Source organism: Salvia hispanica, chromosome 5 (assembly GCF_029641045.1).
Source record: "Salvia hispanica isolate PSC_SH4W2 chromosome 5, Shi_PSC_v1, whole genome shotgun sequence".
NCBI lineage: Eukaryota > Viridiplantae > Streptophyta > Magnoliopsida > Lamiales > Lamiaceae > Salvia > Salvia hispanica.
In genome coordinates this window covers 11540491-11612579 of record NC_142696.1, presented here as the reverse complement: position 1 = coordinate 11612579, position 72089 = coordinate 11540491, and the positions used below count along the sequence as shown (strand labels likewise).

Sequence of the window (72089 nt, the reverse complement as noted above, 5' to 3'; positions counted from 1 at the left end):
TGAAGAGGTTTCCTAGTTAGCTAGGTTTGTTATTGAAGTGTATGTTCTGTATGGCACTTAATGAAACAATTGGCTGGTTATGCTCCTCTGCAGCGATTCCATTCAAAATTTTATTGCTTGAGTTTTTGCTTATTTTGGTAACTATTAGCTAATTTGGTAATGGGTAGGACTATGTCATTAGACTCATTACTAATTTTTAAATTTGCTCACAGAGATGTCTTTCGCAGCGGGATGCACTCGATGAACATTTTGTCATAAACATGGTAATGGTTCCTGAACAATGATTTTTATGTTGGACTATTGTAGCTCGATTGTTACTCTTGTATATGATGCTGGAATGTGTGTATTAATAGACTTACTTGGCATCTATCATTAAGGGGTTGACGAGACTAACCCATTTTCTTATTTATTTATTCACCGTAAACTTATCCCCTCACAATTACGAATTTTTGCTTATAGTTTTACCTGAAATGTTTTTGAAACACAAGTCCGTAGAGTATCTCAACTATGAAGTGCAACTTAGTTTGTAAGACGCTTCCCCTCCAACTAATACGCCAGGGGTTTCAGTCACTACGGCCCCAAAGTAAATGGGGACCATAAGACGATTATTGACCATCTTTTTAAAAAATGTGCTTAGAGCATCTCGATTTGATATTTTGCTGAAACCTTAAACACAAGAGTCCTGATTTAAAAGTTATTGAAAGCTGAAACCGTATTGTGTATGTAAATATCTGTTTTTGAGTTTTAATAACCAACTCTCTCATGCTATACCTTTTCTTATTACTATATTGCAGGACGGTGTGAATGTCTTGGGCGTTAATTATGGTCCACCTGGATCTTGCCAATATCCCCGTGTATCAAGACCTGTAAGATTTAACTAGAACCCTCTTACCTTTTACCATGATCCATCATGAAGTGTAGCAGCTAGTTCTAGTGCTAAAGCTTGATTTCTTATGCATTGTCCTTCACCATTTCTTTTCAGCCTACGAAGTGGTCTTTCAACTCTCATACGCTTTTGAAGTATAGTAATGAGGTTCTTAGGTAAGATCATTTCATCAACAATTTGCTTAACAGTAATCTATTAGATTTATCATATATGTGTTGGAATTTCTGTATTCAATTTTGCTGCCAATGACTATGAATTTGCACTGCTCCTCACAACAATGGCACTTTGCTATCTAATTGTTGAATTTGATTAGTCTTCATTCTATAACTGTTCTTTTTGATTGAGGGCGTTAATTTTCTTAATATATAGTCGTTGGTTTGAAGCCTATTTAATATTCTCAAGTCCTATCTTTTATAGTCATTAACATCCCATTAAAGATGGTGGTAAATAATGTCAGTTTCACATGTTTGTCTTAATTGCTGCGCTTCTGGTTTGATGATATCATAAAGGGAGTTAACATATGATGCAGAACTCCAGTATTTACAGAAGCAGTTCTTGGAGAGAACGGAGAAGGTGAAGAATTGAAACCACCGGAGAGGTCCTTCTGGGCTAAATATGTAAGATTAATTGCTAAATATTCACCTTGGTCGAATTGGTATTATGGAATACTACTCCCTCCGTCCGTGCTTAAATGTCCCATATTTGACCGGCATAGGCTTTAAGAAATTGTTTGACTTTATGCAGTAACATAGGCTTTAAGAAATTGTTTGACTTTATGTAGCAAAGGGGATAGAAAAGTTAGTGGAATGTGGGGCCACTTTTATATATTGGTTTTATAATAAAATATGAGGGGAATGAGTTAGTGGAATGTACTTATCAAATATAGTAAAAGTGAAATGGGACATTTAATGGCGGATGGAGGGAGTATTATTTTACTTCTCCATAAGTGCTTAAACAATTTTATGTTTCTGTATGTCTGCAGTGGATGTACTTAATTCCTCTTGGGCTCATAGTCATGAATGCCATGACTCAAGCCATGAACCTGCCTGAGGAACAGGGTGCTGGGCAACCAGGCTCGCAAGGCCCACAAGCAATATCAGGACGTGGTCAGGCTCCTGCAGTGCGAAGAAGAAACTAGTTATTGACAGATGGTCTGCGAGAAGGTCTTTCAGTACGCATCTCTTAACTTTTTCTCTAAGCTCTCTGCATATTTTGTTTGTTTGACTGTTTGTTGTTTTGGTGGGTATTTACTGGGATAGGGCTGGGATAATTTGGGATATCTTGTAGAGGAAGCTTACATTTGGATACAGTTATTAGCATTAAGGAAATTTACTTTTTTGTATTATTCTAAAACTTTGACTTCCAATATATTTGAATCTGTTACCATTATATTTTAGCAGCAAACATAATACTGAATCCATGGTTATGATCCCATTTATCTTATTATTGATCTCTACAGCTAATATGATGATGGTTAACCTATCAATTTGGGTCGAGTCTTTAAATATATTTTTTTACGAATAACAACGTAGTTGAAATATGTTCCTTGTTGCAGTGGAGCTGCCATTGATGGGGATGCTCTATGATATGCTGCACATAATTTTTGAATCATCAACTTGAAACACCGTATTTATTCCAACGTTCAACTTTTTATGATAGTGTCTCCAACGGTGCAGGTTGCTGTAGGCATTGTACTAGTGGATCAAAGGATCTCTGCTATCGAAGAGGAAATGCATTACCAAGTAACATTTCGTCCAGCATATTTGAAAAGACTGCTTCTATTCATCAATGGATGTAATTTGTTATGGTTGCTTTCATTTAGGTTTCTCCAGTTTTTCTCTTTAGTTCTTCTTTCAGAAATATAGACCAGTCTAAATTGTTTTAGCATCTCATGTTAGTATCAAAATTGTGGCATGTCTGTGAAAAGATAGACACACTTTAACTGTAACATGATATTAAATTACTAATTGCTCCTTGATATTTGCACTGAAATTGATATATTCATGTACATTTATTGCATTTATGTAATGAATTACCTTTTGTAAGTTTGAAAGTATAATACTCCCTCCGTGCAATAGGAGTCTTATTTGATTATGACACGAGTTTTAAGATATAAAGAAAATTGGGTTGAATAAGTTAATAAAATAGGAGTCTCATTTATATGTATTCGTTTTATAATAAAATGTGAGTAAAATAAGCTAGTGGAAATATGGGGTCTACTTACCATTTATGGTAAAAGTGAAATATGATTCTTATTATGGGACGGAGTGAAATAGCAAAACATGACTCTTATTGTAGGACAAAGTGAGTAGTTTTTCATAATTACATTGATTTGTGCCTTTAAAAAAAAACACTTTATAACGATTTCACAATTACATTGATGTGCCTTTAAAAGAAAACCTTTTACGATTCATCTCTAATGATAAAACAAAAAATCAAACTCATATATTCCTACAGGAAAAAGCAAAAGTTTAGAAAAGTTTAGAGCTTCCAACTTTTGACACTAACGCAAAAATATAATATGATATGAGTATTTACAAAATTAATGAATTTGTGTTAAATTTAACTCCTTGTTCCATAAAAATATAACCATTTGAAATGACACAAGAATTAATGCACAATTGGTAAAGTAAGAAGGAGGAGTAGGGTACTTAAAGTAGTTTTAGTGGATAGTGAGACCCACATTATTATTAGTGTTTAATGAGTTGTAATGGTAGGACATAGTGGTATAAGTTGAAAATAAGTTGATATATATAAGTAATGAGTTGAGGACTGTTGTGATTAGCACTCTGAATTCGAAGAAGAAAAAACCCTAATTGAAGAACACGAAAGGTGCGATAGTTGAAGAGAGAAATGGAAGATATTTTGACCGAAAGCTAAAAACTCATTTTATTGAACTGACTCTATTTGATACAAAAACTTTACTCTTATATGAATGAGTAAAAAACCAGTAAGGCTAGTCAACTGACTTTTCAACTATCTAACTAACCTCATTTACACACTATAGCTGAATACCAATCCACCTAATAACAATCTCCACCTTGGACTAAGTATTCAGCTTCAGACATCAACAGTACTGACATTCAACAGCCTCAAACAGTAATCAAACTTCTCCTTACTCAAAGGCTTAGTAAGCATGTCAGAAGGGTTGTGGGCTGTGTCGATTTTCACCACCTTCACCTGCCCATTCTCCACCTCATCTCTGATGAAGTGAAGCCTCACATCTATGTGTTTGCACCTCTCATGAAACACTTGGTGCTTTGCAAGACAAATTGTTCCACTGTTGTCACAATGGATGGTCACTACTTCCTGATTAATACCAAAATCTGCTGCTATCCCCTTTAGCCACTTACTTTCCTTCACTGCTGCAGTCATAGCCATGTACTCAGCCTCAGTAGTAGATAACACAACCACACTCTGGAGTCCAGATTTCCAGCAAATGGTAGATCCATAAAGTGTAAACACATAACCAGTTTGAGACCTTCTTGTATCCAGATTAGTGGCATAATCTGAATCACAAAAGCCAAGTATTGCATCACCACTTGTGTCTGACCGCTGCTCATACAATATTCCCATATCACCAGCTCCTTTCAGATACCTTAAGGTCCACTTCAAAGCACTCCAATGTTCCTTGCCATGATCTGTCATGTATCTGCTTGTTGTACTGATAGCATAAGCTAGATCTGGCCTAGTACAAATCATCATATACATGATGCTTCCTACAATGTTTGAGTAGGGAATTAAACTCATTTCCGCCCTTTCCTTATCTGTCTTAGGCTTTTGATCACAAGATAGCTTGAAATGCTGGGCAATGGGTGTTTCAGTGGGCTTCATATTCTCTATACCAAACTTCTTCAGAGTTTTCTTGATGTAATCTGACTGGAAGAGCCATAACTTCCTTTTCTTCCTATCTCTGACTATATCCATGCCCAATATTCTCCTTGCCTCACCCAAGTCCTTCATCTCAAAATTGGCCTTCAACTGCTCTTTGACCTTGTTAATCTCACCAATATCAGGCCCTGCAACTAACATATCATCAACATAGAGCAGCAAATACACATCTGGTGATCCTTTCTTCTTTTTGATATAGACACAGTTGTCATATTTGGATTTTCTAAATCCATGCTTACTCATGCTTTCTCCAAACTTCTTATACCACTGTCTAGAGCTTTGCTTTAGGCCGTATATGCTCCTCTTGAGCAAACAAACTTTATTTTCAGAACCAGGCACCTCAAATCCTTTTGGTTGGCCATGTAAATTGTTTCCTCAAGCTCTCCATTCAAGAAAGCCGTTTTAACATCAAGCTGTTCCAGAAACCAATCTCTCTGTGCCACCACAGCAAGAAGCATCCTAATGGAAGTGTGCTTCACCACAGGAGAGAACACTTCATTAAAATCAACTCCCTCCTCTTGAGTGAAACCCCGAGCAACCAACCTTGCTTTAAATCTGACTTTCTCTTGATCTGCAGACTTTAATTTTTTCTTATAAACCCACTTGCAGCTGATCACTCTCCTCATCACATCCTTATCCACCAAAATCCAGGTCCTGTTTCTGATGAGTGAATCATATTCCTCTTTCATTGCTTTAATCCACTGCTTCTTTTCTGGCCCACTAATTGCCTCAGAGTAAGTAGCTGGCTCAGAGTACTCCAGCTGCTCAGCCACGTTTAGTGCAAACAAAAGCATCTCACAGTCTGAATATCTCGAGGGGGCTCTAATATTGGTCCTTCTCACCCTATCTCTTGCCAGCAGGTAATCACTCAAATCATTTGGCTGCTCAGCAACAGGTGCATCCTGACTTCCCATTGGCATATCAGTTGGTTCATTAGTTTCAACAACTACATCTTGGACAGGTTCTAATTCCACCTCAAATCCATTATCCACCAGCTGATCATTCTCTGATGTACCTTTAGCAGCCTTGAAACATGGCATCTGGTCCTCTAGGAACACAACATCTCTGCTCACCACTATTAGGCTCCAAACACCAAAGCCTGTAGCCCTTCACACCCTTCTGGTACCCCAACATCACACATCTCAATACCCTTGGCTCCAGTTTACTCTGCCTAGTGTGAGCATATGCCTTGCAACCAAAAGGTCTAAGGTTTGAGTAATCAACAGGAGTCCCATACCACCTTTCATCTGGAATTTCACCATTTAAACTAGAAGAGAGACATTTGTTTACCAAATGCACAGCTGTAGAAACTGCCTCTCCCCAGAATTTCTTCTCCAAACCTGAAGAAAACAACATGCATCTCACTCTTTCCAACAAAGTTCTATTGAGCCTTTCAGCAACTCCATTCTGCTGTGGATTAGCTGGTACAGTTCGATGCCTCTCCATCCCTTTACTTTTGCAGAACTCATCAAACTCCTTAGACAAATATTCTAAGCCATTATCTGTTCTAAGGCATTTAAGTGAACAACCCTTTTCAAGTTCTACTTCCTTGCACCAATTTTTGAACACAGCAAATGCCTCTGATTTTTCCTTCAAAATATAAACCCAGGCCTTCCTAGAATAGTCATCTATAACTGACATATAGTATCTGCCCCCTCCCATAGAATTCACAGGAGCAGGGCCCCATAAATCAGAATGAGCATAGTCTAATGGGGAAGTGGATTTGTGTTTACCTGCTGGGAATGACAACTTCTTGGCCTTCCCCATCAAGCACTGTTCACATGGATCCATTTTCTGTCCAGCATCTCCATTAATCAGTCCTTTCTTGATCAGTTGTTTGAGACTCCCCTCTGCAGGATGCCCCATTCTGAGATGCCATAGCTTTAACTCAGACATTACAGTAGCATTTGCTTCCCCAATTACAACAGTGGCATCAAGATAGTATAAACTCCTCACCCTCTTAGCCACCATTTTCACATCCGGACCCTTCTGAACCACCATCCTACCATCTGCTGAAGTAAACGAATAGCCCTTTAGCTCCAGTGTTCCAAGGGAAATCAGATTCCTCTTGACTTGAGATATGAATCTCACATCACTAAGAATTCTAACAGATCCATCGTGCATCCTCAATTTTATCCGGCCTATTCCCCTTATCTGACAAACTTGATCATTACCAAGCAGCACTGATCCTGATGTTTCTACCAGATCTTGGAACCATTCCAAATTGGAGCTCATATGGAAAGAACACCCAGAATCCATGATCCAAGAAGACTTATCATTCATCTCCATTACATTCATTACCTCGTCACTGATTTTCACATCCACAGCTTCAATATCGTCGATGGACTTGGTGAAGTCCTCCAATTGCTCAATAATTGATGCATCTTCGACGAAACTATGAGTAAAGCCTCCTCTTCATGTAGAGTCCATTTGCCAGAGACTTAGCCATATAAACTGCATCAAGCTTGGCCAAGATCTCAGCAGCCATCTTCTCAGCCTGCACTTCCCTCAGTACCTTATCACCAAGGCACAATATCACAGCGCTGTGCGCCTTGAGCTGTATCTCGTCGTGCTTCGCTTGATCCTTTTCATCAAGAGCCGCCGCTTTCCCATTTTCTTCGGAATCTACCGGAGTCAAAGCCGCAGCGAGCCCTTGCTGGATAAGAATGGCACGCATCTTCATTTTCCAAAGACCGTAGTCATTTTTTCCAGTGAATTTCTCTGCATCTAGTCGCGTCGCCATCTTCAACTCTCGATCATGGATTCGATTTCCCACAGACGGCACCAATTGTTGTGATTAGCACTCTGAATTCGAAGAAGAAAAAACCCTAATTGAAGAACAAGAAAGGTGCGATAGTTGAAGAGAGAAATGGAAGATATTTTGACCGAAAGCTAAAGACTCATTTTATTGAACTGACTCTATTTGATACAAAAACTTTACTCTTATATGAATGAGTAAAAAACCAGTAAGGCTAGTCAACTGACTTTCAACTATCTAACTAACCTCATTTACACACTATAGCTGAATACCAATCCACCTAATAACAAGGACAAATTACATAAATGGAAATTTCATATTATGGGACGAACGAAAATGGAAAGTTCGTATATTTTTATGGTATGGAGGGAGTACAATGGGTTCATGTCTTTATAGGGTTGCTTATTAGGAATCCGATAATTTTGGACTGAGTTCGAGTTTAGTTGAGTTGAGTTTGAGTAATCCATTAAAAAACAATAGTAGTATTATTTTAATTACCTTTATTCATTTATAAAAAAGTACTCCCTCCTTCTAACGTTATTTGAGGCGTTTCTTTTCTGCACATGACAATAAACAAGATGTACTCAAGATCACTCTCCAGTGAAAACAATTACCAGACCTAGTAAACGGCTTCCTAAAACTAACCTAGACAGAGGAAAATTGAATCGTGGGGACCATTTCCCAAAATAGCAGAGTACAAATGAAAAGCTGCAGATTAACTAAATAAAGGCTTAACTAACAGTGACTTCATCTTCTCAAAAACCTTGATCACGAAATGCAGAGGAAATACAGAGCAAAAACACAAAACGAAACATAGCAAGCTATATTAAACCGATTACTACGATTAACTACTGAAACTTAAGCAGATCTATTATCCCTAGCCGAGGTAAATAAGAAAACAGAATTTAAACATCAAAACCATGCAGATATAAACAGATCCAAACATTGGCCGCTTCATCTACTCCAAATCCAAGCTTCCCTCGACAAACCACAGCAATCCCGATCTCCGATCACACAAATTCAACCAGATTCAAACAATCAACCACGATCTCCACACAATTCAACTCCAAACTCAGATCAATCACAAAAACATCCAAAGTAAACAGAAAATACAGCGATAACATGAAACAAAACCATAGCAGTAAATTTCGTAGCAAAATAGTGCAATATCCAACAGAAATTTAACAAAATACGGTCGAGCTTCGAATAGCGAAGACTTGGAAAATTCGGGAACGTAAACTTAAAACAGAAACAGATTGTATCTTCGGCTCCCGTGGAGACGGTGTTGCACAACTCCAATGAAATTTTTAACCGTAAACCCCCCCAACTGATTTCCCCCAAGTGTGTGTGTGTAGAGAGTGAGAAAAGCTGAGCTAAGAGCTAAGAGATGATGGATGCTTTCTCGTGTGCCGCATGCTCTTATTTATAAGGGATGGAGCTTCTAGAGTCTTCCTTGTAATCCCCATTCTGCCCTTTTCTCGGCAGCTCCTTCGTCTGGTAACTTCTTCTCTATTTTGCTCACTTTTTCTGTCAGCTCCCTTCTCCAGGCGATTTTCTCCTTCTTCCTGGATCTTGCAATTTCCTCTACACACCTGGCTTAAAATTTATGTTAGACCCGGAAAATTATAGAATTTAACCCCATAACCAATGCATTAAATTAGCCTTATCAGCCAGCAACTAAGGAAATACAAATATATAACATATAAACATTCACAGATAAACATTCACAAATTACTATTAACGAGAATTTACATATTTTTAGTGTATACGATTCTAAAAGTAACCCGACATATTATGAATCTGCGAGAGAAATGAATGAGAGATAAATAATTTGAGTGAGCACCATAAATTAAATACACATACAATGAAATGTTGATGTTGAAATAATCAAAGAAAACAACTTTTAAAATTAATGATTATTAGTTTATGATCTTATAATAATAACATTTTACAATAATAATAAAAAATAAACAAAACTTATAGTTTAAGAATATAAACATACTACTATTAATTAATAAATTAGTTAATTAACTATGACAAAACCAAAAACAACATTAATAAATAAAATTAGCTATGAGAACTAGTGAAATACAAATTTATAACAGATAAATATTCACAAATGGAGCGGAAATAGAAATAAAAAGGTTAAGGATATGCCAGCAACTAAGGAAATACAAATATATAACAGATAAGCATTCACAAATGGAGTAGAAATAGAAAATAAAAAGGTCAAAGATATGCCAGAAAGAAGATTCAAACATTTGATCACGTGCTTACATGACAACCTTTCCAACCAACTGAGCTATTGAATTACTTGGTTAATGTTGTATAACTATACCTAATATAGTAAATAGCCAAATGTACGAGGGTTCAAAGGAACCCCCATGACTCCAAGTAGGTCCGCCCCTGCACGGTTTTGGTTGATGAATAACAGTAAATTAAACATAAAACAAATAAACAATTGCGATAAAACACAAAGATAAACAAATGAGATAATTGAATTGCAGGGATGTGCTTTCACAATTATGGTTTATAAAAATTCCAACTACAACACTCTAGCACAATTCATGCTTTCCTAGAATGAATCACATAAATATTGCCCATGCGACACAAAGTAGATTGCACACTAAGGTCGTCAATCCTAAATCAGCAACTCCAAAAAGCACAAAAGACTTATAATGTTCTCGCTCTCAATTAACAGTTCCGTTTTAAGGGGAATTCATTGTAGTTTCAACGAAGCTCTTCTAATATGCAAATCCTCTCTCGATTACTTTGCAAATCAATAAATCATCACATAATGTGTCACTCAAACATGAAGCATTACCCACCATTTGTAATAAAGCAAGCAATGACAAAAACAGATGTTAAATAAATATGAATTGTATAGACCTAAGTCGTTACTAACACATCCCTAGAATTTTATGAATTTAGCTACTCTTGGACAAATGAACCAAATCCATAGTTTGTGGGGATAACGTAGAAAACATAATAACTATAACAATAGAACCTAAATGTGCAATCTCGTAGCATTGATCTTCTCTTGAATCCAAGCTTCAAACTCCTTGAATGGTTGAAATGATGATGAATAGTGGAAGGAACTTTCAAAGTTATTCTCCAGTGTATTATGCATGAAAAGGTTCATTTGCTTCAGCTTTAGGAGTATTTATATCCTCCAAGTTGTGCATGATGCGTCGCGTATCCCCAGTGGGCTGCTAGACAATTTCCAGCGGTAGCTGCAGAGCCATCCGGAACTCTCTGGACTCTAGTGAGCGTCATTGTGCACACTCCAGCGGTTGTTGGACGTGTTCTTCTTTCAAGTACAATTTTCCGAGATAGGCCACTGTAGGATCAGTGGGCGATCGTTGTCAGCGGCCGCTGAGTAAGGTCCAGCAGGCCGCTAGTGGCTCGAATGATCCAGACTTCAAACTTCGACTTTTAGCGATCTTTTTAGGCTCTATTTTGTACATTTCTCACAAAACATGTCAAAATACAAAAAAATAGTCTTAAAATAGTGCAAAATCCAAGCGTATCAGCAGCAGGGTATTCAATCGTGATTTTTGTTTGTTTGACTTCGTGTCTCGTACTTTAATTATTGTTTTAGTTCAATCTATGTATGAATTGTTAACAATAGAATTTTGGGGAATGATTGTAATTGACTTTTATATACTCCATCCGTCCCTTAAAAGTAAGAACTATTTTCTTTTTAGTCTGTCCCTGAAAAGTATGAACCTTCTAATTTTGGAAACTCATTTCTTTCTATTTAGGTGAGACTCATTCTTCACTAACAATACTTTCAAAACTTTTGTTTTTTATCTCTCTCTTACTATTTCAATTATGCATTAAATTTTGTGCCGAACAAAATGTTCATACTCTTTGGGGACGGAGGGTGTAGTTCTTTTTAATGTTTAATGTTCAGAACTCGTTTCGCTTGATTAATCATGAGCTTTTGTTCAACTGATTGGTCGTTACCTTGATTGTTGGGAATCACTATCGGTGATAACTTTGATTAGTTTATCTTATATAATATATATTCATACCATACTTGTGTCACGAGTATTGATACACACGATAGGGGGAGAAATCGTAGTAAAACTTGAGTCGGATGAATGTAGAACTAATTAGAATAACTAAATAGCTAGTGAAATTAACATCCTTGAAATTTCATTCGTTTCCTGATTTATATACTTCCCCCGTCTTGGAAAAGAATAAACATTTGGTTCGACCTGAGTTTTAATAGTATATAATTAGTAAAGTAAGAGAGAAAGATATAAATAATAGTGTCAGTGGAAAGTGAGCTCTATATCATTAATAGTGTGCATTTTAATGTTATAAGTTGTAAATAAAGCAAACAAAATAGTTCGTATGACATAAGAGCATCTCCAGCCATTACACTAAACTCAAACCCATTTTAGTGTAAATGTCACACTAAATATTGATTTTACTACAACCATTTACACTAAATTCAAACTCAAAAGAATATTCCATACTCACTTTACTTTTTATACTTTTCAATCATACCTATATATTTTTATTTAAATTACACACTAACCCCGTGACACTTAATAACTTAAATTAAATTAAATAATATGTTAAGATTTATTAATTAATATATTTATATGAAATCTATTATTTACTAAATCTTAAAATATTTAAATACAATAAAAATACTACAAAAATATTATAAGGTACATATAAAATAACTTAAAATTAAAATTAAATTTCATTTAAAGATACTAATTTTTAGGTACCGTTTTAATTATTAACAGTTGACTATTTTTTGTTATACTACTTGATAGCATATTTAGTTCCATACTAGGCATTGTAATATTAGTTTAAAATTAAAGATTCTTTTGTGAATTTTTAAACTAAAATAAACCAATTCTTAATATTAAAAATTAAAAGCTATCATATTATTTAGTAATTTACTAAAGTATAACTAATTAATATTAATAGGCATAATTAAGTAATATTTATATTTGTTAATTTAGAAAAAAAACGTGTGTAGCATTTTTAATTAATGTGTATTATTATAATAACTAGTCTTAACCCACGTGCGATGCACGACGGAATATTTTTTTGTCATACAATTTTAAATTGTTAATCGATTAATTAAAATAAGAAACAATATAATTATATACGATTTAAAATAGAAAAATATACTACTATGTAATAAAAATTCAATAAATATATACTCCTCAATTCATTTTACACCTAAAGACATTAACTTAAACATATTTAAAATTGAATTGAGACAAACACAATTATTTGGACAATGATAAAGAGACTACATTAAGTGTTGACATTTTTGAAAAATATGTTTAAAACAATCCTTCATATTTCTCTATTAAAAATAATAAATTGTGTAAAGATGAAGATAAATACTATGTATGTTTGAGTTAAGGATGTTACAATTCTTCTATCTCTAAGAACTGTAAGAAATATTGAGATAAAATTCTGGAACCATATACACGCGGTACTCTAACTTTTGTAATCAAAGGAAAAAAACAACAATAAATGAAATGGAAATTACAATGAAAATTAGTCAAGAAAAACCATCTTTCCGCAAGACAAATTACATCACGGTTAGTGCTCTCGGATTGACATATTTTCCCCAGAGATAAAAACGACTTCCTCCTAACGTATATAACATCTCAAACCTGCTAGGCACCTATAAACTTGACAGGGCTCCAAAATCGAGCAAAACAATGTTCCTAAAATGTGTAATAAAATGTTGAGAGCTTGAGAGAGAATGAAGAATGTTTTGTTAGTGTGTATATTGTATTTCATCCACAATTCTATGCCTTTTATAGGTACAAAATTAGTAAATGAGAGATCATGGAATTAAAACATCATAATTTTAAAATCAAGACAATATAGGTTACAAAATTTGTTAAATACTCATTATTCTATTTAAATATTTGTAACCACCAATGAGTCATTGTAGTGCTTTAAGAATTAGTCAAATGCTCATTAAAATATCTAAATAAATATTCATGAGTTACTTAAAATATTCAAATTGGTCCATAACTTATAAATATTTCAGAATAAGGACAAAACAGATAAATATTTCAAGAAAAGGCCAAAACTCGCCTTTTATATATGTATAGATATGGACCAGCCCATAATTAATTACTAACCAAATATTATTAGAATTACATTAGGTTATTTTAATATCTTCTTCTCCTAGCCGCCGGAACGCTCTGCATCCTTTAAGTTTTCACTGTGTATTTTTACTTATCTTCATTCCCTTTTCCATTTTGATAAATTTAAAATAATTTGGACTTAAATGCAATAAATCAAAATCTGAAAAGTTTTTTTTTTATAATTTTAGTATAAATCTAAAAATAAGTATTTTTGCTTTAAAAATCTGTAATGGGATTGGTTTTGTAATATTGTACTGGAGATGGTTAAGTGGTAAAGAGGTATATATAAACCCTTACAAAATCCTTGCTTCCGTACAACTCAGCAAGCGTAAAATTTGCTGATAATGCACAACCCCACAACCATCCACAACCATCCCTCAATCGCCGAAATGCCGGATCCTTCGCCCGTCGCAATTCGCATCGACGGTTCCGAACAAGACGCCGCCTTATCGAAATCGGAATTCCTGACCCAACAAGAAGTCTTCGAGCGGCGCAAACGGAGACTGAAACAGCTGGAGAGGATTTATCGTCACCAGTATTGGCTATTGTTTGAGGAGCTGAAATTGAAGTACAGGGAGTACTATTGGCAGTATGGGAAAAGCCCCTTCGTTGAGGAGAATGAGGAGAATCAGAGGATCAATTCGGATAACGATTCCACTGGTAGGTGTGGCGTCAACGGTTGTAAGGCAAAGGCGATGGTTCTAACGGACTTTTGTCATATGCATATACTCTCTGATACCAAACAGACCCTATACAAACCTTGCAATTTCAACATTAAGAGGTTTGCTTGCTTTTTTATTTTTTTATTTTTTATTTTTTATTCTTATGCTTCTGATTGGACTAGTATTAGATTTTGTTGGATGGTTGAACTACTTCTTGATTTATGTAGCCAATCAGAAATTACCTATGCATATGCTAATTGCTAATATCAGCTTGGACTCAATCAAATCAGCTTTGCATATGCTAATTGCTGGTGCTCAATCTAATTGGTCATGCTGGTTGCTCTTAATAGCTTTGGATTCTTATATTTCTGTGATCTTGCTATGTTGTATGTAATGTACATGTTTTGACCTTGGAAGACTGCTTTTATGCCACTGCTTGACAAAATTTACTACTGCTCATTGTTGATCTCCTTGATGTCTTATGTTACTTGCAATTAATTTGATTACTCTCTATTTGTGTTTTATGCGGTAGAGCTATTTTAAATAGTCTAGTATATATTTTACCTTTCTCATGATTTGCAGAAGGGCTATCTTTCTATGACACAACTTGGACTCAATCAAATCTTATGCATGACACTCTTTTTTTTTTCTCTTGTACAAATGGAATGACTATTTTGGACAGATATAACTGTCTTATTTATTAAATCCGTTTGTGAAACCCGTGGAGAATCTAGGGATGAAACTAGGAAGATGCTGCATATGGTAATACAATAAATCACTGAGCTTAATGGGTAGGAGTTGTTGACATCGGTGTTGTTAAAAGCACGCCCCGAGATATTATTGTCGTTAAAAATGCTCCCCAGGCGTGCTCAGGGCGGCAACTGAATCGGCCTGAGGTGGCTGGGGCGCCTAATTTTTTAAATTAGTAAACCCTAAAACCTTCAAATCTTCTTTTCCTAAACTAACTCAATTACAGGGAATGTTCAAATCTTTTCCTTTAAATCTCCAAACATATCCTAAAAAATATAACTTCTTCAATTCTCCGAAATTGCAGCTATTATTCTCCTTTTCTCAATTAATTCTTCCTTCTTCTTCTACTCAAATTCTTTTTGAATATATCGAGAATAGAAGAACTCTAATCTGTTAGTTCGCCCCAATTCATGGAGCGCATGCCCCATCGCCCCGTGCCGTGGATTTTTGACATAATCGCCCCACTGCGCCCCTAAGTTCTAACAACACTGATTGACATACAAACCAAACCTAAATTTGTCGTTGATCCTTGCCTTGATGCTTGAAGAAGAAACAAAATACGACTGAAGAGAGAAACTTTAATGAGACTTAAATAATCTTGGAAATGCTATATTCTTACTGGATTCTCATGACTTTGGTATAAAATTGGTGCCCTGGATGCAACTTGACCAAGCATGTGCAGTTTGCGATGGTTAACTCACAAACTCATTAATTCTTACAAGCATGCAGAGCATAAAACAAATTACTCTAAGTTTGACCTATGATCAACTTTGATAAGTTTGATATATGGACCAATTTTAAAAACCCTTTTTCTTAATAAATATTATTAAGTCATTAGACAGATAACAAAGTGCACCCCTAGTCCTAACTTTTTTAAGTATTTTCACTTAAAAGTTAAAACTTCCATTTCACATTTAAATTAATAATGATGTTTTACCAGTTCACCACTAATATTCAACTACTGCTTATCAAGAAAATAAAATATGATAAGGAACTTTCACTTTTCCATGTCCTCTGAACTCGACCTATAATATTGGGTAGAAGTAGTGATAAATGTCTAAAATATGCCCAGCCAGTTGCACTTAAGGTGTTTTTCTTTTCTTTTTATATTATGAAGAATTAGTTGAGATTGTTTGTTTAGAAATCTTATCATGGTCAGTCACAATTCCAAACTCATCCAATTTTGAATTACATGGTAAATTTTGTAGCAACGTAGTTGACTTTGCACCTGGATAATGCGCTTCAACTTTGAATACTTCAGTTGATGTGAAACTCCATTTGAATTATGTGCAAAATTGCATATTCATGCAGAAAACGATTTGCTTTGATTCATACACCACTATATTTTCATCCTGTGAAACGTATCTTTTGTAACTTTTTCTTCCTGCCGAAAGGAGGTTGTTAGTCACGTGATTCACTTGCGTTTACAGATGAAGTTTTCGTTGATGGATTCTATGTTTCATGCATATATCTTTTCCTTCTGTTTTAGATCATAAAGGAATATCTATATACTTCTTTAACGTCACATATAAAGGAATATCTTTATATTTGTTTACTGACTTACTCCATGTATGACGAAGTTTCCATCCTGAAAAGGATGCTCATCCAATAGGTACCAAGAGTATAACCAGAAGTGCCTCTTTGGAATTTTTTTCTTCCTGCTAAAATGGATGGGTGTTAGTCACACGACTCACTTGTGTTTACTGATAAAGTCTTCTACGATGGATTCTATGTTTCACGCATATATCTCTTCCTTCTGTTTTAAGATCATAAAGGAATATCTATATATTATTCTAACGTCACATATAAAGGAATATCTTTTTAATTTTTATGTCAGGTATGTGGAAGTTTCTTTCCTGAAAAGAACACTCATCTAATAGGTACCAATAACTTTAACCAGAACCTTTTTAATGTCTGGCTAAGCAGGAGATAGTTATAGCATCTCCAACTGCACAAGTAGTACACTTTTATGAAGACTTTACCGTGAATAGAAAAACGAAAGGAATAGTACCGTTATAAAATATATTCTGGTGCAATTGTGCAAATGATGTCTTCATGTATACACCTTTAAAACCTGCAATAATAGATGAATAGCTTTTGGTGCACTAGGCAAAAAGTGCAGATAATTCAGGCACAATGATAAGCATTCCTGATTGTAATTCTGCAACTGCATTTGGATCGTGCTTCTACTTTACTTTTCTTTTGTAGTTTCCACTGTTGCTAGTTTGCTACGAATTTTTACCTTTTTCTCAAGTTGCCATCTGATGATGGTTGAAAGCTGCCAATGCTATGAGAAGATTCTAGTTAATTTTTCTTGCACTCAGTGTCTGCTATTTTACTTTCTAGAACTGATTCCTTGGAAGGCCTGGAAAAGGTGACTTCAAGATAATTTAGCATTTGAAACTATTTTTTAAGAAAAGCAGGCTAGATTTCTGGTGTAAGAGCTGATTCTCTTCTTTCCTTTTTGGGGAGCTGTAGCTGGCGATTATTGGTTCCATAGGCTATGATTTTTCAGTGATCATCTAAATGTGGACCACTGTTGTATTTTTTAAATTTTATTCTCTCAAAATTTACATATGGTGTAAGATATCTTTTATCAGCTGCGTTGTCTATCTCTGGTTGGAAGAATTTCCTTTTCAGACCTATCATATTCAAATAGTAACATCTGGGAAACATCATAAGATTCTGTTGGCAATCATTCTTGAGCATCTGGAAATCTCTTTCCAGTTTCAAATAAATTTCACATGGTTAATTTTACTTTGAGGCCTGATGTCTGATGTGTCATGTTTGCTGATACTTTTTCGTTTTATCTTTCATGGTTAGCAGTATCAGTTCGACTACAGGACCGATACTCTGTGGAAAACCAATACTTAGATCAACGGTCCCTTCTTTTTGCCCTCCCCATATCCAAAAGGCTGAAAGGCATTTGGTACGCACTCTCAAGAAGTCAGGCCTCAACATCACCTCGACGAGTAAGCTCGCTCCCAAGGTCCACGTGATCATGATGGAGTACATCCGGATAATCCAACAGAAGAGGAAAGCTACAAAGAGAAAACTGGAGAATGCAGAGATCAAGGTGGAGAACAACCCTTGATGCATCATTCATGCAGAATAAGAATACTCAATTGTAGAAATTCTTTTATTTCTTGACCAGGTTGATGAATCTGCCAATTCTAGCTCTAGATTTGAAGTTAGTGAATAGTTTGATTGTGCGAATTATTAAGTCAATCTTGGTATGTGGCTTGATATGTATGGCTTGTTATTAAGTTTCAAATCTAGTCCACTGTAGAGGAAAGCTTGCCTTGTTCAATGAAGCAATTAAGAGAGAATACATTCTTTTGCCATAAAGTGCATTTCTTTCCCTCTCCTACTTGTCATATTTGCTATTTCTTCTTTTGTTAGTGATTGTGTTAATTGTTATTGCACACTTAGGACATGTTTGATAAGTTAGTAATACCAAGATAGAGAATTATATATGGACATTTCTAATTGTTTGATATCATTGTTAAGCTTAACTTAATCCCAATATAAGACAAGTGCCCTATCCAATCTTACCAAAATTATAACTTTAATCATGTTTATGTAACCCACCAATTTGTCAAGTTAAGCCATGTTATATAATATCTATACAAATTTAAATAATTTCTTTTCTATCAAAAAAAAAAATAAAATTATATATTTGCATATCCTGACATGAAGCCCGTATTTTTTATCTTGTTTTACATATCTTCTCATATTCCATCTTTTTTTATCAAACGAGTCCTTATAATTATAGTGAAAATAGCAATATACTCCTCCATCCCATAATAAGAGTCACAATTTGTCATTTTAGTTCGTCTCACAATAAGAGTCTTATTCACCTTTACCATAAATAGTAAGTAGGTCTCACATTTTACTAACTAACTTTTCTCACATTTTATTATAAAATCAATATAAAAATTGGGTTTCATATTCCACTAACTTTTTCAACCCACTATTTTTTACATTTCGTAAATCTGTATCCATACCAATTGTGACTCCTATTATGGGACAGATGGAGTATAATTTTGTAGTTTTAAGGTGTTCTTTTATTATAAAGTATTTCATGATGTTATTAATTTATAAAATTCACATGCATATCAGTTTAGGGATGTCAATCGCGTTAGTCCAGTGAGTTTCGGACCAACCCTACTCAGGCTTTGGATTAATCGGGTGCCGGTTAATCGATTTGTGATGTTATCGGGTTATAAATATTCGACCCTAACCCAAAATATTCAGATTTCGGGGCTAGCCCAGTGGGATAATTTGGTTGCTACCGATAAAATTAACATTCGATCAATCCAATACATAATGATGAGAATATTCATTTTTATGGGATGTAAATCATTTAATTGTGATAATTTTAAGACAAATATTTAAAGTCAAACATAATTAAATACTAATTTAAAATTTGTAGGAATAAAATAAAAATTAAAAATAATTTGAGAAATTTTAAGCATTTTTTAAAAATAGAATATTTTGTATGGTTAATATGAAACTTTTTAATTTATTTATATGATAATATTAATAAAAATCTAACATATATATATATATATGTATATATGCTTAAATATTTTCATACAATTATTTATGCTATTAAAATAATAAACGAAATGTCAAATTATTTGTTAAAAATGAAGAAATAATAGACAATAGTTGTACATAGGTCCAACCCACCGGGCCACCCATCGAGTTTCGGGTCTGTCCATACAAGTTGTAGTTTTATCAGATTGAAAATCTACAACACTAACTCTAAATTTAGCGGGCTATGTGGGCCAGCCCATGGATTGTGGATTGCGCTGACATCCCTACATATCATATCATTGTTTACTCCATGAATAATTAATGGAGCAAACACATTATTCTTACTCATACTTTACTCTTTCTTTCACTCATTTTGTTCTTCCATTGCACGCAAAGATGTTGTCATTCTTTTATGACCATATATGCTTTCATTCAGTAGCTGATCCAGTTAAGTACATGCGGGTACGATTGAACCCCCAGAATACTAAATAGCCTAGTTATAGAATACTCTCATGTCATCTGGACAATTTGTTCTGCTGATCTCAAACATTATATGGCTCAAATTCGCAATTTGATTTTTTTGCAGCAGATCCGAGTCTCAAACATCTACAGAGAGGGAAATCGTGTTGCCGACTTTCTTACAGGGAGGAGGGCCCAGACCCCTGCCTTGTCCTTCTATGATTCGGTCTTTGCGTCTCGGTACCTAAAGTCACTTGTTAGGATGGACCAGCTTAGATATCCTAACTTTCGCTTCCGACTTAGAGATGTGGATTGATCTTGTTATTATGATAGTATTTAATACTTGGTATTTAGTCTTTCCACTTGTTCATCCTAGTTTGAGGTCAGTTCTGATAGCACGGATTAGTTGGGATCAGATCGGCCGCCCTATTGCGGAAGGAGGGCTTGGCATTCGCAATTTCGGAGAGGTCTTGCGAGCCTTCACGATCAAATTATGGTGGCGATTTCGGGAGCAAAATTCCCTTTGGGCGAAATACATGTTGATCAAATATGGGTCCTCCTCTTCGCCAATCGTGCACGGAGGCACGGGCCGAGCGAGCCCAACATGGAGGAGGCTTTTGAGAGCACGCCCTTATGCGCAACCGCACATTCGGTGGCTAGTCGGAGAGGGTCATGTTTACTTTTGGGACGACACCTGGTGTGCCAACACCACCCTAAGGGAACTATGCCTCAATGATTGAGGTAACCCTCGGACACTTGTCTAGGAATTTATTAATAATGGAGCTTGGGACGAGGCCAAACTTCAACAGCTCCACGATCAGGCTGGGCTCCCACAACACGTTATTGAGAAGATCCAAGACACCCCAATCATCACGGGGGAGCCTGATATCCCGAGCTAGACTTTGTCCCGGCATGGCAATTTCTCGATGGTCTCGACACGGGACACCATCTGAACACAGAGACCAATTGTTCCAGGCCTTGATGACATTTGGAAGGCTGGTCTCACCACTTCCATTGCCATATTTGCGTGGAAACTCCTCTTAAAGCGAATCCCAGTCGACTCCAAGCTCCAATGGCGCAAAATTGAGCTGGCATCTAAGTGTCTTTTCTGCCCCCTTAGGTTGGGTACGGAGTCCCTCCAGCACCTCTTCATCCAAGGCTATGGGGCATCCAGAGTTTGGAGAGAGTTCGACCGCTGGTTCAAGGGTTCTTCTCCATCATTCCGCATCAATGATACAATCCCAGATAGGCTAGAGGTGTGGCCCCAAAGAACCCAGCAAACAAGTAAGAAACACCTTAGCCGATCCATGCCCTACCTCATCATGTGGTTTCTTTGGGCTGAACGGAACAGAAGCCGACATCAAGAGACACAGTTCAAGCCTTTCAATGTGATCTGGCAAGTCCAAATGTTTGTCCGAAACAACATTGCTAATGGAAGTTGTAAGCCGAAGCATTGGAAGAATGTCAAGCTCGGAGTGTGCAGCCCAAGCCATGTTGAAGGAAGGCGCCCAATACCACGCGCCATGGTGGTGAAATGGAACTGCCCAGACCAACCGTGGATCAAACTGAACACGGACGGAGCCTTCTCAGAGACAACAGGCAGGGCCGGGGGTGGAGGCATTATTCGAGACCACTCGGGCAGAATGCTTGCTGCCTTCTCCACCCCCTTGGACGCACATTCTGCGCTGGAGGCTGAACTATTAGCTATCCACCATGGATTAGCCTTGGCCAGGGAGTTTGCCCAACTAATTTGGGTTGAATCGGACGCCGCCCAAGCAGTCAGCTTAGCCAAGGGATCGAGTTGGGGACCAGCTCATTCACGGCGAGCCATGGCCCTATTGGCTTTGCATAGGAGACATGAAAACTTCCGCATTTCCTTCACCCATCGGGAAGGAAAACACAGCCGCCGACCTCCTTGCCAAAATGGGTTTGGAAATAGATGAACACACTCGCTTCACTGATTCAACAGCCCCAAGATTGCTTAAAGCCAATGTTCGAATGGAAGAGATGGGAATACCAAACATTCGTGTGTGCGACGAGGATCCCGACTTGGATTCCACTCCCCGTTGATTGAAATTTGGCGGCTGCGCTTTTGTGATCGCCATAGAGTAGATAGGTGTCGAGCCATCCATGGCTTGTCCCCCCATACTCTTGTGGTGATAGTCCCCTAGATATCTTTTGCCTTTGTAGTTTTATTTTGTCCTTGTGAAGGGCCGATTGGAATGATTGTATTGTAGCTCCCGTCACGTCACTTTTGGGCGTGGCCAAGTATTGTACCTCTTTCTGATCTGCTATATAGGGACGAGGGACCCACGAACCCTCCACCGCTAGGTGTTTAAAAAAAAAAAAAAACAAAGTTCTGATAGCACGGAGGTACCCGATTTGTGGGGCTTTCAGTTTACTTTGTCTTGTTCTATCTTTGGATTCAAGTCACTTTGGGCTTAGATTATGTTTTGAAATGATGCATTTTGATCTTATTTGGGGGTTGGGGATATGCCTAAACCCCTATCTCACACCGAGGGTCTTTTGATTAAAAAAAAAAATATACTCTCATGTCACAGCTCAGATCTTGGTTGGAATCCTCCCAAACACGTTTGTTTGTTTGTTTTTTTTTTTTTTTTCTTGTCATGGATCTCTATTTTAATTTATTAACTGTTTTTTTTTGTTGTGTATAATTGAATAATATTTATTATTATACTCCCTCCGTCCCATAAAAATAGGTGCAATGAGTATGGCACGAGAATTAAGATAAAATTGATAAAATAAGAGAGAGGGAGGAAATGGTATGGTAAAGTAAGAGAGAGGGATAATGATAGTTAAAGTAGTGTTAGTGGATAGTGAGACCTACATTATTAAATTGATATAAATTTCTAAAAATGGAATGCACATATTTTTATGGGACGGACGAAAATGTAAAGTGCACATATTTTTATGGGATGGAGGAAGTATGTTCTAAGCAATGTATGATTAAATACTATAATTTATTATTTATTATATATTTTCTCATTTGTATAAACAATAAATTATGATTGCATATAATCTCTGTGGTTCTAATTATGCTTATATTTAAGATTATATAGAAACTATGATGCATTTTGTATTTTTTTTAATAGTTATACAACTTCTTCTAAGCAAAAATAAATCCTCTATTATCTACATAACTAAGAATCTCCATTTCAGTTACCAACATTTCTTTAACACTAAAAATAATCTATATTTATATATAATGAAGTGACTTTTTTTTGGAAAAAAATTGAAATTACAAAAGAAAAAGATTGATGAATTTTAAATTTTCAAGTTGATATAATTATTAATCGCACCCCCAATACGAAATTCCTGGATCCGCGCTGCTGCTTTCATGGCCAAGGAAAATTATGTCATCATTGTGTATGTGAATTTAATATACAATTTTTGACCCCGTAGTTTTGAATGGTTCTATATGTTTTTGGACTTACATAAGTTCATTCTCTTTATTGCAGGTGTGAAACATGTGTAAACGGAGCTCGAATGATGTCGAGCACTGGGGTGAAAACAAAGCTAGAATGTGAAAAGCATTCGCATGTCAATAAGCATCTTAATAAGTCGATGAGCTAGAAACCTGTCAAAACTCAGCGACTAGATTGACCAGTTTGTCCATAAGTCGCTGAATTGGGCACCCTATCGAACTCATCGACTTACTTAGATTGACCAGTTTGCGTGACCATGTTTTAAATCAACTTTCTAAGATAGTTTTGGAGGGGTTGATAGACACGAAAATAGAGAGCAAGGAGGGAGAAGAAAAGAAGAAGGAAAAAAAGAAGGGATAAGAAGATCGACCATCCAGAGTCCATCATCTATCTCGGAGATGGATTACCACCGGCAATTGGAGAGCACTATAAATTCCATGGTGTTCTAGTTTAGCATGTGTGACTACTTTTCTCCGTTGTTGCATGAATTATGTGACCGACCTAACCTAGAGTAAAAGCTCTTCCCTATCTTGAGGGCGAATCTTGACCGACTAACACCAGGAACCGATTTAGAGAAGAAGAAGCATGGCATAAGATAAGCGGCAGTTATATTTCCGATAATCGATAACTTGACACTATGGGTAGTTTTCTACTTTAAGAAGCCTGGTCGGAAGGTTTCTTGCTTTTCTTATGACCTTTCTTATTGTAAGATTTTCAAATCTAGTTGATGGCGCTCTGGAAGCTCTAGATCCAATCTAGAAAAAGTCATCACGACATGACATGCTAACATACATAATTGATCAAGAGGACTTAGCCGAGAAGTTGTATTGGTGCCTCGATCTCCATGAGAAAAATAAGTGAAAGCCTCGCCCGGATGCTCTTCCTCTTCACAGATAAGGGACCCCGGCAGAGCTGCCGGCTCTAATTACCATTCATATATGATCTATACTAAGTCCCAACTGCCCACCCTATCTCCTCAACGTTCTTGGTAGCCCATCCTTGAAAAAATTTCAAAACTTCACATCCCGCAGAGCGGCAGGCATGGAATGAGCCTCTGGTTATGACATCATTGGGTCATTTATGGTTCCAGATGTTTCTTCATACTCACTATGGAAGGAAAATTTGGATGAGATATGAATTGATTGTTTTGATTGTGGAGGTATCGTATTTAATCATTTGTGTTGATTTTAGTATATGTCCCTTAACTTAGAAATTGGATGATAATATAGATGGGCAACTTGTGAATTTTATCTTGTTTAGAATGAAATATATAAATGAAATAGGTGTGAAAGAGTCTTCGAAGTTGAGTTAATACATGCTCCGCTTTTGTGAAGTTTAGTTTGATAAGAATATGTTGTGTAAAGTGTTCAGCTAACCACAAGATTTGTCGGCTTTGGGAAGTTAGTTGATAGGATGAATTGTGTCACAAATTCTAGGTCACTTTTCCACTAGAGAAGGATATGTTAAGGTGCCTCGTAGAGAAAACAATCCGAACTAGAGAAGAAGATTGAAGGGTTTTGCACGATGAAGAAGGATGATCAAGTGGTTCCAGGTGCTCAAGCTAAGAAAGTTAGCCAACTTGGAACAAGAACTCAATCTGGCAAACGGTTCCAATTGCAAACTAAAAGGGTGGACTTCTTGAAGATTGAGCTCTCTATGGAATTTGTGACACCCGTGATCCGGGATCCTTACCTCTTGGCTGAAAACTACAAAAGAGCCACTTGTGCTCTTAGAAAAAAAAGACTTTAGATTCTATCCTTAGTTAAATTTAGTTAGCTTAGTTTACATGCTTTCAAACTTTGAATGTTTAAAGGTTTCTTTCTCCATCCGTCCCACAAGAATATGCACTCTTTCCTTTTTAGTCCGTCCCACAAGAATATGCAGTTTCTAATTTCGGTAACTCTTTTCTCTCTAATGAGGTGGGACCCATTCTCCACTAACAATATTTTAATTATTTTTTCTCTCTACCTCTCTCTTATTTTACCAATTTTGCATTAAAATCTGTGTCGAACCCGAAATGCATATTCTTTTTGTACAGAGAGAGTACTTGCGTTCTAGATCACTCTACAAGCTTTCTTTACGATTTCAAGCGCTCGTTCTCCAGCTTTCTAGTTTACAAGCTTTCCATTCAACTATTACAATTTTTGCTCAATCTACGCGTTTCTATAATTTTTCATGAGTTATGATGCTTTCTAGTTAGAGATCTTAAATGCTTGCGCATGATTTCCGTTTTTAGTTTTAAATGCTCAAAGGTTTGGTAGATAACTTTGTTTAGCATTTACTTCAAGTTTTCTCAATGAATGGTTAGTTAATTTATGTTTTGCATGCTTTAGATAGGTTAGATTAGCGTAAACTGCATCTATTTAGTCGTGTTGGCCACCATTTGGTGCCTAACTCTTTATTTAGATCTTCGTTTCTTCAAGCTTCATAGCTTAAGAGACGTGATCTTGCATTGTTGTTCTTTGTTTTTAGTTAAATTAGATGTTTAGATCTTTTAAAGTATTTTTTCATGTTTTCTTATGTGTTAATTAGGGTTTCCTTAAAATATGCATGAAGGATGGCACAATCTGCCGCCTCCCCCTATTTTCCGGATGTGGAGCCTTAGTACCTCTCTTTTCACCTTTTACTCCTTTCGCATCTCATGGTATAGTGCAAGCTTTTCATCCCTTCTGTCTAGGATTAGATTAGTTTAAAAAATGTTCCTTTGTTTCTTTCGATGTCTGCAACTATATGTGAATACATGTCTACTCTTTGTCACCGCCGCACACTGTTTCGCATGTCCACTCACATATGTTGAAAATGTAATTTTTGCAGTAATGAACCTCAATGAAGAGACCTTCTTGAAGAGTCATATTCCTAGATGAAGAGTCATGTACATTGTTGTAGAATCATGTACCTTAGTATAGAGTCATATACCTAGATGAAAAGTCATGTCCCTTTAGTATCGAGTCATGTCCCTTAGTAAATAGTCATGTATGTATCTATAAATACCATTGTAATCTCCACCATTTCATTCAAAAAAAAAAAAAAGGATTCATTCAATAAAATATCATATTCATTATTTAGTGAAATATATCTATATATATATTCTCTTCAAATATCAAAGTGCCGCAGCACATTATTGATTCCCATCAACAACATGTACCTGCCCAACTTTAACTTGCTTTCCTAGATTAGTTTACCGCTTTCTTTAAATGCTGAAGTGTTATTGCTTTCTTAGCAACTTCTTGTTTACGTGCCTAGTTAATTTAGTTGCCCAAGTTCTTTACCTTTCCATTAAGTTTCTGCCTAGATTAGTTAGTCAGAAACCAAATCCAAAAGATGAAGCGTGTCTGCACAGCCAACCAACCACCTCGCGCTATCAATCCTTATAGGCTAGAGTCACCGTTCACTATGGGTTCGATATCCCAACATGCCTTATACTCCCTCCGTTTAGTAATAGAGTCATTTTGTCATTTTGATACGTTCCATAGTAGTGGAGTCATTTCTCTTTTTAGTAAAAAGTCAACACATTTCTTCCTATTTACTTTTCCCTCTCTCTTACGTTCTTCTCTTTACGTTTTTCTCTCTCATACTTTATTATTTTTTTATTTAATACGTTACGCACCTTTTTTTAATCTCTGTGCCGGAAAGAAATGTGTCCACTACTATGTAACAGAAGGAGTATTAATCAATAGCATGTTGGAAGGAATTTTTAAAAAGGAACTTGTAAATTTCTTTAAACATGTACGTGGGGAGTGGGAACACAACGTCCATTCTACCCCAAGTTAGGACACTCCAGTGCAACTACGATAGCACCAGATCATTAGTCTAGCATTAATTACTCTATGTAGGAAAAATAGTTTAATTAATAGGGACTATTTGCTATGTGTTCAACAAGCTTTAGTTCTATAACTCTGTAAGTATATCTAGTACTTTTGTTAAACCTTAGTCTTCATTTATTCACTTTATATCCAACTAAATAACTGATCACTCCTTCTATGAGATCAACCCTTAAATACTACTACAAACGAAAATAGAATCTTTCAATAGTTGTAATTTAATGGACAAATCGGCCTAAATCATTAGCTTGGCCGATTCGTTTACTTTTTAAAATATTGCACAGCATCCAATGTTATTGTTAGAGAGCCCTTGTCTCCATATCTAAAAGCACGATAAGATTATGCCAACTGGAATAAAGCAGTTTTGGATAGTTGTAAAAAGTGTCATTTTTTATTCTTTATTTATTTCTTTGATTGAACGTGGCCTACTATGGTTATAGGGGGTGTAAATTCGGGTACCCGTGGGTACCTAAACCCGAAAATTCGGGTATCCGAACCCAAAATCTCAAAAATGTCATACCCAATACTCAATCCGTATGTGAATTCGGGTACCCTAATACCCGATGCGGGTACCCGAACCCAACCAATCGGGTACCCATAAACCCGGAATTATTATATTTAAAATTTATTCTTTTATATAAATTAAATTGTGATGAGAATAGAAATTATTAAATATAACACAATACTTATACTAATACCCGATGCGGGTACCCGAACCCAACCAATCGTTTACTCATAAACCCGGAATTATTATATTTAAAATTTATTCTTTTACATAAATTAAATTGTGATGAGAATATAAATTATTAAAAATAACACAATACTTATACTCCATTCGTCTCATAATAGATGTCACACTTTCTTTTTAGTTTGTCCCAAAAAAATGTCATATTTACTTTTTTGGAAAAAGCTATCTCTCACATTAATATAAATATACTATTTTCTCTTTCTACATAACACACAAAACAACATCTCCTAAAATATTGTGTCATTCTCCAAGTGTACCGTCTACTATGGGACGGATGGAGTACTATTTATTGACTATAATTCTATATTATAGTATAAAATAGACATTAGACAAATAGAAACTTGAAAAAATGAGGCACATGAAAAATTTATAAATCTACATGTGATTAAATAAAGTTATCCTAGATTTACCCTACGAGCTATAGGCCATATACTAAATAAAAATATTTATCACAAATACATAATTAATCGGGTTTAATCGGATATTAGTCGGGTACCCTAATATGGGTTTCGGGTACCCTAAACCTGAAAAATCCTAACATTAACTATCCAAACCCGTACCCGAACCCATAATTTCAGATTTCGGGTACCCAAAACCCGTCGGGTATTGGGACTGGGTCGGGAATACCCAAAACCCGCGGATTAAATTTTCAGGGCTATATGGTTATACTAAATAATTATAGTAGTGGCAAATACTACTACATAATTTATGTAAATATGAATTGAATCTCGATGTATGCGTGTTTAGAAATAATATATAAAGCTATACTACTAATTCGTTTATTCAATTAATTAATTAAAATAAGATTTATTTAATTAAATTATCAAATAATACTAGAATGTAAAAGGGTAGAAATATGGTAGACAGAACGTGATGGTGAAATTAAAAAGGTCATGGTCAAGTAGAGATATTCGAAAAGTGAAGGTAAAGAGGAATGAATGCCAACTTTGAATGACCTATAATTCCAAATACGAGGAATAAAAATAGTGGTGGTGGTGGACGAAGATGGATAACTATAAATAGTTGGGTTACTAACTATTGCATGTATTAAAATTGATTTGAAAAAAATAAAAATGCCAAGAGATAGAGACCCTTTGGTTGTAGGTAGAGTGATAGGCGATGTGTTGGATCCTTTCACAAGATCCATTGGTTTGAGAGTGTTTTATGGGAATAGAGAAGTCTCCAATGGGTGTGAATTTAGGCCATCTCAAATCGTGAATCAGCCTAGGGTTGTAGTTGGAGGGGATGATCTTCGCACTTTTTTCACTCTGGTATATATAGAGTTTGCATTTAATTACATCTCGCCCAATTTCACACATACTATACACTCTCATCCTCTTCTTAGCATAATGAATAGTGTTTTTTTTATTTGTTTTTAGGTGATGGTGGACCCTGATGCTCCAAGCCCTAGTGATCCCAATCTGAGGGAGTACTTGCACTGGTAATACTAACTAACTAACTAACTCTTTTAATTAATTGTTTCTCACTAATTGCATCTTCTATTTCATTTCATTTCTCGTAGGAATGAAATCATAGCTAATACTTCTAACTTTTTCCTTTAATTAATATAGGTTGGTGACTGATATTCCAGGAACTACTGGAGCAACATTTGGTGAATTATCTAATTCAGTTTTGAAATAAATATGTCAAAATATTCATTTAATGTTTCATTATCAACTTTGCAACCCATTTTATTTTGCATGCCATCCGGGGCATACTAATAATTTTCAACATTAATGCATGTTTGGTAGAAAAGATAAATAAATAAAGCGATAAGCAGGGACGGATCTAATGTATGTTTAGATGGGGTAAATGCCCCACCTCAATCTCCAATATATACACACACATATACATTAAAATAATCTAATACTCACATATTCGCATAATTTGCCCCCCTTCTTTTAATAAAATAAAGATTTACTTGCCCCTCACCTACGGAAAACACCGCTTGCACTAGAAAATAGGGAAGACCTAAGGCCCAAATGAAAATATAAGCACTATAAATATAAGCCCTAGAAATTTTTTTAAAAAAATAACTACAAAATATTTGTGTTCCTTTTGAATACAGCCGCAATGTCAGAGGCCCTCTCCCAACACCCAAATTTTTTCTCTTATTATTATATTTTTATATTTATATATTAATATTTTTGCCCCTCCTACTACAATTTTCTGGCTCTGTCCCTGGCGATAAGAATATGCATTTCGAAGTTATTTTTGGTTATATATAGATAAATATGCATGTCATCATGCATTAGTTGACTGATGAAATATAAGTTTAGGATTTGAACCAACCGGTAAATAGCGGTATTAAGTAAAAAAAGAGACATAGATAGCATGTGGACTGAAAGTTTGTGTGTTCAAGTCTAAATAGTGCTAAATAATCGAGTGAGTTATGTGTTATGTATACAAAGCTGAATAGTGCTAAAACGTTTTTTCATAGTTTTGACTGATATGATGCAGGACAAGAGATAGTGCGCTATGAGAGTCCCCAACCATCGATAGGTATCCATCGCTATGTGTTCGTATTGTTCCGCCAATTGGGTCGCCAGACAGTATATGCGCCTGGGTGGCGCCAAAACTTCAACACTAGAGACTTTGCAGAGCTCTACAACCTTGGTTCACCAGTAGCTGTCGTTTATTATAACTGTCAAAGAGAAAGTGGTACCGGAGGAAGAAGACCAACTAGATTCTAACTCAAAAAATAAACAAGTATATATACATGTACTCTATTTTGCTTTTTTTCTCAAGTAAACCTTAAGTGTGGTCGCTCACGGCTATATCTTATAGATATATTTTCCAATATAGTTTGAAAGATAGTGAAATATGTATTGTATTGGTGGAATAAATCTCTTTGTATAAGATGATTGGCCCTTTTTATTAAATATCATATGAGATACTTATATATATCATAGCTGCCAAAATGCATCAGCCTTCAAACATTGTTATATCGTGGAATCTATATAATATCTTGACCTTAACATTTTTTTAGCAATTTTCCCATAAGAACAAAATTGGGAGAAATTATGTGAACAAAACTTACAAACACTCTATTTGATGCGAAGTTGCTTGAAATAACCATAAGAATTTACTTGAATAAACAACTCAATTATTTATAATTAAAATTGAAATTCATGACTTTTATTCTTCGAAAGAGATTATTTCAACCATTTTATGACTAGACTTGGTCGTCATTGATATTGGTGTTGGTGTTGGTGGAGATGCACAACGATGTAGCTAGGAGGGGCAAAGACAATTGTAAAGAGAGGGAGAAAAATATGGGGGTGGCGGATTGGAGGAGAGTTGTAAGAAAAGAATAAAGAAAACGACTACAGAAGAAAAATATTTATTTTAACAACGACCAATATCAACAACGATTTCTCGAATTTATGAACAATGTCAAAGTTGTCATATCAAGTGAGTTCAAAACCCCAAGAAAATTTGACTTGAAGTAATGACACTAGAACATATCCGCGCATCATCAATATTTTTTGATCGTGAAACAATTGTGAAAAAATATCGAAGTCATAATATTAATAGCCGAATAGTAAACTTGGAGAACTAACCACACTTTGAATAACTGTCGTAGATGACAATGTGCCTACAAATGATCCAAACTCAAAATTCGAAAATTTCCATCTATGAAATTATTTTGTAAAAAAAGTTTCCATTTCCGTTGTCCTTCTCTCCCCAGACTACATCAGGCGCCACATACTTAAGAAATGATATGAAATTTTAGGAGACGTTGTTTAGTGTGTTAGGAGAAGAAAGAAAATAGTATATTCATATTAATGTGAGAGAGCTTATTTCAAAAAACCAAATGTGATATCTTTTGTAGGACAAACTAAAAAGGAAAGTGTGCTGACATCTATTTTAAGATAGAGGGAGTACTAGTAGTAACTTGTTTTTTGTGGTTATTATATTTATAATGCTAAACTATTAAACACTTGATTCCTCCGTATTTTACTGGTACAAAACTACCGGAGGCATTTCACCTTACACTTTGAACAAAACGAAAAAATAATGTAAAATTCAGTCATCATTTTGTTGACGAAACCAACAGTATTTTGACAAATACAGTGTCTAATTTATTGGGTGGATGTGTGAGAAAATACAAGAAATTGTCCACATGTTCAGCAGCAGCACAAATAAATAAATGATGCACAAAGCTGAAACGTCTATTGTTCATAACACAAAAACAGACTATTAACATTATTTAGGCCTGCAAAAAGCTTGCATATTTGGCACCTAGAAATAGCCTTTGGATGCAGAGTAGGGCATTCTTGGTAACCTCTGTGCTCTCGTGGTTCATCAGCTTCATCACACGATCCTTTGCTTTCAGGTCTGTCACAATGATACGCCCAGCAGGATGGTACTGAATGAACTGAGACAGATCGTAACAAGCAACAGCGAGTGTTCTATGATCAGATGATGTGTCCAAGATTGTCAAAAGGATCCTAAGTACCTGCAGAAAAATGTTTATCATACTTTTCATGAGATGGACAGTTCCATCTATTGGAAAACCTTTACAGTTTTCATTGTGACAAAGAACTATATTTCACACACACATCCAACCCAGACACTAAGCGATAACATGTCATTTTCTCTTTTCAGTTAAGAGTGCTCCAGTGGCAGCAATAAAAATGGACTAACCTTGAAATCATGTTCTTCAAAGTGTGTAATATTCTCCTTCCAGAAAATAGGATCTTTATGCATAGGAGCCCAATCAAGACGTCCGAGGATAACTTCCTGGTAATATTTATCATAAGAACTTAGCTTCTTGATGTTAGCTCTCAGTCCTTCTTCCAGCTGATTCATAGCCTCTAGTAGATCCTACAAATATATAATAACCCATAATGAGATTGGGGAACTCATTCAACCAGAAAGGAGAATCAGACTAAATGCACTAGGGACTGAAAGAAGCCCAACAAGACCTTACCACAAAGCACATAATCAGATTAAATATGCTTACTGCTGTGCAGTAGATAAGTCTCAAATTAGGCGCGCATCATTAAAATGAAAGGAACAATTCAAATATGATCTTATTATAAAATGATCTGTTATAGCGCATAAGTCATATCCTTGGAGTTATCGACTCGGAACAAAATTACATTGTGCAAATAAATATGTATCACTATTTAGATCTTGATCTTCCTGAGTATAAGGGATCCTGTAAATATATCCTCTAACCTCGTCACTCCATGCCTGCGCTTTTAGATTCTGGAGCAGATGTGGAACTTCCAGGTCCACCATCTCAGCAGCAAATGTTGCTTTGTTTATCAAATTCTTAAGGGTCAGGATGACTACCCTCACAACCTACATAAGTTGAGACAGACATATTCTCAGAAGGACATCAAGGCTTTAGAAGCTTCTATAGATGGGGCACAACAATATGTAAACTTAAGATGACAAAACTAATGTCAAGATTAAAGGTGTAAGCAAGCATTGATACAACCACAGTAGAAATGGGATGACATCATAAATTCAAACGAGTTCATGTCACACACAAGAAAAAAAGAACTTACTTTTTCCTTGGTGGTCCCTTTAACAACATCAATTAACCGTGCCAAGGACCGAGAAGTCGCCAAATACTCAATTGCAGGCTCATGGAACGATAGGAGCCAAATACAAAGGCAGGTTTCATACAAGAGCTGTTTCAAAAGTCAAAGTTATCAAGATATTGATGAACGATTAAATATTACAATTACAAGAGGAAAGTCAATTTCAAATGCATACAGCAATACGTTGAGATATAGAACCAATTAAATTTGGATTTACAGAGTAGATGGTTTTGCACTGTTATTTTGAATTTAGATTACCTGGATAGATTGTTGACTGGAAGCTGGAATAACTAGAGGAATGAGAAACTTCACTCCATCTGCTTGAACAAATGAAGATCGCACTAGAGGTTCTTTAAGCAAAGTGGCAAGGCATTTAATAGCTGTGGGGATGCCACGGCTAGGATGAGATGGTTTCTTAAGCTGCACAAATAGAAAAGTATTAAGTATAATTGCTGCTAAATAGATACTGACAATGACTCCATGTTTCCTTTAGCGCAAGAAAGAAAATGGCAGTATATTCCTGACAACTAAACTCTATAATATATAGGGTAGGGTTAATATCAAAACTCATTCTTATATCAAAACGCATATCAATTATGTAATGCCCCAAGTGCAGTGTATATCAAATTATGTAATGTCCTATCAATTTGGACATACAAATATCTCAAAACTTTGAATTCATATAACTATCTCGACTTAAATTATTTTTTCCGCACAATATATATCAAATTAAAGGTAATATTATAAGGATTCTCACGATATCCTAATTGCATATATTAGGACGATAAAATATGATAATATTTTCATGAATATTCATATATTTTGATAATTAGTTGAATATTAACATATCAATCATAATATCTCAATATAATGCATGTACAATGTCAATATTTTTTGTGTCATACCCATGTCACTATGTTGATATTTTTAAGAGTATATAATATTGACATCACGATCATATGCCCTAAATTTGGTAGTTGTAATTATCATTTTTTAGTACTCACTCCGTCCCAAGGTAGTTGTTATATTTCTTTTTAGGTTGTCCCAAGGTAGTTGAGTCATTTCCTTTTTTGGCATAAACTTTATCATCTCTCATACTTTACTCTCCTCATCTCTCTTACTTTACTCTCTTAAAAATCAATTTCTTAAATCATGTGCCCAAAAGAAATGTCCCAACTACCTTGGGACGGAGGAAGTATTAAATATTAAAAAATGAAATCACACATGGCAATATTAGAGACCATTAGATACATTATGATTTAAATAAATAAAAAGTTTTACTGATGGAGTGTTTTATCATTTATCATCATGCAACTGAAGAGAGGACTGTTATTATATTCGTCTCTGTAAAGCCTTGACAAGGAATCTCATAGCACAAAAAAAATTTCAAATTCTTATTCATGCCGTCTTGGAGCAACTTTTGTCCCATAAGCAGACTAAGCTTGCAAGAACTTAGTTTATCTAGTTATCCTAGACGAAACCAAATGACAAAAGGCATGGAACTACAAACCTGTGCACACAACCAATCTACCAGTCCCTTCAAAACATCATCTATAGTAGTGATATCTTTCTTTGACATGGACGTTCCCTGAGAATTTGACCTCCCACTGGAATATAAAAAAGGTAGGAAGAGAAGATTATACAAGAGAAAAACAACCCAGCCATATGCCAAGGGATGGAGTGTTTCGCACCTGACTATCAAAGATAGTACCTTACAGCTTTTCTCCTGAGCAAACCAGCTGCCTTTCCAGAGTAATCTTGCAAAATCAAAAAAATCTATATTTAGATGGGGGATCGTTGTTCTACAGAGATGGAAGAACTACATCATGCAACATACCATTGTTGAATTTTAAAATTAACCGTACTCAGTGAACTGTTTCTGCCATACCATATAATAATATACAGCGATACATAAATTTCAGTATCAGATGATACTCTGATATATACAAATATTCCCTTATTTTATCATTTGTAAGTTTATCATGAGTCGCCAAGACTGTCGGTTGCATAGTGATAAACTTCCTCTGAAAATCCTTCATGAATAGCAATGTCTAATGCAAAAAGTTTAGCAACTATGGGCCATTACCTTAGGAAAGGCTCATAAGTGTCCTCCTCAGCCAGTGATTTATCATGAAATAACCTTGCTCTTTTCGGGTTTGCTGCCATGCACAATAACAACACAACAAGAAGAATCAGCTACTTATAATGACATGTGTTAGGCAGGGAGGGTTAAACATTAGCCTATGCATTTTGTCACTCACCTGAAAGCATTTCATCAAACAGAGCTAACACATACTCTACAGTTTCTTCCTTGAATATGTCACGCAAAATGCTAACAAAAACACTGACGTAAGCCGCACCATCCTGAAACAAGTGACATTTTAATCAAATCCTTCAACAGAATCCAACATTAAACATTTTGCAACAGTAGTAAGACATCTATCTGAATCTGAATGCAATAAAACATCAAACTGCTACAAATTACTGAAACTAAACATCAACGGACTTATAAATTTTCGAAACACAGCAAACAAGCTAGTGGTTCTAAGGTATCAGCAGAATAAATCGATACAAAATAGAATCGAATAAACAAGGAAATCACAGAATCTAGTGAAGCTGCATAAGTTTTAAAATTAAGCATACGATGAGAAGTAACAATAATCATAATGAGGCAGCAATACATCATCAAGCAATTGAGCCTTGTAATTCTCAGGTTTCTTATCGTAACGCCGTAGAAGCTGAAGTCCAGTGCTTGATATAAGCTTAGTAGTCATGTAAGTCTCCCATGGAATATCCCTGCTCAAAACCTTCGTAATAAAACAAACAGAAATCTCATCTCAGTATATATTAGCTGACCAACCAAATTTCAAAATCCTACCAACAAAACCATCCAAATCAACAAACCAATCATTCGGACAACGCAAAAAATCACTCGAAACTCTCGCTTCAAATCAATTTTGTGTGCCAGCAAAAATGTGGCGTACCTGTTCGGTTGTGAGGTCGCTTTGATCCGCCGGCATTGCGGAGAATGAATACTGCGTGTTGAGGTCAATTGAATGCAGAGATCGAAATCTAGAGAAAGGAGATGAGAGAGATAGAAGAGCATAATTAGCACAAAACAAAAATTATACAGATCATGTTCGTGGAAAAGACATATAATTAAATTAAAACAAATTAAAACTTGTAAATCGGGTTGATAACTGTATAACGTGGGCTTAAGAACATCTAGAATAAGAATAGCCTAGCAACTCTTCCTGCCACATCATCATGTCCTTCCTACAGTCTAGTAATAGTTTAACCAAATAACTACTTAGCAATAGCTTAGTCAACGCCCTAGGCTAGCAAATAAATTGACAAATACAATACAAATTACGGAGAAAGTGCAAACATAAATTCCATACATAAAAATAATAAACATAGTACATTTATAAAAAGGTCTACTACAATAAAAATAAAATTAAATTAAACAACCATTCAAACAAATTACAAACGATATCAACGTGTAATCATGCGTGCCCATAACTCTTCAATTATATCATGCTGTAGTCGAATATGGACTTCTTGTTGGCGCATATCAGCAAATGCTTGGACCCTTTCGGCGTCGCTTTGGGTATCCCCATTCGTACAGAGGCGGTGGCCATACCGTGGCTTGGTCCGGCACCATCTTCATTGGACCAATAAGTGAGTTCTGCACCTTCATTTTCGACTATCAAGTTATGCATGATAATACATGCGTACATGATATCAGCAATGCAGTCAGCATACCACAGGCGTGTTGGACCCTTCAGCGCAGCCCATCGCGACTAGAGCACACCAAATGTCCGCTCCACATCCTTGCGCGCAGCCTCTTGTCGTTGGGCAAACTAAATTTTCTTTGGATCGACATCATCTTCACAAATACGGGCCAAGGGTATATCCCATCAGTCAAATAGTAGCTCATATCGTACTGTGATAAGGCTAATTTCATGCATTGGTTATGGGGTTAAATTCTATAATTTCCCGGGTCTGATGAGGTTTTGTAAGCCAGGTGTGTAGAGAAAAGGCCAGATCCAGGAAGAAGAAGAAATCGTCTGGAGAAGGGAGCTGACAGAGGAAGCGAGCAGAAAATGGAAGAAATTCACTAGACGGAGGAGCATTCTGGACAAGGGCAGAATGGGAAGCACAAGGAAGAATCTAGAAGCTCCGTCCCTTATAAATAAGAGCACGCGACCTACATGAAGATGATTCATCACGTTTAGATCTTAGCTTAGCTTTCTCACTCTACACACACATTGGGGGAAATTAGTTTGGAGGGTTCACGGTCAGAAAATTCATCGGAGTTGTGTAACACCATCTCCACGGGAGGCGAAGATATAATCTATTTCCTGCTTTCAGTTTATGTTTCTGAATTTCCCGAGACTTCACTGTTCGAAGCTTGGCCGTATGATAAGTCGTATTCTAAGCCTTGGTTACTGGTCAGAATGTCGTGAAATGTATGTATTATCTGCAAAACAGTTGCTCAAGTGTGCAGGATTAAAGGATCCCAGTCAGTAGGAGACGATTCAGGTGACGCAAGTGAAAAGGGCGCTAGAAGGGTGCAATACTGACCAGGATGCATGCCAGAGAAAAGGCTCGAGATGGAGAAGAAGGATAGCTGGGATGATCATTAACAAGGGCATAAAAGTCAAAACTTGAAGGAAGTCTACCCTAAAAGCAAGGGCAAGCCTCCCTATAAAAGAAGCCACTTGGAGAGAGAGAAACAGTTCGGCCTTTGGTTCTCGGTTCTCAAACACACTTAGTAGAATTCTCTCTAGAAGATCAGTCCTTCAGCATTGTCCAACCTCTCGTTCCTCGCCACAGCTATGGTCACTTGACGTCCAAGAGTCTGCCGGAGAAGTCATCGATCCACCGTTCCAGCCAGTTGCTGTAGTAGTATAGCAGTATCATCGCCCGGAGTGGCCAAACAATCGTTATTTTGCTTTCTTGTTTAATCTTTACTGGTTTTCGTCGTTGGTTTTGTTGCAAACACTCATCGCTGTTGCCTTTTGAAGTACTTTGTGAAGTTCTAACGTTTTAATTATGAAGTTTCTATTTCGTATGTCGCTTTGGTTCGAGTTTGCTTAATTCTGCTTAGGAAAGTTAGATCTTGCTTTTAATTTCTAAGTGTTTTCTTATCTGGAGTTGTCGATCTGAAGTTGTAGTTATGTTCTAGTCTAATCTTCGTGCTTGAGTCTTCGTGTTGTATTATAATCACCGTCTTGCATGTTAGTCAGTAGAAGTAAAATTGCAGTTTCACCGTTTATTTTAAGTTTGAGCATTTTAATCAATGGATCGTAAGTTTGAGGTTATGAATCTGAGTTTAGTTATGGTGTTTGAGTTCATCTGATTTTTGTTAATGCTTGGTGAAGAAGAAAACGTCAAAATCAACTTTAGTTTGAACCACTTTACTTTTAAGTTACTTTTGCTTTTGTTCCCTACTTTTCAGTTGTACTGTCCAGACCTGTCAGAGAGCCACCCAGCCACCAGATATACCTTGTTGTCTAGATTTCCTCTTTTAGTAACTGTCTACTTTTCATATGCCTTTGAGACACCTTGTCCCCTATTTTCACGAACACCATCACATGCCTGTTATTTTCACGCCTACTAGTGAGAAGAGTACCACCTTTATTTCTTGCCTAGGTAAAATCTCAACCCAAGCGTGGTAGCTAACCAAAAAAAAAACACCCATGAAAGTCACCGCAGTTATCTAAACATGTCCATCCTTGTGGGATTCGACCCTTACCTCCACTATACTAATCAGTAGAAGTGGGTTGAGGAAACTTGTTTGAAGCCAGGTCCCGGTTGTCGTACCAACGACTCAGCTGGGTCGGGAATCTCTTCCTGATCAGTTGGATACACTCCAAATTACATACGAAAACCGAATATAAAGACCAGACCAGAAGGCACTTTCAAAATGGCGCCGTTGCCGGGGATGGATGGCGTTCATACCTGTTATTGTGTGTGATCTTTTTGGTGTACATACTGTTTATAATTTTCCTTTTCTTTTTGTTTTCAGTTTATGAGAAGTGGCTCGGCTCCTGGCCAGTGGAGACCAAGGATACTTCCCCGAGGAACAATACTCGTTACCACTCGTTCTGGCCTGTCGACAGCACTGTCCGACCTAGGCTCGAGCAGCGACGAGGAGAAAGAAGATCTAGAGTACCAACTCCCGGAACTCTCACCCCAACCAGTAAGAACACTAGTGAGAATGGCTGACCAAGGTGAGGACGATCCCGAGCTCGCAACACTTACCACACACGCCGACGGAGATCCCCCACAAGCCATAGTGGTCACCCCGTCTGGCCTGTGATGTGAAACCCCACGTGATTGCAATCCTACCGACGTACTGTGGGAAGAGTTACGAGGGACCATACGAATTCTTAAATGAGTTCTGCAAAATCTGTAAGGCGCAGAGGCGGCCAGCAGGAGCAAGCGAGGACGACTACAGACTGAAGGCCCTACCTTTTGTCCTAAAGGGAGAGGCCAACACTTGGTTCATGCGCCTGCCAGCCGACTCTATCATGTACCGATTTCAAGTCAGTTTTCCTAGCCGAGTGCATTGAAGAGGAAAATATCGTGCATAAGGCAAGAATATGATGAAACCCTGAGCGAGTACTGGGAGAAGTACATGAGTCTTCTGGAGTCATGCCCCAACCATCGCATGAAGGAGATAGAGGTGCACCACACTTTCTATGAGGGGATGAACAAGGAAACCAAGGATCTGGCGAATTCATCATCTGGAGGCGATTTCACCCAGTTGAGAGTCAGTGAAGCCAAAAAGGTGTTACGCAAGCTGTTAAATGCGAAGAAGACGTACGACAATGCAAGGGATGGGTACAACACAGAAAGGGTAGCAAGTGCTTCGGCTACTGACCAGGAGGAGCGGATGGATTTGAAGATGGAGGAATTGAAGAAGGAATTTCTGACTGCAATCAAGCAGAACACTCCACCACCTTCTCCGACTGGAGGCAAAGAGGCCCCAGAACTACCATATGATCAGCCGGACAACTCGCCAGATGTGGAGCAAGCAAATGCCGCAGGATACTACAATTCCAACGGCAATTGAATTCCGGGTAGGCAGAGGGATGCATCGTGGAGGGACCACCAAAATTTCCGATGGGGAAATGGAAATCAGAATCAGAACCAAAATCAGGCTCCAAATCAACCCAACCCCCACCCGAACCAAAATTCCAACCGTGGTCCAACAAACCCTGACTACCAGTCTAACTGGGCAGGAAGAAATCAGCATCCTCAGAACCAAAACCCTCAAAACCAGAACCCGAACCCTGCCTATGTGCCACCCCATCAGCGAAACAACCAGAACCAAAACCAGAACCAATTTAACCCAGGGCCTCAACATAACAGCCACAACCAAAACCAAAATCAGTACCAGAACAACCACGACCAGTACAACCCTCCTGCCCAGTATAATCAGTACCCACAGAACCAAAACCAACAAAATTTCTCGGGCTACCAGTCAAACCCACCACCCCAGTATAACCAACACCAAGGCTCGAAACAATTCCATCACCCAAACAGGTCGAGGAGGTCCATGGAGGACATGATGGGAGAGATGCTTGCCTCGCAGCAAAGCATTAAAAATGACTTGCAGTCCAGTAACGAAACAATGCAGGGAATGCAAAGTGGTCAGAAGGAGCATAGGGCAAATATGGATATGATTAACAGGCAGTTGGCCCAGCTCGCTAACTCGGTGGGCGAAATGAAAGGCAACTCAGGGAAACTCCCATCTACAGTCCATGTACCTGAAAAGGCAAATGTGAGTAAGATTACACTGCGGTCCGGAACAACCTATAATGGACCTCAACTCCAGAACCCTATTGGGGAATCTAGTAAGGAAAGGGTGCTGAGCGACACCATCTCAGCGGAAGAACTCAAGAGGCCTCTGCCTCAGATGGAGGATCCGTTCTTTCTAAACGAGAAGCCTACTGCGGAAGGAAAGGAGGGAGAAACACAACCTGGAAATGAGCAACCGGAAGGAGCAATGCCCACATCGGAACCTCAAACCCAGGAGACACCAAGGGAAAGTCCACAAGGACTAACTGGAGAGGCTAAAGGAGAAAAACCGTTTCCATATCGGTTTGTGACGAAGAGGAAGAAGGAAAACCCTGTGGATTTCATGTCGATCTTTGGAAAGCTGGATGTCACCATACCATTCCTCCAAGCCGTGAGACTGCCCCCTCTGGGGAAGTTTATAAAGGAGTTTATAGCCGGAAAGGCCCAGGAGGATGAAAAAATCATGGTGGAAGGAATAGCGTCAGCCATTGTACAGGAGAAACTACCACCCAAGAGAGCCGACCCAGGTATGTTTACTTTACCCATAACAATTGGAGATGTGAAAATCGAGCATGCAATGTGTGATTTAGGAGCATCTATCAATGTCATTCCGTTATCCATTTATAATCGGTTAAAGGGGGTAAAATTGTCAAATACTAGGGTGTTGATCCAACTGGCTGATAGGTCATGTATAAATCCTGAGGGTGTGTTAGAAAATGTGTTGGTCAGGATACAAAGCTTTACTTATCCCGCTGATTTTTATGTCATAAAAATGAGTGAACCAGAAGCTAGAGAGTCTAGCGGGATATTGTTAGGAAGACCATTTTTAAGAACAGCTAAGACAATTGTGGATATGGCTGAGGGGACAATCTGCATTGACTTTAATGGTGAGAAATTTGTCTTTGACATCAATGAAGCCATGAAAAAACCAATAGATTCTGAAAATCTATGTTATGTTGATGTAATTGACCCCTTAGTCCAAGAATTTCTTGAGACCGAATTATTGCAGGAAAAGCTCCAAGCCTTGGATGTGTATGCCCAGGCTGATGTGGAGCAGCTGCATGGTGTGATCTGATCAGTAGCCGAGGGTTGACTGACGAGGAGATCGAAGAAGCAATTACAGAATTTTGTCAGAAGTCAGAACTAGCAGGATCCGTAGGGGCCGTGCTACCGGCCAGTATGGAGGAAAAATCAGATGCTGAACAAGAGCAAGAGGAGGATTCAAAGAAGAACCCTCTACCCACAGACACACTACCCACGCAAGTGGAGTTGAAAAAGTTGCCAGCGAACCTTAAGTATGCCTACCTTGGGGAGGAAGACTCGTTCCCTGTAATCATCAATAGCGGGCCGACTGAAGAGCAAGAGGCAAGACTACTAACTGTGCTGAGCAAAAACAAGAAGGCTATTGGATGGAGCCTTACCGACCTGGTAGGTATAAGCCCGGACGTCTGCATGCACCACATTAGGCTGGAGGATGGAGCCAAGGCGCATAGAGATTCTCAAAGAAAGGTGAACCCAAACATGCGGGAAGAGATACTGAAGGAGATCTTGAAGTTACTCTCACTGGGCATTATATACTCGGTACTAGATAGTGAATGGGTCAGCCCAATCCATATGGTCCCCAAGAAATCAGGGATCCAGGTGGTTAAGAATGAGAGGAATGAGCTAGTGCCCACCAGACTAGTTACTGGTTGGCGAATGTGTATAGATTACCGAAAGCTGAACACTGCAACCAGGAAGGACCATTTTCCCCTGCCATTCATCGATCAAATGTTGGAGCGACTGGCTGGGAGGAAGTACTTCTGCTTTTTGGATGGGTACAGTGGCTACTTTCAAATTTACGTGAACCCGGAGGACCAGGATAAGACCACGTTCACCTGTCCATTTGGAACCTATGCGTATAGGCGTATGCCATTTGGCCTATGCAACGCCCCTGGTACTTTCCAACGGTGCATGATGAGCATATTCTCAGATTTGATTGAAGATTGTATAGAGATCTTTATGGATGATTTCACTGTCTATGGAGACTCTTTCGACTCGTGCTTGCAACATTTGGATGTGGTACTAGAAAGGTGCCAAACAAAGAGTCTGGTTTTAAATTTTGAGAAATGTCACTTTATGGTTACAGAAGGAATTGTCTTAGGACACGTGGTGTCAGAAAAGGGGATCCAGGTGGATCAAGCTAAAGTGGATGTCATATCCAAACTACCCTTCCCTACTGATCAGAAAGAAATAAGAGGTTTTCTTGGCCATGCTGGATTTTATCGGAGATTTATCAAGGATTTCGCCAAGATTGCCCAACCCCTTACCAGACTTCTCCAGAACGAGGTGGAGTTCGTTTTCGACGAGCATTGCAAGGCTGCTTTCAACCTCCTTAAGGAAAAATTGATTTCTGCACCGATTATTCAGGCTCCTAACTGGGATCACCCCTTCGAGGTGATGTGCGATGCTAGTGACTACGCAGTGGGGGCCGTACTGGGTCAGAAGATCGATGGGAAAAGGTACGCGATATTCTATGCATCTAAGACCTTGAATCAAGCCCAACGAAATTATGACACCACCGAGAAGGAGATGTTGGCGGTTGTCTATTTATTCGAAAAGTTCAGGCAGTACCTACTGGGATCCAGAGTCATCGTCTATACTGATCATGCGGCGATTAAGTATCTCATTGCGAAGAAGGAGTCAAAACCCCGACTGATCAGATGGGTGCTGCTTTTACAAGAATTCGATTGGGAGGTAGAAGACAAAAAGGGGGTTGAAAACAAAGTGGCGGACCACTTGAGCAGAATAATACAAGAAGGGAATAGTGAGGATGTGAGAGATCGATTCCCGGAAGAACATTTGTGTGAAGTGATTTTCTCCGCAAGGAAGATCGATTGGGAAGAAGTGATGAGACTTACTGGGCAGGATGTAACAATCAAGGGCAAGGAGAAAGTAGGACAGGAACCCTGGTATGCGGACTTGGCCAACTACCTAGTAACGGGAGAGCTACCAATGGTGCCAAACGTGACAAAGGCTCAGAGGATGAAGATCAAGAGCGAAGCAAAGTATTATTTATGGGACGACCCATACTTGTGGAAGGCAGGAACCGATCAGGTCATTAGGAGATGTGTTCCTGACTGGGAGCAACGGGATGTACTAACACACTGCCACTCCTTGGCATGTGGAGGACATTTTCCGGCCAAGGAAGACTGCCAGGAAGGTGCTAGATAGCGGATTTTACTGGCCAACCCTGAATAGAGATGCATACGAATTCTGCAAGGGCTGTGACCGTTGCCAACTGACCGGTGGGATCTCCGCTAGGGACGAAATACCGCAAGTTCCAGTAATTGTTTGTGAGGTGTTCAACATCTGGGGTATGGACTTCATGGGTCCTTTTCCCTCATCTTATGGGAACTCCTACATCCTAGTGGCAGTTGACTACGTATCAAAGTGGATAGAAGCTAAAGCCACAAGCACTTGTGAATCTAAGGAAGTCACCAAGTTCCTCAAGAGTCATATATTCAGCCGATTTGGAGTACCAAGGGCAATCATCTCCGATCAAGGGACTCACTTCTGCAGCCGAACGGTCGAAGCATTGATGAAGACGTACGAAGTTCATCACCGCCTATCCAGTCCTTACCACCCTCAAGCCAACGGCCAAGCAGAGATCTCAAACAGGGAAATAAAGAGCATTTTAGAGAAGACAGTCAACCCCTCCAGAAAAGATTGGAGCACAAGGTTGGAGGATGCTCTGTGGGCATATAGCACAGCCTACAAAACTCCTATCGGGATGTCCCCCTATCGCATCGTCTTTGGGAAGATGTGTCACTTGCCAGTAGGAATTGAACACCGAGCATACTGGGCAGTTCAGCAGGTTAACGTGGATGCTAAGGCCTGTGAAGAGGAAAGGAAGCTACAACTATAAGAGCTGGAAGAACTCAGATTGGAGTCGTTCGACTCAGCCATGTGGTACAAGGAGAAAACAAAGATGTGGCACGACAAAAATCTGAGAACCAAGGATCTCCAAGTTGGTCAGAAAGTACTACTCTTCCAGTCAAGATTGAAGCTAATGCCTGGGAAGCTCAAGTCCAAATGGGCAGGACCTTACATTATCACTGCACTACGTGCTAATGGAGCGGTCGAGATTTCAGGGAGTATCCCTAACTCTGAACCTTTTGTCGTTAATGGACATAGATTAAAAATATATAGGGAAAATGAAGAGATGTGTGTACTGGAAGAAATTCCACTACACTTTAATAGCGTCTAAATGACTAGTAGAAAAGGGGTTTAGAGTTCCACCTGGTCAACGTAATATGATTTGCGCTTATTGACCAGGTAAAACTTTAAATACCCTTAGTAATGATGTAAATATTGTGAATAACTAGTAATTTAACTTAAGTTAAGAAAGAAAAACCCCAAAAAGATTTTTCGGATCTTAAATATTAATTTGGAGTTCGTACTGACCACGAGGATACCACTTGGGTGAAACTCTGAATTATATTAAAGAGCCATTTATTTGCTTTATTTCTATTTCTAGCTAATTGAGAAGGGGGAGATGAGTAAAATTTGAATTTTGGTGCGTGTTGCAGCTTTGCAGGCGAGTGCAGAGACTGAGAGGGCGCGTGGAGCAGGGACGTGACAGGAGACGTCCAATCAGATGCGAGAACTCCCAACCGCCTTCCACACGAAGCGTCGCAACCTGGCAACCGCCTACCACCGGTCAAAACCCTCAGCTACCCACCCCTCTATAAAACACCCAACCGCCTACTCCCCTTCACTTTACAAACCCTTACCTGCATTCTCTCACCCACAACCGCCATCCCACTCCGAAAACTACCACCCACTACGAAAACTACCGTGAACCACTACCGGAAAAAGAGAACCACCACCGGTACAGCCATGGCAAAGAGAAAGGCAACCAACAACCCAGCATCTACCACCGGCGAAGTCCCGTCAGAAGTCCGAACGGCAGACGAATCGTAGCCGCCAAGTCCACAACGATCACAGCCAACGCCGACGACACAAATCCTGACAATGTTTCCTTTAGACGCACTGGCAGCGTATCTAAGGCAACAAGACCCCAACAAAGATTGGACAGCGACCCTGGCCGGATTTAGCCTGACCGGAGGAATGCCGGCGATACCAAACCCTACCCCAACAGCAACCACAGTAACCCCACCCACCACCACCCCAAAAACCTCACATCCGACATCTGAAAAGACCTCCCCAACAGTAACTGCACAAGCAGAACCGCTCGACGTTAGCCCTCTTTCCGCCTATCAAGATCCCAACTGGGGAGAAACAGAGGAAAAGGAGAGTGGAGGGAGAGCAAGCGAGAGCGAGAGGGGTGAAGCAGAGGAGATAATGGCCACTGAAGCCACAACCGATGAAGCAGAGCGGGAGGAGATAGACCTGAACGAAATGGCCAGAAAGCAAGGGTTGATGACGGATGATGAATTCCAAGCGGTTTTGGGCAAGGGAGATAGGATCGTGGTAAACCCTGAAGGGGTGACTGAGGTACTGGACCTCGCATCCCAGGCAGTAGGGAGGGGGGAAACAACCACGGAAGCAGAAGAGACGGAAGGCGTAGTCCACCAATCAGTGGAGGAGAGGACAGAAGAACAACCGGAAAAAGCTGAACAACTTGAGGGGGAGAGGCAAGAGCTAGACACACATCAAGAGGAAGCCTCAGTGGTAGCTAAACCAAATCCAGTAAAGAGGAGGCTAGTGTTGAAAAACGACCCCAAGGCAGAGAGGCAGAAACCCCAAAGAGTGTCACAGAGATGCTTAGGAAAGTGGAAGTCCAACAAGGCAGGAGCAAACACAGCAACAGATGCAGTGGAGGTTTCGAGCGAAGACGAGAAGACTACTCCTACAAAACCTGGGGAGGAGCCCTCGAAAGCTAGCCAGGAGGACACCCAAATGGCAACAGGGACAGTATCATCAACGCCAACTGTCCAGAAGGAGAATACTGACAAGGTGGCTGAGGGTCTGGACCTCGCATCAGAGTCAGTAGGTCGGGAGGAGGCGACGAGAAGTGATACTAGTACCCGTGCGGTGACCGAACCTACCACCCAGGAGGACGTTTCAACAAAAGCCGACGAAGAAGCAGAGGCAATGGAAATCGAAGAAGCTAAGTACATCCAGGAAAGGAAGAGAAAGGGGAAAGCCCCTGTCAAGAAGAAACAAGCCGTGAAGAAACAGCGCACTGCCAATGCCAGCATAGTGATCAGAGAGCCGGAAGAGAGAGGGAGAGTAAGCGACAGCGACTACACTTCCAGCGAGGAATCTCACTCGGAGAGTGATATTTCTCTAGAGGGAGAAGAATACCATGAGCAACAGCTCCCCGACAACCACCTTGAACTAGTCTACCCTCCGGTAGAGAGGATCGTGTACCGACGGTGGAGGGTAGAGCTCACTGATGAGCTTATGGAGGACATGAAGCACTACGACACCAAAAAGCTTCAAGACGCATTTGACGACAAGGAAGACAGTAGCAAGTAGGTCAAATGCGGAAAGGTACTCCACATACCCTCTTTGGATGAGTTATCTGTTCGTGATTCCTTCCTGGCCAGTATGGAAGCATTGGGTTTTGAATGGCTGTTAGAGAATAGGGACCCGAAAATATCTGTGAGATTAGCAAAGGAGTTCTTCACCACGTTTAGGTTCCAAGTCACTACGGACCTAGACGAGGTGTCAATTTCCTTCAGAATATTCGAAGGAGAACTGTCCATGAGTCTGATAGAGTGGACTGTGCGACTGGGTATGTGTAGCCTGGAAGAGGCTATAGGACCGGACTGGAGAAGCCGTGAGAGGGGGGTACCGAGGAGACACATAGAATTTAAGCCCCAGGAAGCCTGGGAGGAGCTAACCCACCCCGATGCTGGCCAGTTCGCCTCCACTAAATCCAGATCCACCCACTTCAACAATTCCATGCTGAGATTGGTGCAACTCTACTTAGGCTATAACCTGCTGGGGCAGAGTAATTCAGCTGCCAGAGCGTCCATGACCGAATTGTACTTGGTATGGTGCGCTAATCGTGGAAGAAAACTGCATTTAGGATTTTGGACAGCCTACCAATGCCACCTGATAGCCACCTACCCAGCCAGAAACTTGTCCCTCTGCCACATACTAGGAGCTTTTGTGCGCAACAACATCATCATAACAGAGGCAGAAGACCTATCTTCGATGTACATGGTCGACGCTCCTGGCCTGTTCGATATACCCTTCTTCGTCCGCACCAACTTGGTATACTACAGAGAAGGAGTACCCCAGTTCTACCCAATGGGAGAAGCCCCTGGGGGAAGGGCACAACAAGGCCAGGAGGGGCAAGCTGGGCAGATCGACCAAACGCAAAGGCTGAGGCAAGAAAATCTAGAGAGGGCAGTAACTGAGCTGGCAGAGGAGAATAGACAATCGCGGGCAGAGATGGCGAAGCTGACAACCCTAATGGAGAGCATCCTAAAGGAATTGGCAAGAGGAAAGGCAAGCACTGGAGCTGGAACAAGCGGACATGGAGGACAGGAAGAAGAAACCACCGGACCTGAGGAAAAAGAAGGTGATGAACAAGAGGAAGAAGATGACAACCAACCGGAACCCACTGAAGAAGAACCAAAGGACCCACCTGCACAGACCCCTGCGCCAAGGAGGAGCAGGAGGAACGTCTGATCGACCCCCCCCCCAAACTGACCAGTTAGTTTTCTTTTTAATTATTAAGTTTTCTTTTAGTTCTGTTTCTTACTTTTGTTAAATAGGTACAATTATGTGTATTAATTGTAAGCAAACCCCATTCATAACACTTAGCCTATTTAATAGTCTAAGTGTGAGAAGTAAAGGGTTTGCTACTTCGGTGCATGTGTTTTTATTATGTTTTTGGTGTTCTGTCATAAGCATGTTGACTCACACTTAGCCTACTGCGTAGTCTAAGTGTGAGGAGTTTATATGTTTATATAACATGTTGGTAAAATATTCTGCTTTGTTTTATAAATCTAGGTATATATCTGAAACTCTCCCACTTAGCCTATTTCATAGTCTAAGTGTGAGAAGTTTTTAGATATAATATGTGTTTGTTGTAAATGTGTGTCTGTCATACTAGCCATTCCCAATTTTCACTTCACAGCCTGTATCTGGGGCAGACACTTGTGAAGTGAGAGGGGGGAGCAAATGGCCAGTATGACATGTATATATATGTTATTTGAGTCAGTGCATGTTAGTTTTTTTTTTTATGGTTTGTTTAGGTCTAGGAATTATGTGTTATGTTTTTTTTATGAATGGGCTTAAAACTCAACTGCCTCGAACTGACGGTGAGGGGAATTGAGGGAGATAAGGCATGCCGGAAAACAGAAACCACCCCCTCCAGTAACCCCTAGTCAGTATAGATGATGCAAGTATGAAGGAAAAACCCATCCCTTAGGTCAGACACGAAAGCCCTCTTAAAAGGTGAGTTAGAAGCCCCAAAGTGGTACTGCTTTCCACTAAACACTGAAAAAAGAAGAGAGGCTACCACATGATGTCTAGGGCAAAGTGACCGTGTGTAGCAAACCCTGAAGGCAGTAGGAAACCCCCCCCCCCCCCCCAAAAAAAAAAAAAACCCCATGAAAGTCACCGCAGTTATCTAAACGTGTCCATCCTTGTGGGATTCAACCCTTACCTCCACTATACTAATTAGTAGAAGTGGGTTGAGGAAACTTGTTTGAAGCCAGGTCCCGGTTGTCGTACCAACGACTCAGCTGGGTCGGGAATCTCTTCCTGATCAGTTGGATATACTCCAAATTACATACGAAAACCGAATATAAAGACCAGACCAGAAGGCACTTTCAAAATGGCGCTGTTGCCGGGGATGGATGGCGTTCATACCTGTTATTGTGTGTGATCTTTTTGGTGTACATACTGTTTATAATTTTCCTTTTCTTTTTGTTTTCAGTTTATGAGAAGTGGCTCGGCTCCTGGCCAGTGGAGACCAAGGATACTTCCCCGAGGAACAATACTCGTTACCACTCGTTCTGGCCTGTCGACAGCACTGTCCGACCTAGGCACGAGCAGCGACGAGGAGAAAGAAGATCTAGAGTACCAACTCTCGGAACTCTCACCCCAACCAGTAAGAACACTAGTGAGAATGGCTGACCAAGGTGAGGACGATCCCGAGCTCGCAACACTTACCGCACACGCCGACGGAGATCCCCCACAAGCCATAGTGGTCACCCCAGGCCAGACCGCCTGTGATGTGAAACCCCACGTGATTGCAATCCTACTGACGTACTGTGGGAAGAGTTACGAGGGACCATACGAATTCTTAAATGAGTTCTGCAAAATCTGTAAGGCGCAGAGGCGGCCAGCAGGAGCAAGCGAGGACGACTACAGACTGAAGGCCCTACCTTTTGTCCTAAAGGGAGAGGCCAACACTTGGTTCATGCGCCTGCCAGCCGACTCTATCATGTACCGATTTCAAGTCAGTTTTCCTAGCCGAGTTTTTCCCGTCTTCAAAGACAAGTGCATTGAAGAGGAAAATATCGTGCATAAGGCAAGAATATGATGAAACCCTGAGCGAGTACTGGGAGAAGTACATGAGTCTTCTGGAGTCATGCCCCAACCATCGCATGAAGGAGATAGAGGTGCACCACACTTTCTATGAGGGGATGAACAAGGAAACCAAGGATCTGGCGAATTCATCATCTGGAGGCGATTTCACCCAGTTGAGAGTCAGTGAAGCCAAAAAGGTGTTACGCAAGCTGTTAAATTTCTGTTGGATATTGCGCTCTTTTGCTATGGAATTTACTGCTATGGTTTTGTTTCATGTTATCGCTGCATCTTCTGTTTACTTTGGATGTTTTTGCGATTGATCTGAGTTGGAAGTTGAATTGTGTGGAGATTGTAGTAGATCGGTTAAATCTGGTTGAATCTGTGTGATCGGAGGTGGAATTTGCTGTGGTATGTTGTGGATGGCTTGGATTCGGAGTGGATGAAGCGTTCAGAGTTTGGATCTGTTCCTGTTTGCATGGTCTTGATGTTTAATTTCTGTTTCCTTATTTACTTCGTCTAGGGATAGTAGATCTGTTTAAATTTCAGTAGTTAATTGTAGTAATCGGTTTAATCTAGCTTGCTCTGTTTCGTTTTGTGTTTTGCTCTGTATTTCCTCTGCATTTCGTGATCAAGGTTTTTGAGAAGATGAAGTCACTGTTGGTTAAGCCTTTAGTTAGTTAATCTGCAACTTTTCATTCGTACTCTGCTATTTTGGAAAATGGTCCTACGATTTATCTTTCCTCTATCTAGGTTAGTTTTAGAAAATCATTTACCGGGTCTAGTAGTTGTTTCCGCTCTGGGTAAATTCGAGTAAGTCTTGTTTTTTGTCATGCATGTTCCGTTATTCCTGCCTAGATCTAGCTGTTAGGATAGAACATTTTGTTTCCCCAGTCTAGTAGTTAAATCTCAACCCCAAAAATATGTGGCAGCAGCCAAAAACAGTGTCCAGGTCTCCTAACATGTTTACTTACGCCTCCATCTCTGTGGGATTCGATCCTTGCTTCCCTGTACTAATCTTTTTAGCATAGCGGGTTGAGGGTTTTGAAAAGGCAAGGGGTAAGATTTGTGCACCAACGACTAAGGTTTTGAGGATTCCTTGAGTTCCTAGACCCTGCGATATAGCGGATTCTCTGGATCTGAGAAGTCTAGTTTTAATTTTGCACTGCACTCTCCTTACACTCACGCTCTTCTTCATGCTGGTTGTCGTTGGCGACGAAACTGATGGTCGAACCCACGCCAAGGCACTGCTCATTGAAAAGGGGCAACGGTTGTAGGACGTTGATGTCATTGTTCGAACCGACAACCCCAAAATATGCATGCCAAATCCATACCCGGTAATCAGCAACGACTTCGAGGATCATCGCAGGGTTCTTGCCTTTGAAGCCGGTCGTGTACATCCCTTTCCAAGTGGCGGGGCAGTTCCTCCACTCCCGACGCATACAATCTATACTGTCCAACATTCCGGAAAAACCGTGATACCTTCCGTGCAAGTTCATCAGACATTGGCAGTCGTGAGGGGTAGGCTTTCGAAGATAAGTACCCTTAATATGTGGATGATGCCCCTACAAAAATTCATCACACTCGCGGGCAGTCGTTTCGCCGATGTGAAGGTACGCGACGAACATGTCAGTCGCGCCTCCATAGGCCAACTGCATCTGTTGGCGTACGTGCTGTTGCACCAACCGATCTATCTCTACAAATGCCCGGGCCCACAACTCGTCGTCAATTCGCTGCATTGGATCATCATCACCATCATAAGCCATCTTTATCTATAGATAATGATAGAGGAGGAAAAGATACTCTCTCCGTCCACCATTAGGAGTCCCATTTTTGGGCGGCACAGTTTTAAGAAATGATAAGAAAAAGTGGGTGGAAAAAAGTTATTGAAATAGGGGTCCCACTTGTATATATTAGTTTTAAATGAGATGTGAGTGGAATGAGTTAGTGGAAGGTGGGACCCTATTAACATTTATGGTAAAAGTGAACCGAGACTCTTATTCGCGGACGGACTAAAATGAAAAAACGGGACTCCTATTCGGAGACGGAGGGAGTATTCGTTAAAACAAGTGGTGCGAATGAAATGAAGTGCAACGAGCCGTATATATATTAATTATGGGGTGTTAGTCGATTGCTCGCCGCATAATAGGCGGCGAACAATAGCTAGCGCCTAATGTCCACGCCCGACCTCTCATCCGTCGGGCGCTCGTCCGTCCCGTTCGCCTAACACATCAGTGGACTATCACCACACTAGCTGGTGACTAGGGTGGGTGTTAGTCTACTGTTGTGGATGCTCTAACATAAATTGGGGCAAACTCCTTAATAAGGCATTTGGTTTGTCGATTTCCATTTATCTACAGTGCGTGCCATCAGTAACAAATATGGTGTGGGCTAATTTTGATTCGAATTTTATTATCAGATGTTTGGTGAGTTGGTTTCGTACCCGGATATGTAAAGCATATGTTGTTTGGTTTGGTCTTAGTCAAATACTTCCTCCGTTTGGCATTAGGAGTCTCATTTCATGTATGCACGGATTTTAAGAAATGTTAAGAAAACGGAAAAAAGTTAGTGGAATGAGGGTCCTACTTGTATATATTACTTTTAAATGAAATGTGAGTGGAATGAGATAGTGGAAGGTGGGTCCTATTACCATTTATGGTAAAAGTGAACCGAGACTCCTATTCGCGGACGGGGGAGTATAAAAGAACTCAATTTACACGCATGCCCTTCTACATTTATTGAACTTCCATTGTTATCCCCGAACCCCTACAATAAACTTCGGTTATCGATTAACCAATAAAGTCGGTTATCGATTAATCGATAACCGAAAAATCATCTGTTTCGGTTCGGTATGGGCTCTGGTTTAAGATATCATTCGGTTATCAGTTATAACCGATAACCGAACAAAAAACCGAATTAACAAAAATTAATAAAAATATAATTAAATACTATAAAAATAATTCAACGTCATATATAAAAAGTACCAAAAATATTTAATTTTTGCATTATATTGTTTGCAAAGTGCCCAATGTTGATGGTCCAGAGCCTTTGTCCTAGCGGCAAGGAGCTTAGACATCAATGTATGAGGTGCCAAGTTCGAGCCCTCTTGACACCAGTTGTAATTTCCTCCTTTCTTAGGAGTTTATTTGTAACTTCCTCCATGTAGGAGTTAATTTTTAAAAAAAAAGTGCCCAATGTTGATGAAGCAAAGATAATATTTATTTTTATAGCACTTAAACTATCTTTTTGAGTTCGAATATTTGAAAATTATAATATAAATTGTGATAATGAATTTAGTGTAAGTTCAGCCACATATGACTTCAATTGCTAATTGCTATATGTTACATGCCTACATCAAATATCGACTAGAGACTAAAGATGAGAATTAGAATAGGATAAGCAAAAGTGGAAATGTATTTGCCCCACATCGATTCTGAAACTAATGAGGGAAGAAGAAATTGTTATAAATTGTGATAAATGGGTAGCTAAAGCTTGAAATTTTTTTATTTGGATTATGTAGTCTACCAACTAAAAGCTTAAAAAATATATTCAAATTAGTTTAAATAAATTTTATTTTTTTATTTTGGTTTTTTTGAATAACCGATTAACCGACCGATTATAAACGTTCTAACCGAACACTTTTCGGTCCCAGTTCCGTTTATTTTTTTGGTTCAATTTTTTGGTCGGTTAACCGACTGAATACCCAGCCCTATAAATACTCCACTAATGTGTCGGTTTTTTTAACCTGCACGCCTCATTTCAAAACCAAAATCCTTCATGCATTTGACCACAGAGAGTGGTCACCGATGACCTACCACTACCAGGGTTTGTTCTATCTCGATTCTACCTCGAATGCTTATTTTCTCAGTGTTCATCACACTATCAGTGTTGATTTGTGTTATATTGTGCTCAATTTTATCTCTAAATCATGCATTATGTTACCCAAACGATACTGAATGGTCTTTTTTTGGTAGAGTTCTGTTGAGATTATCAATGCTTATTTGAAATTTGTGTTTTGTTCCTTCATTTGTGCGGCCCGTTCATGTTGTTCTTTCATTTTCTTCTTTAAACATCTTCCTCTCTAGCACCATGTCAGACCCAAACATTCCAGATTCACATCCGGCGACTCTCAACCGAACAAGGTATGGAATTTTTGTTTACTTTTGGAACTCGTTGTACTTGTGTTATCTTGTACCCCCATGTGTCTTAGATTAAACTTATTTATCGATTTCTTGTTTGGCTCAAGTAGTGAATGCTTACCTAGGCAGTGTCCGAAGACATAATGGTGAAAGAACCCGTCGGACATGGTCGGACCGTGAGGAGGAAATACTAGTTGTGGCACTGAGGGACTTGTGTACCACTGGGTGGAAATCAGACAATGGATTTCGGGCTGGTTATCTTGACAGGCTAGAAGATGCCTTGAGAAGGGTTTTCCCAGCCACTGATATAAAGGGTACCCCGCACATCGTCTCCAAAATCACTGTGTGGGAAAGGTGTATATTTCATTCGGAGGAATTCTGAGCCTTAGTGGGGTAAGATACAATCCTCATGGAGACTACAAAATTGATTGCGACGACGACTAGTGGTCGCATATTGTGAAGGTATTTTGTTCGATCTTTTTTTTTCATTCATTGGCATGTATGCAGAAGACAAATAGTTTTACAATTGACTAAACTGATGGCGAAAATATACTTTGTTCTGTTTCGGTTGTAGGCTGATCCAAATGCTCGTTTCATGAGAAACAAGAGCTGACCCAATTGGAAGCATTGGCCGATTATATTTGGGAAGGACAGTGTTGTTGTAACAGTTTCTGAAGATTATATGGATGTTGTGAATGGACTATACAAGCGACGTCGCCACTTTGAATCAGGCAGCTTGCTCCACCCGTTAATTTGGAGGATGTGGTTGAAGGCGATCCATTTAACACACCACACACATCTGATGGTCAAGTTGACAACAACCGCCAGGGTAGCCCGAATAATAATTATTTGAATGGTGGAGGGAAGAAGGGGAAAGTCATTTTAAGGCGTTGATGGGCTAATGAATCTACTGGAGAAGCTGCATGACAACACAAACCCTCGACTGGAATCTCTGTCTCTTTGCATCGGGTATGAGTTTGACTTGAGCAAAGCAAGGAAGGAAGCATACGAGCTACTCGGTCGTCTCCCAGCCTAACTAAGGATCTGAAGTTTGATGGTGGAGAAATCATTCTAGTGAAGGTGGAGCACCTCGACTTCTTCCTTATGATACGCTCGGATTTTGCACTATTTTAAGGTCGTTATTTGGTCCGTTTTTTTATGTCAAAGTCACTCTACACGTGCATTATTTGCATATTTTGTCTATTTTGGTATTTTGACGTGTTTTGTGAGAAATGTGCATAATTGATCCGAAAAAGGGAGCCAAAACGCAAAGTCTGGAAATCTAGAGTTAGACGGCGACCGGCGACCGCCGCGGATGTGTGCGGCGACCGCCGGCGTACGGCGGGCAGATCAATGCAGCGGTCCGCTTCAGAAAAATATGCTTGGAAGAGAAGTCTCGCCGGCGACCGACGGAAGTCGTGCGGCGGTCCGCCGCCGAAGAGACAGACTCTCTGGACTCCAACACGGCGACCGCCGGCCAAGGTGCGGCGGCCCGCCGGAGAAAGGGGGCGAATCCGAGATGCCCTAGATTTGCTCCAAGATTTACCATATTTTGAAGATCTTTTCCTTATACAACAAGGATTGGCTTTCCCCTATAAATAAGACCTCAAGCTTCATAAAAAATAGAGAGCTTCTACTTGCAAAATAATTCATAGATATCAAGAGCTAGAGTACTTCACTTGTGCAAGGAGTTGGAGAAGGATTTCAAGAACATCGAGAATGACAAGGATTCAACCTACGAGTTTTATTTACTTTAGTTTTATGTTCAAATTGTCTTCCCTTCAATCTATGTGTTTAGCTTATTTCATTATGTGTAACTAAACTCATAAGATTCTAGGGATGTGTTAGTAACGACTTTGGTTAAACAATTCCAATTTTCTATTTCATATCCGTTTTGTTTTTACTTTGGTTCTTCCCTAAGTTAGTCTTGATGCTGCATGATTGAGTGACACAATTGTGTATGATTTAATATAACTTGCTTCATAACTGTGACAGAGTTCTAGCGAGTTAGATCCACTTAGTAGACGCTACAGTTAGCTTTCCTTAAAACAACACTGTTAATTGAGAGCGAGGACTTTTCAAGGGTCTTAGGAGCTTTATGGAGTTACGTGTTAGGATTGACAACCCTAATTTTGTAATCAACGTTTGCATCGCATGAGCATAAGCTAGGTGACTCGTCCTATCAAAGTAATAATTGTGCTAGGGTATTGTAGTTTGGAATTTGTATAACCATAACTGTGAACGCACATCCCTGGAATTCCCTTATCTCTATCGATTGTCTCTGTGGTTTGCTTGCATTTAGTTGTTAATTGTTTTCAAATATTTTGTGTTTTCAAAAGTTTTCACAAACCTTCTGTTCTTCCAAATAGTAATTGAGTCTTAGTAGAGGATAGACACTTTGTGTTTGCCTTCCCCGTGTTCGATATCCCGGTACTGACCTTTGGCTATACTATATATACTCTGTATACTTGCAGGTTTATTTAGTGCTAAAAAATAGTGCATCACCTTAGCATGCGGGAAGAGGATCGTCTTGCATATGTGTTGCGTGCCCTCGCCAAATATAGGTAGTCATATGAATTTATGGCACTTTTTGCTCCATCATGGTCTTTTTTTGTAACAGACACTAATGACCTTTGGGAGATTTTTGTTATTTCTCTTTATTTATCCGCATTGATAGACTTGGCTTGTATCCACTAATGACTTTGGGTAATTGTAGGAGTACTATGGTAGATTTAATATTTTTCAGTTTGACTATCTAAAATGTGTGTTTTTACTATCTAAGTAGTGTTATCACCCGTGCTATGCACAAGACATAAAATTTTCAAATAGTGAAGATAAATTCTAACCCAATGAAGATCGGTTGTTCAGACTGTGTGCACAGAAAAGCAGAAAAGAATAACAAGATTCCTAGGTCCAGCAAATCCACTAGATCACAAGGTCTAGGAGCTCACTGGTCGTTGGAAAATCTCGGTCGTCGGACACACAAAATACTTCTTCAAAAACCCTCAACCACATATACTAAAACTTAGCACAGGGAAGTAGGGATCGATCCCACAGAGATGGATGCGTAATGAACATGCTCAAGGATTTGGAAATTATTTTTGGGTTGGCTGCTGCCACGCATTTTTTTGGGTTGAGGAAATTAGACTTTGGAATTGAAATCTACTACGCTAACAGCTAGATCTAGGCAGAACAGAAATCATGCATGTAAACTGAAATCGAGACAATCACTAGATCCAAGAAACTATTCTAAATTACCTAGACCTGGGAAATAAACTGACGGTGGGGACCATGACTGAAAAAGCAAGTACGGACGAAAAGCTGGGAAAACAACTAACTAAAGTACTAACTAACAGCGACATCATCTTCTTCAATTCAAATTTCACAAAAACTCAGAAGAAACAGGTACAAAGCGTAATCGGAAAACAGAGCAGACTGGATTTTAGTGACGAAAAAAACAATTACGAACTAAGCAGATCTACGGCTACTAGACGAAGTAAAACAGAGAGTAAACAGAAAACTCAAAATCCATGCACAACTCGACTTCCCCTGTTCAGATCCAACCTCGGATGCTAAATCCACTCCGGATCCAAGCATCCGACACAAACTCCGGCAAAAAACATTCCATAACTACAAAATCACCAAACAACCTCCGATCAACAACAACACCACAGATCTACCGCCAAATTCCCCAGATCAAGCACCAAAGTGACAAAAACAGAGATTAACATGCAACTTGCCGAAATAAAACTTCAAACAACAGGATCAACGTAGATCAACATAAGATAACAGAAATATAACATAAACTAAAGGAATGCATAGATAATCAGTAACAGCAACAACCAAATCGACTTCCAAAAGTGAAGTTCGAACGAAATAAAGTGCAAAAGAACCGAAAGTAAATAGATTGTATCTTCGCCCTCACGCGGACAGTGTTACGACGGACTTCCTCTGAAGATGAGACCCTTAAAACCCTAAACTACCGCAGAACTCCCATTTCCCAAGTGTGTGTGTTGTGTGTGAGCTAAGAGCAAAAAATCGTATATCGTGTGTGTCCCATCTATAGGCGTTGAAGTGGGGCCCAGCGAGGTATAGATAGTCTTTGTTGCCCTCAGCTATTGACTCCCTTCTTCTAGCCTCCTTTTCCTTCAATTCTGCTCACTTTTCCTTCATTCCTTCGCTAGTCCGTTTCCTCCAGCTTCTCCTGATCAAACTGCTCACACTTAAACCATACTTGTCCTCAAGTATAAATACAAGAAAAAGAATAAGGCGAATTTCAAAGCAAGGTTATCCCCTGACCGACTCTTTAGACTCTAGACAGACTCCTAGACCTAGACACAACTTGAAACTAAAACACTTAAAGAAAAACACATAAACACATAAACACATATGCATGAGCTAGCTTCAACTTTTAGGCAACCGTCCCCACAAGATTAAGGTCAATCCAGCAGGCTGCACTCCTCCAAATAGGCCCTTTTCCTTCCTCTACCTAGCCAATCTGTCAGTTCGTCAAGATAGCCTCTAACTTACCCAATTGTTGGATTCACTCGATCACTCATTCCTCACCAGGGATGTTAGGATCGATTCTCTCTTAAGTTATTGCCACACCACTGAAGCGTCGGGTTATGAGAGTTTTCTCTTCTTTTCCTGGGTCAGGTTATTATTGTTCCTGCCCTTAAACAACTTCCCCCTGGACTTCGTCCAGCTTATACCTCCTTCTTTTTTTATTTTCATTTTTTTTCCTTTTCTCCTTTTTTCCTTTTTTCTCTTTTTTTTTCTCTGGACTTCGTCCATCTTATAACTCCTTACCCTGGACTTCGTCCAGCTTATACCTTCATAACCCAATTCCCCCCCCCCCTTTTTTTTCTTTTCATGACTCTTCTCCCTAAGCATTCAGTGGCGGCCCCTTTACATGTGTTAGCTCGAAGTTATTTAAGGCTTATAACTCGCTTTTATAGTAGGGCTTCACAACTAAGTAAGTAAAGGCATCCTCTATCGTTCTTGCTTCATTCAGATTGACTTGTCGGAAAAGGCTTCTAAGTTGAAATACCTCCTATTTTCAATTACTTTGACTAAGGAGATCATGCCGTATTATATTCACTGGCTCATGCGACACAAATAAAAAACTAGACCTAAAGACTCTTATCATGCTGACGATTACATGCATTGACTCCTCTCCCCCTCCCACTTCACTCAAGCTTGTCCCCAAGCCATCGTCGTGAAGGGGGGAAACAGAGAGATCAATGCAACACACAACAACAGTTTATGAAATTAAAAACTTCTCACACTTAGACTGAACAACGGGCTAAGTGGGAGAAGACTCAACAAAACAGAAAATATAAACTTCTCACACTTAGACCAAGCATTGGGCTAAGTGGGAGAAGACACAACAAAATATATAGCATTTAACAAATGGACAACAAATACAAAGACAGATAACTGAAAGCAAAAAATAAAAGTTACTTGGTCATGGGGGTGATTCACTTCTGGGGCTGGCTCCCTCGAGAGCCAGACTAGGGTGGGATTCCGGGTCGGGTCATCTTCACTTTCTTTTTCGCCGGCTGCTCCGGCTCCACTTCTTCCTGTTCTGGCTGGTCGGATACTGGCTTCTTCATCAGAGACTTTGATTTTGTTGAGATTGACACTTGCTTGGGGACGGGTGGGGAGACCATCTGCTTGAGCGGTTGCGGTGGTCGCTGGACGGAGGGGCTGCTCTGGACGGGTTGCTTGACTTCACTGCTGGACCCAGGAGTTACCTTCGACTGGGTCAAGGGGAGTGTCTTCTGCAACCATTTCATCATCTTCATTACAAGGTCCACCGCCTCCGTCATGCGCTCGTTCTGTTTGGCGGATTTCACCGCCAAATCTGCAATATTGCCCCTCAGGGTCTTCACCTCTTCCCGGCTCCCGTTCAATTCTTTTCTTATCCCCCCAAGTTCCTTCACCATTTCCTTCCGCATTACCTGCATCTCTTTTCTCACATCCTGAACATCCTTCCGCAGCTCTTCAACTTCTTCACTCGGCATGGCCTCCGCAACCTCCTCTGTCTCCGCCTTCACCTTTTCTCCTACCGTGTAGAAGAAGGTCTGTTTTCCGTGCGCTTGAAGCAACCCCTTATTGAAAAAGTATTCAACACTGAAAACCTCAGGGGGTTCGCACATTACGACTAAAGGTGCGGCTTTGGCTATCTTCATTTCAACGTTCCGCTGGAGGTAGGCGCCTAGAAGGTGGCAGGTATACATATGTCGAGCAGGGTTGCTGGTCATTTGATGACATGCTTGAGCCAGCCAATAACCCAGATATACCTTAACGCCCTTTGCCATGCACCAAGTGAAGTAAAGGTCGGTAGTTGTAAGAGCTGAATTAGTAGTTCCCATTAAGTTGTAGCTAATAAACGTCTGAGCAAAACGGAGGATTTTGTCTTCGATGTGAGAAGACTTGGAGTAGCTTGACTTGAATGTCCCTGCCTTGGAGTGGGTGATCAGTTCTCATGCTGCTTGCACTTTAAAACCCGGCGTATTCTTCGGCACACCGATCATCCTCTCGTTCCATATTCCTTCATCATCCTCAGCCTGGGTGAACAACCCCATTTTCAAGGACCATTCCCGGATGCCCATCTCGTGTTCTTCATTAAAAAGCCTGAAAGTTATGGAGTCCGTGTCAAGATCAGTGGTGTTCTTCAATCGGAACGTGGAGAAAAATTCCCTTGCTAGGTCCACCGGCACTCTCTCCTGGCTGTGCTTTAGCAACCACTCGAACCCTATTGAATAGATATATGCGCAGAAATCTTCATCGCATGCGATCATCCGAAGATCTTTGGAGCTGTACTGCTTCCCAGAACTAGCCATTTTTCCTGCACTGCATCGTTCCTTGTACACTGTGGCTCGTTTCTGATCGTCGAACTGCTTCATCGACTCTAGCAGTTCCTTAGTCAGCCAAATCTCTGGTCGTCCCGGGACAAATTCCTCTTCAGATATCCTAAGTTCAGAGTCGGATTCATGGGTAGGCTTATCTTGTTCCTCGGCAGAGGGATCTTCGGTCACTGGGGAAAGGGTCTCCTCAACCTCCTGGATGGAGGGAGCTTTCCTTGACCGTGTAGACATGGTCGCCGCTGCCTTTCCTTTTCTCGCTCTCTCCTTGACCAGGCGACGTTCCTCTGCCTCCTCAGCATCTGGAACTAAGTCATCAACTTCGTCGAGTAGACTCCTCCTGGCTCATCTCCTCTCTGTCCTCTTGTCCACTTGGGGTTCATCCTCTTCCTGGTCATCCACCAGGTTCACGATCAAATTCAGCCCTTCCTCAACGGGCTCCGGTACTCCAGTAACATGTAGATCTGTTTCTTCCACAAATTTTTCCGGGGTTTCCCCCACATCATCCACCATCGGGGTTGCCCCCTCAATATAAACGGGGGTTTCCCCCGTGACATCACTTGGGGTTGCCCCCTCTTCCATGGGTTCAGGGGTCGCACCCCTAAAATCCGTAGGGATTTCATCCCCAGTTTCCATAGGGGTTTCCCCCTCAGCCATCGATTTCTTGAACAGGGGTTTCCCCCTCCGCAACTTCTACCACAACAAGGGTTTCCCCCTCAACAATACTTTCCACAACAGGGGTTTCCCCCTCAGCATCTTTCTTACCCTCAGAATTAGGGTTTCCGTCACCTTGTTGTTCGGTTTCCACCTCTGTTCCGCCGTTCGTCTGCCCACCATCCTCCGGCCATTTGTGCACCGCCTCTTCTTTATCCGCCTCCCGTGAAGCGGTTTCTGCATGTTGAGATCCAGAGTCTCGAGGCCCTTCTTCTTGGAAAACTGCTGGTTGCGCCGCCGAATCCGCCGGAATTATCAGTGATGGTATGGCCGCCGCGGATGTCATTAGGCTAGCGGAGAACAATGCGTACACTTCCTTCGCTTTTTCGACGCTCCCCAATTTCTGCGTCAACTCTGCTAGTAGGGCTGCGTCATACACCGTTGGCTGCGAACTTCCGGTGGCCTGGGTTGAATCCATTTTTGTAGATCTGAAATTAAAAGGAAACTTGGTAGAATTTGGTTAGGGTTTGTGTTCTAGAGAGAGATCGAAAGTAGAGAGAAGGGAGAGGAAATGTAGTTTTTTCGTTGACTCAGATTATTGGAGAGAGAAGCGATGGTTTGCCTTTTCTGATGAAAAGATGGTGCGGTTGCAGGCGTGATGTAAGCAACCGTATACCTCCCATAAATATCGGCTAAATTTTGAAATTCAAATTATCTCCATCCCTCCTTGACCTCTTTCTCCAGGCTCTCCTTGACTTCTTCCTCCAGGCTCTCCTTCCCTAGCAGACTTCCCTGACCATGACCATATATAAAAAAAATAATGAAGGCGCCAGACTCCTAAGTCAAGGTTAGAATATAAGGCATCGGTTCCTTTCGGAGTCTGGTGCTTCAAAAATATTTTTGGGAGATTTAAATTGTATATACATTTTTTTGGATTTTCCTTAGTTTGAAAAGCAGTTAAACTATTTACACATTCCTTTTGAGTATCCCCGAGATTCCCTGGTTCAGTACATATTTTCAAAAATGTCAACCTATTTACCTGACCCAGGAATTCATCGAGAATACCTCCTAGTCTGTCTAGGCGATAGTAGAGAGTGCGCGTAGTGGAACTTCCTCCACTACACACAGCTCAGAATTATCCCTATAGACTTTCACTCTATGACCATTAACAAGAAAAGGGACCGAGTTAGAGGCACTTCCCTGGATTTCTAATGCTCCGTTTGCGCGGAGGCCGACGATGGTATATGGACCGATCCACTTTAACTTCAACTTCCCTGGCATCAACTTGAGCCGGGATTGGAAAAGGAGCACCTTCTGTCCCACATGGAGTTCCTTGACCCGAAGATTTTTGTAATGCCACAACTTCGTCCTTTCCTTGTACCACATGGCAGACTCATACGACTCCAGCCTCAGCTCTTCCAGTTCTTGTAACTGTAATTTTCTTTCTTCTTCACAAGCTGAAGGCTTCATGTTCAACTCTTTTACTGCCCAGTACGCCTTGTGCTCAATACCCACGGGTAAGTGGCACATCTTGCCAAACACAAGCCTGTAAGGCGACATTCCAATAGGCGTCTTAAAAGCAGTTCTGTAGGCCCATAATACATCACCGAGTCTCTTGCTCCAATCCTTCCTTGACGGATTAACTATCTTCTCTAATATTGCCTTGATTTCGCAGTTAGAAATTTCCGCTTGGCCATTAGACTGAGGGTGGTACGGGGTAGATACTCTATGGTGAACACCATATTTCTTCATCAGAGCCTCGATGGTGCGATTACAGAAATGTGTCCCTTGATCGGAGACGATGGCTCTAGGAACTCCATATCTGTTGAAAATATTAGCCTTCAGAAATTTTGCCACCTCCTTCGATTCACATGTTGTGGTGGCCTTAGCTTCTATCCACTTAGACACATAGTCTACTGCAACCAGTATATAAGTGTTCCCACAGGATGATGGGAATGGTCCCATGAAGTCCATCCCCCATACGTCGAAAATTTTGCACACAATCACCGGGACCTGAGGCATCTCGTCCCTCCTTGAAATTCCCCCTGTCTGTTGGCATCTCTCGCAACACTGGCAAAACTCAAAGGCATGAGTGTCGGCCAGTAAAAACCGCTGTCCAATACTTTCCTTGCTGTCTTCCTTGGTCCAAAGTGACCTCCACATGCCAAAGTGTGGCAATGAATTAGCACATCTCTTTGTTCCCATTCGGGAATGCAGCGCCTAATCACTTGATCTGAACACATCTTCCACAGGTAAGGATCGTCCCAAAAGTAATATTTGGCTTCGCTTTTAATTTTAATCTTCTGGGCCCGGGAAATTTCGTCTGAACTTGGCACCTCTCCCGTGACCATGTAGTTGGCTAAGTCAGCAAACCACGGCTCTGCGTTAAGTGTGCGCTTCCCTTTATCGGATTCTCCTAGACCGGTTAAAGCCAAAACTGCTTCCCAGCTAATTGGTCTAGGGAATATCTCCAGAAAATACAAATGCTCTTCAGGGAAAGCATCGGGTATGGCCTCTTCTATTTCCCCTTGATATATTCTGCTCAAGTGATCGGCTACTCTATTCTCCGTTCCTCTTTTGTCTCTCACTTCCCAATCAAATTCCTGCAAGAGCAACACCCAACGGATTAACCTCGGCTTAGACTCCTTCTTAGCCAGTAAGTACTTTATTGCTGCGTGATCTATGAAGACTATAACCCTCGACCCAAGAAGGTAGGGTCGGAATTTTTCAAACGAGTATACGACAACCAACATTTCCTTCTCCGTGGTATCATAATTCTTCTGAGCCTGATTCAGAGTCTTAGAAGCACAGAAGATCACATAACTTTTTCCGTCAATCTTCTGTCCCAGGACAGTTCCCACAGCGAAATCACTCGCGTCGCACATTATCTCAAAAGGGTGACTCCAGTCTGGCGCCCTGATAATTGGTGCTGACAGAGTCTGTCTTTGAGCAACTAAAATGCCTTCTTGCACCCTTCGTCAAAGACGAATTCCACCTCGTTGTGCAATAAATGAGTGAGCGGTTGCGCGATTTTTGCGAAATCCTTGATAAACCTCCTATAAAAACCTGCGTGACCTAGGAAGCCTCTGACCTCTTTTTGGTTCGTGGGGTATGGTAACTTTGATATCACATCTACCTTTGCTTTGTCTACCTGTATTCCTCTCTCAGAAATCACGTGACCCAGGACAATGCCTTCCGTCACCATGAAGTGGCATTTTTAGAAATTCAACACTAAATGCTTCTCTTGGCATCTCTTTAGCACTAGATCAAGGCTGGCCAAACAAGTATCGAATGAGTTCCCGTATACGGTAAAATCATCCATGAATATCTCAATGCATACTTCTAGCAGATCCGAAAAAATGCTCATCATACACCGCTGGAACGTTCCTGGTGCATTACACAATCCGAACGACATTCTTCGGTATGCATATGTACCAAAGGGGCACGTGAATGTGGTTTTCCCTTGGTCCTCTAGGTTAACGTAGATCTAGAAATAGCCACTGTATCCATCAAGGAAACAAAAATACTGTTTGCCAGCCAATCTTTCTAACATCTGATCAATGAAAGGTAGAGGGAAATGATCCTTTTTTGTGGCCTCGTTCAACTTCCTGCAGTCGATGCACATCCTCCACCCCGTTACCAGCCTAGTGGGTACTAATTCGTTCTTTTCATTCTTGACTACCTGTATTCCAGACTTTTTAGGCACCATATGGACAGGACTGACCCACTCGCTGTCCGGAATGGAGTAGATGATCCCTAGAGAGAGCAATTTCAACACCTCTTTCAGAACTTCTTCCCGCATGTTCGGATTCAGTTTCCCTTGTGCATCTCGGTGAGCCTTTGCACCTTCTTACAGACGGATGTGGTGCATACAAAGATCAGGGCTGATTCCTACTAAATCTGAGAGAGTCCACCCTATTGCTTTCTTGTTTCGTCTGATGACTTCCAACAATTCCTTCTCCTGCTCCTTGGTTAGGTTACTGTTGACTATTACTGGGAATGTCTCATTCACCTCCAAGTATGCATACTTGAGGCCTGGTGGAAGTGTCTTCAGTTCCTTCTTTGTTGCATTCGTCTCCTGGGGCAAGGGATTTTTTCCTGCAATATCCGGTAATGCCTCCTTCCCAGACCCAGGAGAATTCTCCAGACTAGCCACGTGAGCCGATCCCCATGATCTAGCTGACTCGGGATTTCTGCAAAACTCCATGATGGCCTCTGTGAGTTCCTCATCTGTTAACTCCGTTGTGTTCATTGCTGCACACCACCCTACAACTTCTCTGTCAATTAAATGGCTCAACTCCGAGTTGTCAATTTGTTCCTGTATCAATTTCGTCTCAAGATATTCTTGGACCAGGGGGTTAATAACATCAATAGCATACAGATTCTCAACATCTAATGGCCTTTTCATCCCCTCATCTATGCTAAATGTATATTTTTCCCCATTATAATCTAAACAAATTGTTCCATCGAAGACATCGATAATGGTCTTAGCAGTACGCAAAAATGGTCTCCCTAAAAGTACGCCACTAGACTAAGCAGACTCATTATCATTCATCTTGATCACATAGAAATCAGCAGGATATAGAAAATCATGCACTTTAACTATGACATTTTCCAACACACCTTCAGGACAAATGCAAGTTCTATCTGCTAACTAGATTACCACTTTGGTAGCGACCATCCTTACCCCTGTCAATTTCTTGTAGATCGAAAGCGGTAAAACATTGATAGATGCCCCTAGATCACACATAGCATGCTCGACCTTGATGTCCCCTAGAGAAATGGGTAATGTGAACATACCTGGGTCTGTGCATTTCGAGGGCATCCTTCTCTTTTGTATCACAGCAGACACATTCTCCCCGATCACAATCTTCCCGTCTGGTTTGGTCTTCCCTGCAATGAATTCCTTGATGAACTTGCTGAAAGCAGGCATTTTTAGGGCTTGCAAGAATGGCAGGTTGATTTCCAGCTCGCTAAAAATCTCCATGAGATCCTCTGTATCATCCTTCTTTTTCTTTGCTTCCCCCCGGTATGGAAATGGTTTTGCTCGCTTCACTGCATTTGTGGAACTCCCAGTCTGGGTTTCACTAACTTCCCTGCTTCCTTCCTTGCGTAACTACCTCAGGTTCTGGATCTAGGAAAAATGGGTCACTTGGTCGAGGCAGAGATCCCCCTAAATCTCCCTTCTGGAGGTCATCCTGAACAAGGACTTCTCTGGGTCTAGGGCTATCCCCTTGAAACACGTGACCTTCTTTCCCTTTATTCGCCTGTATGGGTACCTCCTCGTCAATCTCTAGGGTCGGTCCTTCATAGCCCCGCCCGGATCTCAAGGTGATTTGACTAATGTTCGCTCGGTCAGGTGGTTTGACTGTGGCAGGAAGTTTCCCTTCATTTCCCCTCATCTCATTCAAAGAAACTGCAATCTGGGACAGTTGCTTCGCCATCATATCCATGGCGGCTTTATGTTCTGTCTGGGCGTCTTACAACTTGTGCACCACGTCGTTGTTGGAATGCAAGTTATTCTGCATGAACTGCTGTGAATTCACCAAGTCGTGGACCATGTCATCCAAACTCCGTTGTGGCCTGGAGTTGAATTGATTAAAATTCGATCCTTGACCTTGGTTCTGCCCCTGGTTCTGCCGATAGTTCCCTTGATTTCCATGATGGTTGTTGTACTAATTGCTAGACCCTTCATTCCCTTGATGATTCTGTTGGGAATTCTGATAGTTCCCCTGGTTATTTCTCTGGTGAGGTGGAACATAAGAGCTCCCTGGGTTGTTATGATTCCTATTTCCCCAATTAGTATGGTCTTGATTCCTGTACCCCAGTTGCAATTGCCCCTCTTGACTTTTTCCTGACCAGTTGGACTGCCTCTCTGGAGGGTGTGCATAATTCGTGAGCTGCAGTGGGGGTGGTTGACCTTGATCATGGTCAGTCCATCTAAAATTGGGGTGAGTCCTCCATGGGGCATCCCTCTGTCTTCCTTGGTTCCAACTTTCATCTGGATTCCAGCTCCCCATCGAATTTGCTTGAGCTTGGCATTCCCCTTCACAGGGCTGACTGTACTAAGGCTGAAGTTGCATTTCCTCTGGACCAGGGGGTTTCTCATTTTCTGCTGGAGCATGAGGGTTGTATTTCTCAATTGCATTCAGCAGTGATTTCTCCAATTTATCTATCCTGTCTTTCACCTTCTTGTCATCTTGTTCCGTTACTGCATTGGCTGACCCCCTCCTTAATATGCTTCGCGGGTTATCATAGGCCTTCTTCGCCTCAATCAGCCTTCCCAAAGTCTCTCTGGCTTCACTTGCTTTATTCTTGGTAAAATTTCCCCCGCTCGAGGAATTCATCAAGTCCTTTGACTCAGGGTTTGCTCCTTCGTAAAACAGATAGTAAGTCTCCGCTTCAATCATCCTATGGTTCGGGCAAGCATCCAACAGTCCCTTGAACCGGGACCAATAAGAACTCAGAGACTCATCATATTCCTGCTTGCACTCCTGAATCTCCTTCTTCAAGGCATTCGTCTTGTTGGAAGGGAAAAAATAATCCAAGAATTCCAGCTTGAAATCTTTCCATGTGTTAATCGAGTTTGGTGGAAGCCTCAGTAGCCAAGTATTAGCCTCCTCTTTGAGGGCAAACGGAACTGCACGTAAACGGTAGTCCTCCTCAGTCGCCTCGTCGGGGCGCTTTTGAATGCTACACAGCTTTCTAAACTCGTTCAAGAATTCATAAGGACATTCGTTCCTTCGTCCAGAGAATGTGGGCAAAACTCCGAGCACATTTGTCTTGATATCAATAGACCTCCGACGCGGGTTTGAGACTCTAGCATGGGCGGGTTCACCGTCGAGATGCGCGGTGAGTGACCCTATCTCCGGATCGGGATCTACTAAATGAGCCATATTTGGGTCTTCCTCCTCCTCAGTCTCGGAATGCTCTGTTTCTGTTGACGACTTCGGATCTTCTTCTCCTGACGAATTCCACTCCTTCTCACTTTCTGATTCGAACGGAAATGGGTCCACTGTCCTCAAACCTGATCTGGTGGTGATAGTGGACGTAGACTTCTTGACTTGCCACTTGTATCGGCCGCTCCCTGGCCCAGATGAACTAGCCCAACTTCCAGAATGGAAGCCCGTGTTCATAAACTGTCAAGGAGAACAAAATAAAAGAAATTAAATTATTTACACCAAATCCTCAAACGCAATAACAATAAACGCCATCCTTCCCCGGCAACGGCGCCATTTGAAGATCGGTTGTTCAAACTGTGTGCACAGAAAAGAATAACAAGATTCCTAGGTCCAGCAAATCCACTAGATCACAAGGTCTAGGAGCTCACTGGTCGTTGGAAAATCTCGGTCGTCGGACACACAGAATACTTCTTCAAAAACCCTCAACCACTTATACTAAAACTTAGCACAGGGAAGTAGGGATCGATCCCATAGAGATGGATGCGTAATGAACATGCTCAAGGATTTGGAAATTATTTTTGGGTTGGCTGCTGCCACGCATTTTTTTGGGTTGAGGAAATTAGACTAAACTTGGAATTGAAATCTACTACGCTAACAGCTAGATCTAGGCAGAACAGAAATCATGCATGTAAACTGAAATCGAGACAATCACTAGATCCAAGAAACTATTCTAAATTACCTAGACCTGGGAAATAAACTGACGGTGGGGACCATGACTGAAAAAGCAAGTACGGACGAAAAGCTGGGAAAACAACTAACTAAAGTACTAACTAACAGCGACATCATCTTCTTCAATTCAAATTTCACAAAAACTCAGAAGAAACAGGTACAAAGCGTAATCGGAAAACAGAGCAGACTGGATTTTAGTGACGAAAAAAACAATTACGAACTAAGCAGATCTACGGCTACTAGACGAAGTAAAACAGAGAGTAAACAGAAAACTCAAAATCCATGCACAACTCGACTTCCCCTGTTCAGATCCAACCTCGGATGCTAAATCCACTCCGGATCCAAGCATCCGACACAAACTCCGGCCAAAAACATTCCATAACTACAAAATCACCAAACAACCTCCGATCAATAACAACACCACAGATCTACCGCCAAATTCGCCAGATCAAGCACTAAAGTGACAAAAACAGAGATTAACATGCAACTTGCCGAAATAAAACTTCAAGCAACAGGATCAACGTAGATCAACACAAGATAACACAAATATAACAGAAACTAAAGGAATGCATAGATAATCAGTAACAACAACAACCAAATCGACTTCCAAAAGTGAAGTTCGAACGAAATAAAGTGCAAAAGAACCGAAAGTAAATAGATTGTATCTTCGCCCTCACGCGGACGGTGTTACGACGGACTTCCTCTGAAGATGAGACCCTTAAAACCCTAAACTACCCCAGAACTCCCATTTCCCAAGTGTGTGTGTTGTGTGTGAGCTAAGAGCGAAAAATCGTTTATTGTGGATCTAGCGTTTCCTTCGCTAGTCCGTTTCCTCCAGCTCCTCCTGGATCTAGCGATTCTGTCACACACCTGGCTTAAGAACTTTATTAGACCCAGTAAAATATAGTGCTTTTCACCATATAACCGATGCATGAAATTAACCTTATCACCCAACTAGATTATTATGAAAAGGATGAAAAGAATGAAGTTTATAGTTAAGAATATGTGTTAATTACAATAAGTATTCATACCATCATAAACACTTATAAACATTTAAAAGAGGAGATGTGCGGCTGACGATCAAAGAGTACGAGATAGTTAAATTAAGATAAACAAATAAAGGATTCTATGCGACTAAAGATCAAAGAGGAAAAAATCATATAATTTGAATTAGGGCTTTCAAAATGGATATCTGGTATTGGATACCTGATATCCAAACCAGAAAAATCGGGTAGGTTAATTGGATACCCGATACCCGATTTTTCAAGATCCGGGATCAGGTTCTGGTATAGGATTTTTGGACCAGATACCCGATTGGGTATCGAATTACCTGATTTTTTTATATTTTTTTTAAAAACTTTAATAGTAAATTATATATTTATTCTGATATTTAAAAATTAAATAATTAAATATACCCCAAAAACTCTTCATTCTTAACTTCAAAATTTGAAAGTGGAACAAAAGAATCTTAAAAAATACTATTCTTCCAATACTAAGAACCATTATTTTACTTGTATGGAGGTAGTATATGTACAAAGATAAAAAAAATGAGGAAAAAGAATAACATCAATTAAAAAGTTAAATCATCAACGTGATTATTGTTAAAAAGGAAAAGTAAGTACTCCTAAATAATGGCAAAACTATGTCGTTTGTACAATAGGTTGTTGTGTTTTCGCTTGTGGTAGGGGATCCATCCCCGCATGTATGTACCCCAAAAAGAACGTGCGCAGCTTCCTCCCTCTCCGCTAAGCTCTTGCCTAGCCTCTCTCTGCTGCCATCCACCACCGTGGTGCCGCCCTGACGCCGCAACACTGTGCTCTCG

At 39.9% G+C, this 72089-nt stretch overlaps 4 protein-coding genes and 1 pseudogene across 6 annotated transcripts in view; 3 read left to right on the top strand and 2 right to left on the bottom strand.

The window, feature by feature from the left end:
• Positions 1-2878, top strand: part of LOC125190864 (ER membrane protein complex subunit-like protein) — a 3860-nt gene extending 982 nt beyond the window's left edge. Inside the window, exons 4-9 of one of the 2 annotated variants that reach the window (XM_048088277.2) lie at positions 213-263; positions 795-866; positions 983-1041; positions 1416-1503; positions 1869-2049; positions 2563-2878. In XM_048088277.2, the coding sequence (XP_047944234.1) occupies positions 213-263; positions 795-866; positions 983-1041; positions 1416-1503; positions 1869-2024 (426 nt within the window). In that variant the 3' untranslated portion in view covers positions 2025-2049; positions 2563-2878. Of the gene's footprint in view, positions 1-212; positions 264-794; positions 867-982; positions 1042-1415; positions 1504-1868; positions 2058-2562 lie in introns of both variants that reach the window. The other variant, XM_048088276.2, reaches the window with a different exon arrangement.
• Positions 2879-13938: 11060 nt separating this feature from the next.
• Positions 13939-18456, top strand: LOC125186124 (uncharacterized). 2 transcript variants are annotated; one of them, XM_048082456.2, is made up of 2 exons: positions 13939-14459; positions 17914-18456. In XM_048082456.2, the coding sequence occupies exons 1-2, from the start codon at positions 14023-14025 to the stop codon at positions 18182-18184; spliced, it is 708 nt and encodes a 235-aa protein (XP_047938413.1). In that variant the 5' UTR covers positions 13939-14022; the 3' UTR covers positions 18185-18456. The 2 variants fall into 2 exon arrangements, with proteins under 2 accessions (XP_047938413.1, XP_047938414.1); XM_048082457.2 differs by having other exon boundaries at positions 13943-14459; positions 17917-18456.
• Positions 18457-29145: 10689 nt separating this feature from the next.
• LOC125190800 (protein VERNALIZATION 3-like) lies at positions 29146-31010 on the top strand. Its single transcript, XM_048088203.2, has 4 exons — positions 29146-29377; positions 29486-29547; positions 29678-29718; positions 30567-31010. The coding sequence occupies exons 1-4, from the start codon at positions 29180-29182 to the stop codon at positions 30797-30799; spliced, it is 534 nt and encodes a 177-aa protein (XP_047944160.1). The 5' UTR covers positions 29146-29179; the 3' UTR covers positions 30800-31010.
• Positions 31011-32124: 1114 nt separating this feature from the next.
• On the bottom strand, positions 32125-36823 carry LOC125186798 (V-type proton ATPase subunit H-like). The gene is made up of 11 exons (XM_048083239.2): positions 36649-36823; positions 36346-36471; positions 35926-36028; positions 35751-35823; positions 35356-35421; positions 35175-35271; positions 33923-34084; positions 33629-33754; positions 33294-33419; positions 32757-32936; positions 32125-32568 (listed from the first exon to the last, which is right to left on the bottom strand). Exons 1-11 carry the CDS (start codon positions 36682-36684, stop codon positions 32320-32322), a joined length of 1344 nt encoding a protein of 447 aa, XP_047939196.1. The 5' UTR covers positions 36685-36823; the 3' UTR covers positions 32125-32319.
• A 15305-nt stretch (positions 36824-52128) lies between these two features.
• On the bottom strand, positions 52129-63114 carry LOC125189865 (uncharacterized; annotated as a pseudogene).
• Between the last annotated feature and the right edge of the window lie 8975 nt (positions 63115-72089).

Excerpts from the sequence above, each read along its gene's own strand:
- LOC125186124 (XM_048082456.2), top strand. The coding sequence starts at position 14,023 with ATGCACAACCCCACAACCATCCACAACCATCCCTCAATCGCCGAAATG. Across the intron at positions 14,460-17,913 it reads TGCAATTTCAACATTAAGAG|CAGTATCAGTTCGACTACAG; the intron begins GTTTGCTTGCTT and ends TTTCATGGTTAG.
- LOC125190800 (XM_048088203.2), top strand. The coding sequence starts at position 29,180 with ATGCCAAGAGATAGAGACCCTTTGGTTGTAGGTAGAGTGATAGGCGAT. Across the intron at positions 29,548-29,677 it reads CTGAGGGAGTACTTGCACTG|GTTGGTGACTGATATTCCAG; the intron begins GTAATACTAACT and ends TAATTAATATAG. Across the intron at positions 29,719-30,566 it reads AACTACTGGAGCAACATTTG|GACAAGAGATAGTGCGCTAT; the intron begins GTGAATTATCTA and ends GATATGATGCAG.
- LOC125186798 (XM_048083239.2), bottom strand. The coding sequence starts at position 36,684 with ATGCCGGCGGATCAAAGCGACCTCACAACCGAACAG. Across the intron at positions 33,420-33,628 it reads AAGGGACCACCAAGGAAAAA|GTTGTGAGGGTAGTCATCCT; the intron begins GTAAGTTCTTTT and ends CAACTTATGTAG. Across the intron at positions 32,937-33,293 it reads CGCAGGCATGGAGTGACGAG|GATCTACTAGAGGCTATGAA; the intron begins GTTAGAGGATAT and ends ATATATTTGTAG.